Source organism: Acomys minous, assembly GCF_964271855.1.
Source record: "Acomys minous genome assembly, chromosome: 8".
NCBI lineage: Eukaryota > Metazoa > Chordata > Mammalia > Rodentia > Muridae > Acomys > Acomys minous.
The window spans coordinates 21827184-21899272 of NC_140489.1; positions in this window are offsets into that span (position 1 = coordinate 21827184).

Below are 72089 nucleotides of genomic sequence, written 5' to 3' on the forward strand. Positions count from 1 at the left end.
CTGACGAAAGTCAAATGTGTTCTCATGTGTGGGAAGCCAATCTACAAATGGGACTTACTAAATGACTTCTCATGTCTGGCTCTCTGGAAAGACAAAACTATAGAAGCAGATAAATAATAAATGTCTGTTGCCAGAAGTTAGGTAAGAGGAAAGACACATGGAATATTCCCAGGGGACTGAATTTCCAAGTAATAGAACGGTTATTAATGATATTCAATGTGGTACGCAAATGCTAGCACACATATTTGTCAATGTAATAAGACTGGAGATAACTTGTAAAGAGAGTGCTCATTTGGCATAGTCTTCGAAGTCCTAATTTATGATTGGTTGCCCCTGGTACTTTGAGGCCATGGTGAGGCACCACATTATTTTGGGATTTCGTAGCAGCACAAATCCACTTATATACTACCCAGGAAGCAAAAGAGAGAAGAAAAGAGACTGATGGTCTACAAACCTTTTTAAGTGATGACCCAGAAGTACCTAAAAAACCTCCCAGGAGCTATCACCTTTTGAAGGTTTCATCATTTCCCAATTGTAGAACCATGGGGACCATGGTGTTAGCATACAAATTATCATTGAATTCAAGATATAAGTTGCAGTGTACTTAATACTGAAAATGTGTCACCACCTAAACTATGGAATTTGAGTGACAGTGACTTGCCAATATATGTTCATGGATTGTAATATGTAATATGAAAACCACCTTTATAGGAAAGACTGTTAATGAGGAGGTATTCATAAGGCAAGCAAGCACAGGAAATAAAACGAGAAACTCCCCTTGATTACTAGCAATCTACTTGACATCTCAAGACTCTTACACGCTTGTATTATGTACACAGTCACTTCATTGCAAACAATGTACCAAGCTGCTGGTTAACAACTTACTATACACGTCCTTCTGAAAACAACGGCTAATTTTTTCTTCCCCTTAACAGCCATGAAACTTAGATTTTACTCAATATTTCTCCACTTGTCTCTGGATAGGAGAGTAGGGACATTGATCAAGTTTAAATGGGTTTTAGCACATGCATGATAAATATGTGTATCTTTTAAGAGAGTTTTTGTGGAGAATATCAAAGTTTCTATCATATGCATGTTTATTACTGGGCACCCATATGATAAAAATCAGATGCCTTGTAGGAAGAGTATTTTTGACATTGTGTTTGACTTGCTCTATTACTTTGAAGAAAGCTATGTAGCTACATTTGCAAATTTTTATGGTTGTTTTCATTTTATTTTTTCAGCTTTTAGGAACATTATTTTCCTTCTGCCTTTGCCCGCTTTGCTCAGGTGTCTGCGGAAGAGCTCGGGGCCACTCAGTGCTGGCTCCAGCCCACTCGGTGGCCTGCGCTACGGGCATTGCTGACCAGTCTTCTTTGGGTGGCTGGGTGCTCCAGTCCTCAGTAGGGAACTGCTGGACGGGTACGGAGGGCATCAGAACACCCTTAGACCAGGCTGCCACTTTTGGCTGAACAGAGGTTAAGTCTGGAGCTGGCGCAGTCATTTGCTCTGGAATCACTCCTTGGTCACGGCCTTCTTAGCAGCAGCCTGCTCCTCCTTCTCAATCTCCTTTGGGTCTCTGTAGAACTAAAGATCAGGAATACTCTTCCATGGGTGCTCACGGGAGATAGTGTCACACATGTGGAGTACTTCCTGGGCTAGCATCCACCACATCAGACCCATTGAGTGATCTCCCTTGTTTCATGCGATGTCAATGTTTATATAATGCAGAGGAGAATCCATGTGGCATAGAGTAATGGTGGGCCGGTTGACACAAGAGCCCTCTGTGAGGGGCTGGTGGTCAGCGCTGGGCTCAGTCACCACTAGAAGCCATGACTCCCTGAAGGCTGGTTGGATCTGGTTGGTGAAGGTCCCAGGTGTGAAGCTGCCAGCAATGGGAGTGGTTCCAGTAGCAGCAGCAAACTTCAGCCCAGGTCTCCGGCAAGTGTTCCTGTAGGAGACGACGCAGACATCAGCAGTGTTTTCAATTGCAACAATAGCCCTATCTGCAAGCGAGAGCTTCTCTTAGGTCTTCGTCACATTAATGATGTAGATATCATCAAAAGAAAGAACTTCTGTAGGTGTATTGCTCCATCTGAAAGCCAAGGTTGGTGCCACCTTAGTGGGTTCCTGCCGCAAAGAGTTTGAGAACATCCTCCTCCTTCATCTGCAGGACATCCAGGGCTCTGGACATTGTGTAAGCATCTCTTTAAGAGAATCAAGAACAACGCCTTATGGACCCATCCTTGGGCAGCGCAGAAAAGCATGACTCTTCGTTTAAGTTCCTTAAATAAAAAGTCAATAAGTACCCTCTCCTGGCTCCAACCATGGGTGACATCCACACGGGGAAAAGGAAATTTCAATAAACTGCCAACTAAAATTTTTGTCTGTGAACTTAAAATCTATACTCAGAATTTTGACAATGAAACAAAAAGCATACATTGGAGAAAACCCAGTACCTTCAACAAATGATTTTGGCCAAACTTGAGAGCTACATGTAGAATAATGAAATTCTATCCTTACCTCTCACTCTAAATAAACTCTAAATAAATCAGATATATCAACAAAAGACTTGACTGAACTTGTTAGAGATGGAAGTCAGGGATAGGCTTCAAATTATAGGCAGAGAAATAAGATGGTGGGACAAGCATTAATATCAACAACTGATAAATAGGAGCACATAGAAATAACAACCTTATATATAAAACAATGAAGAATTAGCTTACAGATAAATATTTTACTGCCTGTCTATCTGATAGAGAGTGTCTCAAATATACAAATAACAATAACAACAAAAACAAAAAAACAAGCAAACAAATAAACTAGACACCAGAAAAACAAATAAACCAAATTAAAATTTTGGGAAAGAAAGTAAACAGAGAGTTCTCAAAAGAAAAAACACAAATATCTAAAAAATTATTTTTAAATATCTAAAAAATTATTTTTAAAAGTGTTCAACATGTTTAACCACTAGGGAAATGCACATTAAAATACTTTGAGATTTCATTTCGTCTTAATAAGAATAGCCAAAATAAAGAATAACACAACAAGTGCTAGTGTAGATGTCAGAAAGAGGAAAACTAATTTTTATGTATCTATTTTTAGAGCACTCTATTGTTAAATGTTAAGGTTCAATGTACAATTATTCATATAATAAAAATGTTAGCATTCTGACATTACTATATATTTATATAGTTCATTGTTCTTATAAATCAACATAGAACATTATAAATGCCTATTTTTGTTATGTAAATATTCATTCATAGATTATTTAGTTACAAAATATCTTGATACAAAACAAGTGTAGATCATCTTGACCTCAGATATCTTACATGAAATGGATGCTTACATAATAAGAAAAGCATTAAAGTTTTGTTTCAAATGTCCATGCCCTTACAAATATATAATGTGAAAATACTATGCTCCATATTTATTAGAATTGAATGTTTAGTGAATTTTATCATAAGACTTTGGGAGAGTTGAGTTGTGACTGTTAACAAAAAGTACCTAGAGAATCATACTTTGAGGGACAATCCCTTATTTCATCAATAAGGGAAACTCTGTACGTGCAAATTTGTTGGATGAGATGAAGCTAGTCAAAGCCCTGGATAAAACATGGCATCCAGCATCTCTACAGTTTCACTTAGTATTCTGTGCTCTTATTTTATTATTTATTTAGTTATCTCGATTTTTAGTATAACCCTTCATGGAGTCATTGGTTCACTAAACATCGAGAAACAAAGCAAGCAGCTTCTACAAATCCAGTACGGTCCACTCAGGCACGACTTTGAGGGTAAATTTGGTGTCTGCTAGAAGTGGGGGGTAGGGTAATGAAATTTCCCTCTGCAAATGCGTTTTGATTTGTTTTATCTGTATAAGAATGCTGTCTAAATGTATGTTTGTACCCATATTCCTGCCTGGTGTCCACGGAGGTTGGAAGAGGGTGTTAGCGTTCTTGAAGCTGGAGTTACACACAGCTGTGAAACACCATGTGGATGCTTGGAATTGAACCAGGATCCTTAGCAAGGAAATAAGAATGCTCTTAACCGTTGAGAAATCTCTTCATCACCTGTTTTAGAAATTTTTTCAAAGGTAATAGAAGCAAGCCACCACACTTGCAAGGCTTAAAGGGCTGAGAAATAGCTGGTTTAAAATGATTTTTTTTAAAAAATCAGCTGCTTAACAGACCAACAACAGTTTTGAACTTTATCAAAGCTCTGGGAATGGCCCGCCAACTCTGATCAAAGCCCAGGTGGCTACATGTCATTTTTTTTTAACCATGAAATGAGTATATTAGACATACCATCATAATCCTTTTTCATACTAGTCCTGAATGATTTCCATTTCTAAAACATTATATCTCAACTGTGAGAAAAATAACATTGTGTATGACTTGTCTTGGTTTTATGTTTGACCAAACTGCTCAGTTCTACTTCTATGATGTCTAACCTAAGGATATCTTTCAAACATATTTACATGTAACTCACTGACAATTCTTAGCCTTTAAAAAAACTTCTCATTTCTTTGAGGCATGTTTTCACTTGCTGAGGCCAGGAGAGCTAAGCCAGGCTTTGCTTTGCTTTCTCACAGCTTACTTGATCCTTTTGGAGTAAAAAAAAAAAAAAAGGGGGGGGGACTGGGTGCTTTCTGGTTTATTTGACTTAGTTTTAGTTCTTCTGAAATACAGAAACATTCTTTCCTTCATTCCACCATATCCGTCTTTTATGTGTATAGCAATAAGTGTTTGGATTACAATATGAAATAGCAGACTAATGTGCTAGTTCTCAAAGATTTGCATAATTAGTTTAAGTATAATGCATTCACTTTTGAAAATGCCCATGCTTAGTCTAACTGCATATTGCTGCAAGGGATATTATCCCCCACCCTTCTGGGGTTGAGGCTCTGCTTTGTATCTCATCTCAGACACATAATTAGTTGTAGCAGGTACATTACAGTGGTCTCACAGCCTACATCACCAAATCTTCTTTAAACATCATTTCAGCAAAGTAAACCCAGGAAATTCTGTTCACCTTACTTAAACGCTTGTAACTTTAGTATTTTTACAATTCTTTCAGGCTCAGCACAGATGGGATTTTCCAAATGAAAACCAGATGAAAGTAAACAGCCCTCTTGCTATCAAAATCTATAGGTAGGGAGACACAGGTCCAGCTCACTGCAGTAATAAGATCTGCCTTTCAGTGAAAGTGTGTTTCCAATAACCGCACAGTTACCTTTCGTTAGAGACTAAAATCAGCATTTTATTTTTCCTCTTATAATTTGACATGGTAAAAGGAGAAGTGGGCTTTTTGGGCCTCTAATCCCTGTCAACCCCAGATGAAGGATTTTAGCACGCTGCCTCTGTGGAGGTATTTGGATTTGTAGTTCATTTTACAAATCCTGTTTAACATACAATTAAATAATAATGTAAATATGTGACATAACCTCTCCTGGCTACAAACTTTCACTGACCCTGGTGATTTCCTCCCCTTGGGGTTTTAAATTTGATTTCCATTGCGTTTCCCTTCCGAAACCTATGCCCCTGCCATTTTTAGTTGCAATTTGCTAAGTAGTCATTTCATCTGCAATAGCTTTTAAATTTATTTTCAATAATTCTTGTTGGAACAGAAAATAGCACTTTGATTAGAAAGGAGTCATGTTAGCTCTGTGGCCAATTTATTTTGAATTTATTTTATGTTTTAATTATATACCTAGATCATCTCCAAAGTAGCCTTTTAAACTATTGCACATTAAAGTTGAAGATTTACACCTTTAGAACTCCATCACCAGATGATCCAATTTGCTTGCTCATAATTGCAACCTAGACGTTTCAAGAGTTGAAGGATTTTGTCAACCCTCACAACATAAAGATTATCTTGAGAATCAGTAATTAGAATTAGATTTTATGTTCTGGAAGGAGTTTGTTCTCGCATCCCAAAGTGTTAGATCCTCATTATGCCTCTTGGGAAGAAAGACAAAACACCCCCAATATTTTAAAGCATCTAGGCTCTATTTATGTGCATTTATTTGATATATATGGGTTTGTGTGTGTGTGTGTGTGTGTGTGTGTGTGTGTGTGTGTGTGTGTGTGTGTAGAGAAAGAGAGACAGAGACAGAGACAGAGACACAGAGAGACAGAGAAGCACAAACTTGGATATAATTTTTCAGCTTTTATGATCTATGATCTATCTATCTATCATCTATCTACAATCTATCTATCTATCTATCTATCTATCTATCTATCTATCTATCTATCAAGACAGTGAGATCTAGGAATTCTCCTGTTTCTGTCTCCTAGATGTTGGGATTTTCAACTTACCACCATGTCTAGCTTTCAAGATTCAAGCTCACGGAACTGAACACAGATCCTTGTTCCCATCTCTGAAAGGCAAGGGAAAGCAGAGCAGGTCTTAGTGGAGTCTAAAGATTGGTGGCTATACAGGCAGGGATGGACAAACCAGACCTAGAGACTGGATATGGAACTTGGGCTAGATCTGCTTAGAGAGGGATGTGGATGGGGAGGTACAGGTTGACTCACTCTGCTAGACTCAGGAAAGGCAGGTCCAGTATGTGTCCTATGCAAAAGAGAAAAGGTTGAATGTTGCATGCAAGGAACCTATATGTTGGGGTCAGTACCATGGGGCTTAATTCCAAGGGAATAAAACTTTTAAATATATGTCTTGTCTCCTTTCTAACTACTAGTTCTTTATCTCAAAGCTCAATAATAAAGTTTACATCCAACTTAAGAGACAATTCTTGATGGAAATGTTTCTTTTAAAGAGAAAAAGAGATATTTTACTGTATAATCCAGAGAGTAGAGAATTTGAACTTCGACGTATTTTTTTCTAATTACTCTGATGTAAAAATGGGAAGCAGTAAATATGATTAAAAGGCAAATTAACAGACATATATTCTAGGAATTTAATGTGTTTAGTGTACTGCAACTAAAAAAGACTCTATGAAGGAGCTAGACACCAGTGGTGGAAAAAGTAAAGTAGAAATCCAGGTTTATTTGAAGGATCCATACTGGAGACTGTCAGTAAAGTTACAAGGGGAACATATTTCAAAGTAGAAAATATCTCAGAAAAAAAGCATCTGAAAGATAATGACAAATCTAAAAGAAAAAAAAAAGAGATTTGGAAACAGGCTAATTCAAGTGTCCTGTTAGGTTTTAGAAGAGCTGAAGAGAAAGGACACGATACAGAGTCAGAGATGTTAGTGTGACTTGTTGATTTATCATTTTGTGTACAGCACTAGGCATCCTGCTAACACTCTCATTTATCAAACAGCATTGATGATTTATCACTTTCATGGGTGCGATGCAAACCAAGGCATGCGCTCACCCTATGCAAAAGGCTTGGAGATTACAACCATGCTGTAACATACTGGAAAGCTCCTACAACTCACACTGAGAGTCTTGGTTTAGACAAGAGCTGGTTGCTCTTCCAGGCACACCTTTCCTGTGGAGAAGAGCTGGTAAATACAGGGGTGAGATCTGTGTAATGGAAAAAGTCCTTAATGCTGGACTTCACTAACTCGTGTTTAGATTGACGATGCATAATAAGCAAAGTGTCTCAAACTTCAGCATCTCTTGTCTCCATCCTCGCAAGTCTCAGTTGCAACCATTTCAGAGACTTGCCGAGACTATTTCACGACTCGTATGTGTAACAGTCAAGAAAATGGACATTACAGCTGAATTTGAGTTAATCCTTTCTAATGTTTCATCATCTGTTTCCTTAGAAAGTTTGTAATGTGACTGCCACTCTCTGATCACCTTGGAAGGAACAGAGGTAGAAAGTACAAGCCTCTTACCATTTATCTGCATCAACCTGCATAATGTGACTTGTATTCTGTGTAAAATGCCATCGTCACAACAGAAGTATACTAGGAGTACAAAAAATAATTAAGAAATGCTAGGAACATTTCCATAAACTCCAGAAAACTGTATCAACAAAACTAAAAAGTGAAAATAATATAGTAGTTATAAAAATAAATAACAGTCTAAATTCTACTTAAATAGTTGGTCTCTCCCTTTCCCTCTCCCTCCCTCCTTCCCTCCCTCTCTCTCTCTCTCTCTCTCTCTCTGTGTCGGTCTGTCTATCTCTCTTTCTTTCCTTATTTCCTTACTTCGTTTTTTTCCTTCCTTCCCTCTCTCTTTCCTTCCTTTGGTCTGTCCTCCTCCCTCCCTCTTATATCTTTCCCTCACTCTCTGCCTCCCTTCTTCCCTCCCCTCCCTCCTCCATCCTTCCTTTTCCCATTCCTTTGTAATTTTAAGGAACAGGTCCATGTCACTAGATGACATCAAATACACAAAGTAAAACAGGATGCTCTTGAACTGAATGCTTGCTTGGGCCAGACACAGATGCCATCCTGCATGACTAACTAGATGCTGGAGAATGACCTCAGTGCTTCATGCATGCATTCCATCAACTCAGCAACATGCTCTGCTCAATTTTAAAACAGCAGTAATCCTGGATCTCACTCTGAAAACTAAGCTGGCCTTGTAGTTGGCTTTTAGCCTGGGCTATAATCTTTCTACCTCAACTTCTTAAAGACTGGGAATACCTGAATTCATCACTGTGTCTACCTGAACCTATATATCATTTATAAGAATCCTCATTTTATCTTTAAATCCTTTGTATTTGTGAGTCATACATTATTTGAAAATAATTAGCTGCATTCTTCATTAACTACAAATGATAGATGTGAACATATAATGGCCTAAATCATAAAAGCACTTAGCCAATATCCACTGAACAGCTAGCCGTATACTTGGGCCATAGTAGAACTAAAAGGACAGCTAGGTTTGTTGCCTAGACAGCAGTATCAGAGATATGGTGTGGGTTGAGAACAAATACTGAGATTAATTTAGTCAATAAGAAAACTGTGAAATGTATCTTTAGGAACACTGGGAGAAGTCTTTAAATTTCCAGTGGACAGGCAGATGGAGTATGTTGAAAAATCTATGCTTTATCTGGAAAATGAACACTAGATAATCCTTACAGTTATTAAGAGTGACAAGCTGGATTGAATGTGGTGCACTCTTGCTTGGAATGTGTGCTTGTCTCCTTCCCAACTTAGTCCTATTTCTGACAATCCTTCCAATCTTCCCAGGTGCTACCTGTTTTAAGCAATCCATATAAACAAAGACCTTGGCTTCAGTAAATTTTACTAACTTGGTGATTTTCATATGTAGTCTATACACTTCTCACCCATGCAGACTAACCCTTTTTCAGGGCTTTCCAATTTCTCAAGAGATTGGCCTTCCAGCTTGGCTTTACACACTTATTGAAGCATAATATGTATACTCTAAAATTGACGTTTTTACATTTAAACTTTCATGATTGGCAGAATACTTAGAATTTTGTAACTATCCTTCTCTAATTGTAGAACATCTACACTCCCCAAAGCAGTATATTTCCCATTAGCAATCACTTCTCATACTAATACCCCATAGCTCCAGGCAATTGCTAATGTGAATTCTGTCTCTGTAGATTTGGCTGTAATTGTTGTTAAATGATTTAATCAGTCCTGAAGGACTCTTTATTTCCTCCAAATTGCTCACCACCTAATCTCCAATGTTTCAGTATGAAGTTCTTCACTTATATTAAGAATTCATTTCTTTGTGCACATTGGTATTTTCAGATCGGATTAATAATTCTGGAAATATTCAGTGGGTTTTCTTTCATACTCTGATGACATCTTTTATCAGTGACAGGGTGGCCAAGTTACCAAATCAAAAACACTGAAATTATGAAAGATGTAATTGTTTTTTCCTTAGTGAATTGTATATAGTATTAAAATCTCCCAAAACATTCACAGCATGGCGTTCCACCTTGTAGTTTGGTTGTCTTGAGGCCCATAGCTAGGACTGGTCACTAATGAAACATCCCTTTTTGCCTCTGCACATTTTCACACCTTTCACTTAATATATCTTTGTCAATTTTAGATATGACAGATGAGAATAGAAGTAATATCAAACTAAATGACTTCCTCAGAGTTTAAATGAACACAAATATGTATGGTATTGAGAGCAATCATTCTATAATAATTATATTTTGGTGAATTAATTATAAATTTGATGAATTTGATTATGAAAGAGCAATTTAGAATGATTTTCTATTATAATAACACATATGATTTATTATGTATCTATTGTACATGTATATTTGATTAAAATAAACTAAAACAATAAGAAAACAAAGGAATTAGGGATTGACTTATGGAAAGAGACGAGGCTCACTCAGCATTAATAGAAATGGTAAAGAGAACCAAAAACGGGAAGACATTAAGGGAAAATTGGAAATCTTGAAGTGAGGAATTGAGAAAAAGATGCAACAGTCATGGAGAATAAAAATCCTACAGTTTTTGTGTACCTGCTTAGTAGTGGATTTCCAAGCAGATGACTAATTTATCCACAAGGGCATCCTCACCCCTCTGAGAAGGTTGTTTGCTATGTATGGATTGCACACATCACTGAGACCTTCTTAAAATCAGGGGAGGCCTTTCAGAAAGCTAATATGTGATCGTGTTCCCAGTGTTAATGGGAATTAATGACAGGTTGTTATCAGCCTGCTTAGTATTTATTTTTCAAAAAGTGTACACAGTACTCACTCTGATCTGGGAACTATTACAAACACTTTCCAATAGCCCTATGTGGTTGGCACCAAGAGTGAGGGGTGATGTGAGCACAGTGCTCCAGCCTACATGCCATGGTGCCTTTAGATAGGCACAATGAGGAGATAAGTATTAACCACTGCCTTAATAATCATAAGAATCAATGTTAAATAATAATGCCCATAATAAAACTGCACTGAACTGCTTTCCATACATATCCTGCAAGCTGAATCCCTTCCAATTTGCTTAGAATTTGACTATGTGCAAGACTCTTAGCACCGAGTACTTAGTATTATTATACTAGGGTCTGTAGTGAAGTTTTGGTTTCTTTAACAACTCAGTTACATTATGTAAATATGTTTTTGTTATAATCCCAAGTGTAGAATATGGAATTACCTTAGTTTATCCATAGCTGATAATTGTTCAAAGAGGGGTGTGGTCTTTGCCAACTGGAGATAGTTTTATTCTGAGGATTCTGAGAGGATATGTGTGTGTGTGTGTGTGTGTGTGTGTGTGTGTGTGTGTGTGTGTGTGTGTGTGTGTGTGTGTCCCCAGAAAGAAAAGAGAGAGCTTCGAGGAGACGGGCAGAGGAGGAAGATGGCAGCCTATACTTCCTGCTTCTGTGTTTGCAGGTTGCTGTAGGTGGATTGCTAGATACCTTGATGACTCAAGCTGATATTTTACCAAAGAACCATCAGGAAGTAGCTAAAGACATGTGGCCGCTTTCCCTCTTAACCTTCTTTCTCTCCTACCTTGGGTTGGGGAGTTGGAAGGGAGGTAGGGGCTTAAGAAGCCCCAAATAAAGTATAGTTTAAAAAATAGTGCCTAGAAGGCTTCCTTGTCTTACTTTTCATACAGCGGTGGTTGTTCATAGCTGACTTGTGGCTAGAAATGCCACCTAGATGTTAGGAGCAGCTTTCAGAGCTCTGCTTTAGATGGTTGCCTATGTCCCATCCAAAGACAGTTCGTTCAATTTATAATTACATGCATTGATTTCAACAAGAGGCAAATACCCATGCTGTATGAATAATACAGACTCGGAGAAAGTTAAATAAAAAAGCCTTTGCAACTCATCTCTCATTCTTCCCTGCCCTTCCACCATTCTGTAAAAGAGGCATTCCATTTATTCTGAGGATGCCAGGGCTCCCAAGAACATTATTCCTATTGCCTTGTAGTTGACACCCTTCTAGAGGCCAGTATAGCTAATATTTAAATGAAAGGAAATTTTTGTTGTCTCATATGAATACAATAAATAATTGACTATTTCTTAATTTTGCTTATATTTAATATTCAAATGCAGACATTAAGTCTTTCTCTGAATATTTTATGCTTGGAGCAACTTCACAGACATTTGCTCCCCAAACAATTATGTATTAAAATAGCATAAATGTCCATAGATTTAAAAGATTTGTAAGGTGCTTCTTTTGGGTGTATTGAATCCATTGGGCAGAAATCTTTAGTGACGCATATTTTTCAACACAAGTGGAAAATAGATGCATTTATTGTGACAGACAACCTAAGACATGAACGGTGTTGTGTCATGTGAGCGAGATGGGGACAGAATCGTGGACTACTCCATGAAAACTGGCCACATGGCTCCACCATTCTCCTTGAGTCAAGGTCATTTTACTCTGTGAATATGTACAGCTCCTAGAGACTGCCTGCTTGAGTCCAAACTCCAGCTCCATCTCTTCCTAGCCTGGTGACCTTGGGTACATGTCAGAGTCCATAGAGATGTGATGGGGATTATGTAATACCATGCATGACTTAGAATGACTTCTTCTATTAGGCACTACAGGAGTCTCATTAGAAAAGGTGAAAGGAACAAAAGGACACAGTGCATTGCAATTATTAGAAATATAAAATGGTTTTATGTTTATATGCTGAGATGTGGCTCCAAGCAAACAGAGCACTCGTTTTTGAACTGCTCAAAAGCATCTCTAGACGCTTAATAGGTACTATTTTTATTCACAGTGCAGAGAAGAACTGATTAGCCAGCTAGGAGTCCGCTGAAAGCAGCAGGGGGTTAGGATACAAAACAAAGGCCAAATGACCAGAGAATACCAACAACTGCAATAAATACAACTTATTATATTTAAATAATATTTATCCTAGATACTTATCCTATAGTCTGAGATCAGTTCTAGATGTCATATACTAGGAGATGATTAAGTTATTAATGTGGGTGATATTAAGGTCATCTCCTATATATTGATTTCTATGTGTTTCTATCTCCATCCATCTGAGTGATGTTGAGATGATTAAGGTAATAACAGAAACAATGTAAAGAATTTCAAGCAAGAACAGAAATCTTGTACTCACATACAATGACATGATCATGACATTTATAGGTCCGGAAGTACCAAGTAAAACAACAAACCAAGCAGTTACAGCTAGGCTGTGGCAAAAAAAAAAAAATGAGTCTAGGGCTATTACAAACATAGGCTTTTTACGTAGGAGATAACCTAAGTGTAGTCCATCTATTATATTTTAAATCAGAATAATTGGAAGAAAATGCTGTTTTCTTAATATTCAAAATAGAGATTTTGGAGCTTAGAAGTTAATTTGCTATATGCTTTGGAATGAGCTGTCTTGAATGTGCATGCTGAAAATGTACTGTTAATATAACTGTATTTTGCAGTGTAGACCTGGAGAGGCAATTCAAGGTAGATAATGATTTCAGGGTGTGGACTTGAAGCAATGTTATTAGTGTCTTCATGTGAAAAGTAAGAAGATAGGGCTAAGACAGACCTTAGTGAGTGTCTCCCTCTCTGTCTTCTCTCTTTCCATCAGACCATTTGATAATAGAAGGCAATTGCTTGCAATCCAACCAAACAGCCCTCATCAAGAAAAATCACTGTTTATCTTGAGTTTGGAGTTTCTAGTATTGAGAATTCGGAAGACAAATGTAGTGTTTAAGTCACACAGCCTGTATTCTTTTGCTATGGTATTCAATTGTAATCCTAGCCAAATTTGTGATTAAAATGAATGGGAGGGGAAAAACCTAAGAAAATGAAAACATCGTCATCATCAACACTGACAGTCTTAAGACAAGAACGCTACAGAAAAATCCTTGTATTTTGTGTAGTGACTCATGCAAAAGTAAAGATAAATCATGTGAGCTACTGATTAAATAATAATGAGTTTGTCTTGTGTTTTATGAGAAAATTAATTCTGGCAGGAAGTACTTCCTAACTGGTTCATAAATGTCAAATCTGAGACTGTAGTCCAGGGGCCTCTAGAGAGAAAAACCTATGTTATAACATGGGTCCTTGTATTCTATTAAGTGTAATGTAACTTCTTCTGTTTATCATCTAGTAGTTCCATTACTGATCACTGATGTTCCCAAGTGCCATCTAACCAGGGACCTGTCCAGCGGGCAGATGGCCTGACATCCACAGTAGATGACAGGCAGACTTGTGGCTTTGTTTAGTCACTCTAGCTTTCCTGCCCTGAAAAGAATAAATCTCACTTAACACTTTTGTAGATCACAATGTTTTATTTGTGTGGTGGTGTGAATAGGAATGGTCCCCATAGACTTATGTGTTTGAATGCTTTACTCACAGGCAGTGTCACTATTAGAGAGTTTGGTCTTGTTGCAGGAAGTGTGTGTCTCTTGTGGTGGCCTTTGAGGGAATATGTGCTCCTGGGGCCAGCGTGACTCAATTGTCATCTACTGCCTGTGGCTCAAGAGGTAGAACTCTCAGCCCATCTCTAGTACTATGTCTACGTGCATGCTGCCATGCTCTGCAGGATGATAATAACTGACTAAACATATGAAACTGTAAGCCAGGCCCAGTTAAATGCTTTCCTTTATAAGAGTTGCAGTGGTCATAATGCCAATCCACAGCAATAAAATTGAAACTAAGACAGTTTGTTTAGCTCTTGATCTTTAAGCACTGGGTATTTAAAAATCATATCACATTTTAGAAGTGCGCTACTATTCCATAGCTTCTTAGTTCTCTGTTATCTATTCTTATTCCTCAAGTCATTGTGATGTGGGAGGTTCTAATGATAGAGTAAACTTGAGTTTATTATAAGTACATACAGGATCTCGCAAGAAGGGAGTAAGACACCTTCTCTGCCTCAATATTTTATATAATTTTCTTTACTAAATAGTCTTAATGGATGCAGTTGGGGACTCCTAATTTTTGATGTTATCATTTCTTTGATATGTCCTTAAGCTACAATTTAATTATCTGGAACTGGTTCCTTGCTGGCCATAGGAATATGTTCCTATCTCGAGAGAGTGTCTGGTTGCAGATACAAAGATCTGAGATCCTCTGCCATAGTATAATGAACAGAACTCTATTTAATGGTTTCAGCCAATATTGGAAGCAGAAGTACCAAAATGCCACAGAGACTTGTTTGCAAGATTTCCAGAACAGTCTTGGCAAACAAACTGCCTGGGGACTTCGAATGTAAGCTTGACTATAAGCTTGAGCATATTTCTATTAAACAAAAGAAAGCTTGGTATGCCATCCATCAACAACTATGACAAATAAATCTTGACTTCTAAATTCTGTATTACGTTTAAATGCCACAGAGACAGTGGTACAATGGCCACAAGCATGACCATATTGATATTCATGATAATAATGTCAAGGTAAAACTGCTGGATCACAGCAGCTTTCTTGGCTCTATTACAACTGTTTACAATTATATAACTTATAGGTAGCTTTTTTTTCTTCCACAGCTATCATTTTCCCCCTAACTCTTTAAAATGTTGTTTCTTGAACTATACCACTTGAGACCATGACATCAGCTTATTTTCTAGCTATATTTTCCCAAACTTTCCTTTGTTTTCAAAATTGCCCAGTCTAAGTTAAAAAACTCTTGTCTTTAAGAATCTTCCTGGAATTAAAATCATTTTGGTACCAACTGTAAATTCATTTCAGATACTCACAACACTTGAAAATCCGGTACAAATGAGTCGTAAGCCAAGAGATCCTGATATTTTTTTTTTAATTATGGAAGATTGTCACAGGATTGATGTATTAATTTATAGTTATTTTTCAGAGCAGGGGGAGAAGAAGGAGCAGAGACAAGGGGCAGGGTGGGAGGGAGAGAATTTGCTCTGGGGTCTTCATTGTCTTATAAGGACACTAAGCCAACTGGTATAACTATACCATCATGGTTTTCTCTAATTCTAGCTATGTCTGAAAGGCTTACTTGCACATACCATCACCATGGGTTTGCAGGCTATAAACTATGGGAGTGGAGGTATGGGCATTTAGTCCATATCAATATAAAATGACCCTTGCATAATTTTTGTGATATTGAATAGGTAATAACTAGATCATCTTAAAGGACCAGTCTTCTAAGTAGCAAATGCTAACACAGGTGACCATTTCCTTTTTAAGATATCTTAAACATTTAGCCATTTATGTGATATGTTCTAATGTTTAAAATCCATCGAATAACTTTTAGAAAAGAGATCAACTGAGGTGTATTGTCCCATGTCACTTTAGTTAAATTACAATTATATTTTTTCCAAAATGGAAAGGGAAGGGAATCCAAGAGGCATTGAATCAGAGTATAATGATGGAGAGAGACTTTGGATTGCCCTTGTGTGTTTCAGCATATCAACAAGGACACCCTCATTCCGTGCCCTAATCATATTGCTCTGCATCAAAGATGAGCACACAAAGGACAAATTGTGAGGTATGAAACTGGAAATAAATGTGCAGATAATTTTAATTTTCAAAAGTCAGTCCTCAAGCTGGTTTGATTCAGTATCTTGAACTGTAATCACATGCTATTTGTTTGGGTAGGTTCCTGACAGTGGGTTCCCTTACCTCAAAGTAGATGTTTGGAGCCATGGCAAACTGCCTATGATGGTTTGTGGTTAAAGAGAATGGCAAATCCACTGTGTCCCAGTGGGAGGAAGAGAATCCAAGAAGCATTGATTCAGAGCATAATGGAGAAGACTTTAATTTGCCTCTGTGTGATCTATCATATCAACAAGGATTCCCTCATTTTCCATGGCCTAATCTACTTCAAGACCAACTTTTCTTTCCAAATGCTCACCTAGTTTATCTTCATCCATGCCAGGGTCAACACCAAGTGCAGAGGTAGCATCCTTCTACAGTTCTCCCCATGAGCTGTTATGGTTGTTTGATATCTATATTCTATATGAAATTACATATTCAATATAAATCAATCTTGATTGATATGTGGCAGACTTTTCCATATATTTTTACTCTTCCTTAATATGTTTACATCCTCCTCATTTGTTCTGTCTTTCCATCTAAACATTCAAGAATATACCAGTTATATCTAGTGCCCAATAGCCATGTTTGAAAATGCTCAACTTCCTTATTCATCAGAGAAATGCAAATCAAAATGACTCTGAGATTCCATCTTACACCCATCAGAATGGTTAAAATAAAAAACTCAAGTGACGGCACATGCTAACGAGGATGTGGAGAAAGGGAATACTCCTTCACTGTTGGTGGGAGAGCAAACTTGTACAACCACTTTGAAAATCAATCTAGAGTTTTCTCAGAAAATTGGGAATAGGGCTACCTCAAGACCCAGCTATTCCACTCCTTGTAATATACCCAAAAGATGCTTCATCATGCAACAAGGACATTTGGTCAACTATGTTCATAATACCCTTATTCATGATGGCCAGAATTTGGAAACAATCTAAATGTTCCTCAGTCAAAGAATGGATAAAGAAACTGTGTTATATTGACACTATGGGGTACTACTCAGCTATTAAAAATAAGAAAATCTTGAAATTTTCAGGCAAATGGAGGGAACAAGAGAAGATCATCCTGAGTGAGTTAACTCAGACCTAGAAAGATACACATGGTATATACTTACTTATAATTTGATACTAGCCCAACATGAATGCCCTTTGAGAGTCTTCATTCAGTGGGAGATTGGGACAGATGCTGGGACTTGCTTTTGGAACTCCAGGTGAGAGAGGTATGGTAGAAAGGGGAAACAGAAGGACCTGGAGAGTCTTGGAACCCTACAAGGAGACTGTCATGGCTGGCAGATGTGGACCCAGAGGAACCTATACAGACTACTCTACCAACCAAGGACAATGCATGCACCAAACCTAGACCCCTAGGCAGATCTAGCCAATGTGCTGTGCATTCTCCACAGTTTTGTGGCAAGCAGAGCCTTTCTCTGTTGCCCCCCACATAACCATTTTCCCTTGGAAGGGAGGCTTCCTGGTGGCTTTCAGAGGAAGGGTAAGCAGGATACCCAGTTGCTACCTGAAAGGCTGTGATCCTATGGTGGGAGAGGAGGTCCCTCCTCTGTCAGAGGCCTAGGAAAGGGGAATGGAGTAAAAAAGGGAGGAAGCGGAGAACAGGAAGATACAAATGAGGGGATAACAATCGAGATGTAACCTGAATAAATTATTTAAATAAAAAAGAAATGGCATTCTAATATTTGCAGATTCTCCTGCCAATATTATAGATTATATAATGCAGAAATTATGATTGATTTTCTACAAGAAGCACAATATATGATAAAAGCTTATTTAAGGAATAAAGTCATTTACTCACTTATGTTGTCAATAGACCAGAGGTCATCCAAGGTCTGGCAGCAATCAAGTTTACATGGCTGTATATGTCCAGACATACTTCTTGATCAATCTTGGTTATAAACCACTATGATTTTTGCCTTCTTTCTCTGATGATGAAGATAGACTCACTTTGTGACTATCATGGGCAGAGTCTAATGTATACATTACCTAGTTCTTACACAGTGTATCTCTATCTGGTATAGAGGTATATGTCCTTTACTCCTCAAGTGCATGTCACAAAAGAAGCTTCAGCATTTGTTTCCTTTAGTTATATGCCAAATTCTATCTTCTGTACTAGGTAGTGTAGGTTACATTTTTGAATGGTTCTTTTTAAAAAAATTTTAGTTGACAAGGCAAGAGAATACCAATATCCATCACTTTGCAACAATGGGGAGATGGAAACCTGTGAATTTCTTTCCAAAGAAGTCTTTTTGAGCATCGTGTTTCTTTTCCAAGCACTAAAACCTACAATTGGCATAAAGATTTGACCTGTATGGCTATAAAGCGGTGGACACCAAAGGATCAAGTAAGTAATTACCCCCAATATCTTTGTAAGTCAAACATCTATGAGAGTCTCTCATGACTTTGAATCTTCAGATGAAAGCAACATCAAGTAAGTTACATTTGAACATATGCTTGAAAATGGACCATAAGCTTCATTGTAAAACTAAGCAACCTGGTCTTCCACTCCATCAGAAACTTGAGAAGGTATAAACTTGATTACCTGAGTGTGCCTGGAATGCAGGTTAGTAGCTTTCCAAATGAGAATATGACAGAAACAGTTTGCTGCCTAAACAGTCACCCAATACTCTCTATAATGTTGGAGCACCATCTTTAGCTTTATGGCCCAATATATCTGACAGACGTATTTGTGAGGCAGGAACTATTGAGGACTTGCTTACCCTGTGATGGTAGAGTTTGGCTCTTGACTCTGACTGCATGCAAACTTGTCCTGTTTTATGCAGAATTCTGTCTGAGGTAGACACACAAACATTTTGCCCCTGGCTTGTTTGCCACATTTGAAGCCATCTCCATAAGGAGGTTCTTTGATGAAGCTTAGTTGTTTAGTGGTTAAGATGTTTTTAGGTCTAGATAAATTTTTTAAGTTGATAATGACAATATGTTGTAGATATTGATTTACATTCAGAATTTTAGATGGACTAAGATAGGAAAGAGGTTTTCTTCAAGGCTGTCAAATACAAAAGCCAAAGACTAAGAATGTAACATTTATATAATTCCTGATTGTGTCATGGTCCTTCTTGCTATAGGTAGTTTATTGTATATATGTTTAATAATATAAAGTGTATATATAAAAATAGAATATAAATTAAAGATGAAATAGTAAAGATTTGGTACTAGAGCAGTTTTCTTTGCTATGCTTAAAAGTCAGTTATTACATGGATATTTGTAGAGAAAGAGATTACACTTACTCTTTTTTGTATATATCCATAGACAATGTTACAATAAAAAGCACTATGTAAATAGATAATGAATTCAAGATTTTCTGGAAGGATTTGATCCTCAGACACCTACCTGGCTCATAAACTAATAATAGAAACACTTGTAGTTCAAATATTTTCCCTGCCTTATTTCTGTTTTCAATAATTCTATAAAATGAGAATTACCATCCTTATGTTGTAGAGGAAAATAAATTATTCTCAGCCCTTCATATAGTTTCCATAACTATTAAATAATAGACTCAGAATTTGGTTATCGGTGCTTCATTTCAAAGAGAGTATTTTTCATTTTATACTCTGGTTAATTCCTAAAACTCCATGCATGAAAAATGATGAAAGTGAACAAATTTAATAGCATCAAAAACTTACTGTTTATACCCATGTAATGTGTCAAATTCCAAAGTACATTTATACAACTCTTCATGGTACCTCTGTGAATTTGGCAAGTAAGTGATGTAGTGTTTCCATTTACGGAATGGAATTTACTGAAACAAACTCCAACCGATCCGTTCATTTGTGTGCTTAGGTAAGCCAAGTAGTAACTAGGGGTGATTAACGCTTGTGCCTGAAGTAGACATCACAATACATGTGTTGGTTGTGGGAGGAAGGATAACAATTTCTCAACTGCACTATGCCTCTTAATTGTCTTTGTCTTATAGGTTTTTAATGTATAAATTAAATATCATCATAACTTTCTAACTAGGGATCGTAAAAGATCTGACGTCATTAAGTTTTTGTAATTCAGTGATCATACATCTTGTCACATTGAAGATGCTTGGAGGAATGATAGGTATATTTTTTAAAAATATATATTCATGGACGCACCTGCTTTAGGAGAACTAATATTTCCACTTTAAGCTAGTCACAAGAATAGTAAACACCATATATGGAGACAGTATAAGGTAGGCACGTATACACAATAGCTATATTAATCTCATATAATCAATTGTTGGCAAAGTTGGCTTTGATCAAAGATGAGACTTACCTGATGCTATTTTTTTTTTAACTGTGCTCAGATAGTTGCAAATTAAAATAATTTTTCAGAAGAAAGAGAAGTAAGCATGTTCTCTATGCTACAACAATTTTTGGAAGTGTTGGGCTAGGGCCGTGAAAGTTACCAACAACAATCTAGGGACTTCAATCTTTAAATAACTTTGAGACTAGTGTATTTTTTCTTGCATAACAAATCAGTTTGATACAATACACTGGAATATTCATTTTATTTACATCTGTAAACCAATTATTCTGCAAAATTTATTTACTTTTATGCATCTTTTGGGTTGTTTTTCACATGAAGAACATTTGTTTGGCAGTAATTATACAATTTGCATTTTTAAAGAGTAAATTGCAATCAAGAAAAAAATTATCATATAAATTGCTGTGTGTGTAAAATGCTCTCTGCAGATGTACTGTTTACTTCTGTAGTGGGCACATTAGATGTAGAGAAACAACTAAAGAAGGTAAAACTTAAATAGTTGACACAGGGATTATAAAGGCATCATTTCATTCTTAGATTTTTCTTTCTTTTTTTCTTTTTTGTTTGTTTTGTTTTCTATTTTTTATATTTTATTAATTTATTCATATTACACCTTAATGGTTAGCCCATCCCTTGTATCATCCCATTCCTCCCTCCCTCCCATTTTCCCCCTACTCCCCTCCTCTATGACTGTGACTGAGGGGGACTTCTTCCCCCTGTATATGCTCATAGGGTATCAAGTCTCTTCTTGGTAGCCTGCTATCCTTCCTCTGAGTGCCACCAGGGCTCCCCATCCAGGGGAAGTGGTCAAATATGGGGCACCAAAGTTCATGGGAAAGTCAGACCCCACTCTTCACTCAACTGTGGAGAACGTCTGGTCCATTGGGTAGATCTAGGTAGGGGTTTGAAGTTTACTGCATGTATTGTCCTTGGCTGGTGCCATAGTTTGAGTGGGATCCCTGGGCCCAGATCTGCCCATCATAATGTTCTTCTTGTAGGTTTCTAGGACCTTATTTCTTTTTGTTGTTTTTTATTCAGTCTAACAATTTAAAAAAGAGTGCCTCCTTTCACTTTGTGATTGAGAGAAATACTTGCTTGTTTTTGCTTTACATAGCCCTCTCTCTCTATTTTTTTCTATGGTTCCTCCTTCTTCTTCTCTTCTCTCTTCCTCCTCTTCCTCTCCTCCTCCTCTTCCTCTCCTCCTCCTCTTCCTCCTCCTCCTCTTCCTCCTCCTTTATAGTTGGGAATTCACTGTTTTTAAAGGATGTGCCTTGTACATTTAATCTTCACTATCTTAAAGTGACAAGTAGAGAAAAATGTAAATTTTGGAATTAGCTTTGGGGAAAGAGAGGCAGGTAATCAAAAAGGTTTATATTCTCCATCAACCATCAAATATAAGCTGAACCACAAGAACAAAAGCCAAAGCATGTAGGACACTTAACCTCTAGGTAGACGAGCACATATTACACAGAACAGAATGAACATGAGTGAGTATTGTCTTGTGGTTGTATGTATTTGCACCATGTTCCCCATTTTCATAAAATGTCATTTTTTTCATATTTCTCTAAACAAAGGCTGTTTATCGTTATCATAGTTTGTGATTGGTTTTCTTGTACAGCTGAAAGACTAACTTGCATGAGTAAATGAGGCACACGGTTTTTCTTATTTAGTCATGTGAAAAGCATCAAAGGCATTAGTTTTACCTTTTAATCCATTCATTTTGTTACAAGAAATTATTATAGCAAAGTTTTGAAATTATGGTATATCATTTTACTTCTCTCTTTCCCTTTTCTTTTTCTTACAACTGCCCACCATGAAAATCCTTCACTCTATCAAATCATTGCCTCTTTTTCTCTAGATTTTCTTACATATATATGTCTATATAAAATATTTCCAAATGTATAAATAAAACCTGCTCAGTCCATATAATTGTGCTTGTTCATATATGATCTTGGGGTTAACCATGTGATATTGGATAACTAATTTGGGGCCTTTGCATTAAAACACCACATTAAAAAGTTTATATTTTGCATTTTTTCATTATTTCTTTCATAATTCTTCATAATCTCCATGCAGCACATTCTCATTATGAGATACAAATTTAAAGAAATGAAGAAAAATTTTAGAAAATCTCAAGGAGTTTCTCATATAAAGTTTGAAGCATATTTAACCCCTTAAATAAATTTTTAAAAAAAGGAAGAAAAATTAAACAAAGGAAGAAAAAAAGGAAGGAAAGAAGGAACAAGATAGGAAGGGAACTTCTTGGAATGGTGTAAGTGTACTAACATTGCTGTTCACTGTGGTGATGACCTTTTCATGTACCTTTATGAATTCCCCTGAATGGGCTGGAATTTGATACGTACAAGGTTAATTAGATGTGCTCAGGATGTGAAGGATCAGCGTTCTCAGGATGCCTGGTTAATTCAGGTCTCATCCAAGTCTCTATTCTGATTCTTAAGGTAAGGAGCTCATTTAGGTTTAACCTTATCTGAACCACTTCAGTAAAATGAAAAGGGTATTTGAGATGCATGGTCAGTCAACATCTAACAGAATCTTATTTTTCAGGTTTAGAAAAGAATAATGTGGATTAATGAAGTGTGTGTGTGTGTGTGTGTGTGTGTGTGTGTGTGTGTGTGTGTGTGTGTGTTTAATAGAGCTAATGCAATTACTTTAAAAAAAAAAGACAAAGAAGAGACTTACTGTTAGAAGTCTGCTCAAAACTGGGTTGATTCATCATGAAAATTGAAACGACTCTAAAGAATGGCTACATTTTGACTTATTTGTGGTCTTAGTGTAGGGAGGGGTAAAATTGCAGAGATGATGCATGGATCATAAAGAAAAATCAATATAAATACTCAGCTAAGGGAAAGCATTTTACAGTGATGTCAGTTGAAATGGTGAGGAAGCTATAGCAAGAGGGGAAGACAGTTTTATTTGAAGTTTTCCTTGTCTTTCCACTTTGGCTCATTCAATTTTGACAATTATAAAAGATTACAATAAAATATATTTAACTCACATGGCATCATTATCTTTCTGCGCTTTAAGCTGGTCCTGGATCTTTGTATAAGTTTTATTCTAGAATTTGCACTTCATGAATATTCACAAAACAAACAACAGTGGAAGAAACCTTCCAAACAACAAAGATAACTAATATGGGATCAGCCCTGGCCATTTTTAACCTGAATTTGAATCAAAGTGGGTTTCTGATAATTATACTTATGTATCACATGGTTAACCCTTGAGTTTGTCAATAAAGTGACTCTATGTGACATCATTCACTAGGGACAATTATAGTTAGGTACTGATATGTACATGTACTTTCTCAACAAAACACTATAATTTATTTTAATCACAGACAAATATTTGGATTGATATACAAAGGCCTGACAGTTAACCAACATCTTTTCTTTGCCTAAGGTTCTCCACAGTCACCTTGCCCAAGAAAAGAGAAGGGATATGAAAACTTACAATTATACTTAGTAATTGTCATTTCTCAAATCATAAATATTCTAATGTGTTGTTTGAAAAGCTTCTTTCCAGAACTGTTATGATAAATTATGAGTTTATTTATAATCATCAGCTGCATGTGTTTCTGTCTTCATCAAAGTCACAGCGAAGAATACTACTTTCTTTTATTTCAGGCTTTATTTATGAGCAAACAAGCTTCATTATCATCTCACCAGCCTAGATTTTTTTTTACCTATAGAACAAATGTAATAGTATGAAAATGGTCCTACTTCCTAAAAGAAGCAACGAGATGGCCCATTTGTCAGTATTTCATGGAGATGTTAAATAATACATAAGTACAAGGATCTTCTACTTTGGTTAGAACTATATGAAATTATTCTGAATGGTTAGTCTCTAATTCTGCTGAAGCCAATAAATTATATTTACTTTGGTGATGAATTCATTTATTATTGGATAATATAGTGAATTCATTTGATTCTTTACCAAGTTTTATTCTTAAGCTCTTGGCCACAAAGGAATTAAAGTATGTAAGTGCCAAAGATTCATGGGCCAAATGCAAGTGTTTTATGAAAGAAACAGTTCAAACATCAACATTCAATTGAATGATGTTCAATAAAATAACATATCATTTTAAATACAGTGCTACGATAAAATCATAGCGACATGTATGATATAGAATCATTAAGTCATATAGATAAATGATGATTTTAAATTAAACTTAAATCACACACTCATGCACATGTGCATAAAACAAAGATACAGATAATTGCATTTATTTACAGATTTGCTCATCACCTTCTAATTTAAGTTCATGACTTATTACATCGCTAAGTAGTCCTTTGTATTACCTATTAATTTAGAAGCAGCATTACAATTGGTTGCTGTTATTTTAGACCAGGATTTTCCAAATTTTCAAATTCAGGATTAAATATTTTTTTTGGTTGCCTTTACTTGTTAAAGTGTTATGGAATATATTAACCTAGCGGCAGAGTTCATCGCGAACTTTATAGACTAATCCTTTGGTGGTGTTCATGGTTTCTCTCTGTGTTCTAAATATCAGATATTCTGTATCAGCTAGAGATTCAGAACTATTCACATCATTTATAACACAGTGATCTTTTTTTTTACTGTGTTCTATCCATCGGAGGGCATCAAAAACCTCCAATGGGGTAAGCAAGCTTCTAGTTTAACAATTGCATCCACCAAGGAATAGTTTTCTTACTGATGTAATGAAAAATTTGAATTACCCAAGACCAGAAAACAAGAACAGCAACATCCAGGGACCACCCACTGTGAGTTTAGTACGTGAAGATAGTTGAAGAACTTAAGGAGTATATTTCTTTTTCTCCTTTTTATCAATGGTCTCGAAGAACGACTATGGAGAAAAGAGCACAGAAAACAGTGTGGTTCATAGGATGTTTCCTTCCCCATGAGGCAACATACAGCAGCCATGACATAACACAAAATACAACCCGTTCTCTATTTTGAGACCTAGCTACTTTTGACTCGGATACGTGAATCGGGGGACAATACCAACATACATACCTCAGGAGACAAATTTACAGTTTTTAACTCTATGGCATAGAGAATTCCTTGGACAGCAGTCGTATTGTGTCAGATGTTGATAAGTGGAATCTGAAAAAATAAAACAGAGAACATGGCCCTATTATTAGAGTTGATTTTTTTCCACAATGGGAGAAATGCTTAATGTTACTGTGTCATCATCTTGTTTATTTGATGTACATTGCCGTACTGAGTCTTAGCTTTTGCATTTTCCTGGGAGAACAGCTGATTCATTACTGGGCATTATAGGTTCAGATCTACCAGGAAAACCATGCCCTAATTTTTTATTTTAAAAAATTATTGGCATATTCTCATCATATAAGATTTTCTTATATGTATAAGATTTTTTTAAATCACAGTTTCAGTCAAGCCCCAAATATAATATTATTTTCCAGTATTCAGTCCTCAATTCCCCCTTTTATCACCTCCTTAATCTTCCCTCTTTTGTTCTCAAATGATTCTTCTATTTTTGTATAATATGTGCATATATTTGTACAGAAAATCAGGGAACTACATTTAAAAGAGAACATACAATGTGTGTTTTCAGAGTCTGGCTTATTTTGCTTAAGATAGTGATCTCTAGTTATATTTATTATTATTTGAATGCCATAAATTTGCTATTTATTATGGCTGACTCAAACCCTCATGTAAAAAGACCCGACTCCCATTTATCTGGTGATTAACTTCTAGGCTGATTACACAATTTAATTCTTGTATTTTTCTGCAATAAGCGTGGGTATGTAGAAATCTCTGAAGTATTCTGGCTCATATTCATCTAGGTATATTACCAGGAATGGTATAATTGAATCATAGGGCACTTCCATTTGTAGTTTCTTTTTATTTTAAACTTCAGATTAGAGTTGCTTATATTTGCAGCCAGTACTAACAATTCAAATAACAAAAGACTAATTCTCTTAGTCTTTAAAAAATAATTTTGTTTGCAAGAACAATGCATGTCAATTTCCTGTTCTGGTGTTCTAGGATTAATGGAGTGGAGGCGGGACTTAATCAGAAGAATACTGGCAATGTGCAGACTGTTCAGGCAAGCTTCAGTAGTAGGCATGGGAATTTGCCATGGATTTAGGCACATGGGCAGGAGCCTGATCCACAGAACATCACGCCATAAACAAGTGTGCTGCCGATCACACTGATCATGGGCTCAGATTGCTCAAGCTTCTGTCAACACCAGTAAGCTTCACATATCACTACAGTCATTATCCTGATGCTGGTTCTAGAATTTCAATGTGACAGCTGCCTTTGGATTGGATACTTGTTCTTTGGTCCTTAGTCAACAAACAGTCAGAACTCTCCAGTTTGCAGAAAATTGGAAGCAACAGCAGATACTGTGGTAAGTATCATAAACCACACTCAGAGAAGTTTCATGTATTTCTCTTACAAATTCTATATGTAGAAAAAGAACATAAAAATAGATAGGAGACTATCTGAGGAAAGATGGGTACAAAGGAGAATATTGGGCATATGAATGGGATCAAGGGATGTAATACGCATGTGTGAACAAGTCACGAAATCCATTATATTGTAAAATTAACAAGCACAATAATGAAAGAAAAACAAAACAAAATGTTACTTCCAGGTTTTGCCAGCAAACAGATGGGCTTTCTAATGAGCATGCTGTTTTACATATTGTCAGAAATATTTTCGTTGGAGACTTCTATTAACTCTCCTAATAAAATAGTATCGTGATTATGATTTTATAGGTTTAAAACAAAAACAAAAACAAAGAAGAAGCCTTTAGTTGGTAATCTCTACTTACGAATAATGACCCAGTAAGGCATCATTTGGAGCTTTCTATTTTCCCACAAAACAGGTGTTCTATTGCCAGTCTGTTACTTTCTGTTTGTTTATGGGCACATGTATGAATGTTAGCTAATTCTCTTGTTCTGATCTTTTATCTGAGTTAAGTGTGGCTGTCTGAAATATTTCTACCAAGGAAATGAATATTGAAATACATTTACTGATTTCTGGTGGTACTTTGTTTCTCCCTGGCATTAAAGGTAGTTCAACATGGCTTCATCCCCCTCGCCCTGCCATGAGCATGTGCAGGATGTCTATAGTTGTAGCAATCCTCTTCTGATTGTGTCAAGAATTAGAAAATGACAGCAATGAAAACATTGATAATCGCTAGACATTGAATTAGTGCCAATAAAAGCAAGATCCAGACTTCTTGTGATGTAAGAAAATTAAACCTTTGTTTGTTTAGGCTTTTGAATGAAAGTTTTGTGTTACTTAAGCTAACCAGTATAATACAGAATTCTGGACTTCCCATAGCTGAGCAGTAAAATTGGATAAATAAGAGTTACTTCCATTCTAAACACAGAAGAAAAGTAAATAGACAATAATTTTTCCACATTCACATCTGAAATAGTCATTGAGAATATTTAGAAATTTAGGCACACAGTGTGTGAGTTGATGACAACATTTTCCAAATACTTTTGAAAGTCTGCTCGATAATGTACATACTGTTCCTATTAGGCAAGTATAGGATAACATATGTTTAATCATTTAGAGTGTTTAAATATATTGTCCATTTCAAGATGAAACATAGCCACTGCTTAATCTATTACTTTTGGAAAATAAATAGATAAGATGAAACATTGCTACCAGATGTTCTTTTTTTAAAACATGAATGGCGACACAGACTTAAGGTAACAGATACCCAAAATATTCACTGATATTCTAGAACTGAATGCAATGCTAAGAATTTCATGGAAATTTAAAAGCTTAAATGGGACAGAACATGTTTAATATAACGTTGTGACTAAACGATTACAATTAAAATTTAGGAGAAGCGTCCTGTGACGAATATGAAGGTGAGAAGTAGGGAAAACATAATCAGACTGTTTTGTATGGAAAATGTGTCCACTTTCAATAAAAGAAAAAAATAATTTCTCTTGGATGAGACACATAGTTATGTGAGATCTGGTACATGAGTACAATTAAATACTGACATTAGCACCTTCACAAGACATAGAGCCAAAATCCCTACCACCCTAGAAGTAAGGCAGCACCTGGTGATTGGGGTATGTTTCTGTAAAGCACACCTGTCTGGTCCTTCAGCTTTCAATTAAAGAAGAAAAATCTTCTAGGGTTTCTTGGAACTCTCTGAAAATAAGTAATGTTTAGAGTATTTACTCTCGGAAAACATGAAACTCCGCATAAGACTGCCTCCATGCTCAGCATCCCTCTTATTTTAAGTTGGAAATCTACATTACAATGAATAGAAACAAATGTGAAGACACATATACATATGTGTGTGCACAAAGGCTGGAATATGAAAATAAGCAAGAATAAATACATAAACATTTCTCATAACAGAATGATTCTCCTCGCTAAGACAGGCAGGAAAAATAATTCTCAAGGAGTATGACTAGGATTTTTAAAGTGTCCAAGGCTCATATTTTACATAAACAACTTTTTACTCATTTTCATTTATGACCTATTAATAATCTATATCTCAATATTTTTGTATTATCAGGGAAGGTATATTAAGAAACAAGTCCTTAAATCCTAACTCTGTGTTATAACAGAAATTAATTCTGTATTGCTATTGGGTGCATTGTGTTCAGTTGGCTTGAGACAGGGAAATTCTTCATAGTGTCATGAAGGAACTTTATCAGCTACAGACTCATGATTTTCCATATATGGACTCACTCAATTTTGCATGGAATAAGTAAGTGACAGTGCCATAATATGGGTAGGATGATGAAATTATTACAATGTTTTATCTGAAGGCCCAAAGTGTAGTTTACCATAAGGAGAGTGTGAATGACCAAGTCATCATCACACCACTGGGCTCTAGATTATGTTGACTGTCATTCCAGTGTTTTCTTTCAGTATTGTTCCATATAGGCTGACTGTATTAGAAATTAATTTAGTTCAAGAATAAATTATACCTTTATTTTAATTTTTATTTATTCTTTGCAAATTTCATATGTGAAGGTTCTGTACATTGATTACAACATCTTTTCAAAGGCCCTGGCTCGTAAAAACTTTGAAATTTGCACTACATAAGGGTCAATGATTTTATATGTATCCCCTATTGGTATGAAGTGAGATGGGTGATCAGAATAGAAAGACACTAGGATTTGAGGGCTGGCTGGGACATTATATACTGTGTAGCCCAATTAGATATGCAGATCTCTTTGACATCATCCATTTACATGTCTAATAAATAAAAAGAAAGAAGAAAAACAATCCATGTTTCATTATTTAGTCTCATTTTGACATATGAATGTTTTAAAGTGTAACAAAAATTTCATCTTCATATTATGTTTTTTATTTCACCCATTTCTATACATGTCAGACATAATGCAGCAGAAAAGAAGAAACTAGTAACCTGCTTCCAAAATATGTTAAAATTGAAATATAGTTAAAAAATCTCAAATGCCGCTTTGTAAAATGTAAACATCACATGCAAGATTAAATATATCAGCTTTTATATCTTGCCTTATTAATTTATGTAGGATTATTAAATACTATGTAACCTGCATATTAAACATTATATAACTTAAAAATTATTATAATGTAAAAGGAATGTCTTTATCAAATTTCCACTTGGGGCTCAGGAACTGAGTCAGAAAAGCAGGCTGAAAGAGTATAAGAGCCAAAAGGGGTGGAGGATATGAAGAAAATAAAGGCCTCTAAATCAACAGGATCAATGAACAAATGAACTCACAGAGACTGATTCAACATGGTGAAGGTCTGCATCGATCTGCATCAGGTCCTAGAGCTGGATGGAGAAGCAGACCCGTGGAAATCAGTCTGGAGGTTTCTCAGAAAATTGGGAATAGTTCTTCCTCAAGACACACACACACACACACACACACACACACACACACACACACACACAATATATATATATATATATATATATATATATATATATATTGTATTGTATATATATTGTATATATATATACATACAAAAGATTCCCCACCATACAACAAGGACTCTTGCTCAATGCTGCTCATAGCACCTTTATTTGTAATAACCAGATCTGGAAACCACCTAGATGTCCTTCAACCAAAGAATGGATAAAGAAACTGTGGTACATTTACACAATGGAATACTACTCAGCCATTAAAATTTGAAATTGAAATTTTCAGGGAAATGGACGGAATCAGAAAGGATCATCCTGAGTGAGGTAACACAGACAGAGAAAGATACATGGTATGTACTCACTTATCAGCAGATTTTAGCCTTATAGTAGAGGATAAACATACTACAATTCACAGACCCAAAGAAGGTAAGTAACAAGGAAGACCAAACAGAGGTTGCTTTAATCTCCCTTGGAAGAGAAAAAAGAACAGACAGAGGTAGTGGTTGAGGAGAAAGGACAAGGTAGGAGAGGGAACAGAGAGAGAAATAATGGAAGAGGTCAAACCTGGGGAGTGGGCAGGAGGGCAGCCAGCAGAGAAAAGAGAAACCGTGGATAGGGTAATCTTTGTGACAAGCTGGAAATCTATTTGTGTGTGTGTGTGGGGGGGGCGGGGTTCATGTGATTCCATGTGCATAGGTGTTTTAAAAATATTTTATTAATTTATTCATATTACATCTCAGTTGCTATCCCATCCCTTGTATCCTCCTATTCCTCCCTCCCTCCCGCTTTCCCACTACTCTCCTCCCCTAAGACTGTGACTGAGGGGGACCTCTTCCCCCTGTATATGCTCATAGGGTATCAAGTCTCTTCTTGGTAGCCTGCTATCCTTCCTCTGAGTGCCACCAGGAAATCTAAGTCAGAATAGGTTTCTGGGAGGATATGAGGGGGACTCTAGCTGAGACTCCTAAGGGCAGAGGCCATGGAGAACACCCTCTAACTATACAAGACTCCTAAAGCAGATAGAGCCGAGATTTAGAAAATGTCTAAACAAGTACCTGGCCAAATCCAAGACCCACCCCATGGAAGAGAGTATTAAAGACACTCTGCTATGTTTGTAGACAAGAACCCCTCACAGATGTCCTCTCAGAGGTTCTACCCAGCAGCGGTTCAAAGCTGATGCTAGGATTCAGGGCCAAACATTAGATGAAGCCTAGGGAGTCGAGTGGAAAAGGGAGGGAAGGGTAAAAGGATGTAGAGGTGACAAGAACTCCACAAGAAGACAACCGATCAAAGTGATCAGGGCCCAGAGGGGCCTGTGGGAGTGTGAAGCATCAACCAAGGAACATTTATGGACTGGACCTTGGTCCTCTACATAGATGTAGCTGATGGGAAGCTCAGGCTTCATATGTATCCACTAATAAGGAGAGTGGGCACCAACATGGACTCTGTTGCATACTTTTTGATCACTTCCTCCTGATGCCTTGTCAGGTCACAAGGGAAGAGGATTAACTCAGTTCTGATGTAACTTGATGATCTGGGGTGAATGAGTAGAGGGGCTCCCATTTTCTGCAGAATAGGACAGAAGGATGGAAAGAGTGGTGGGAATGCAAGGAGGGGAAAGAGGGGGGGCTAGGACCAGGATGTAAAACGAATAAATAAAGTAATTAATAAGAAAAAAAAACAAATTATGTCTTCTGCACTTGGGAATTCAGGCTCTACGTTAGGCTCACTGTTAATATTTGGTCATGGAAAATTCCCAGCATGGCCCAGGTGTTGATGGCTAGAACTTCATAGTTCCAGAAATGGTTCTCTGGAGAAGAGATTGGATAACAGTGTGCTAGTCTAACTGTGTGTTAATCCCTTGATGGACTTGTATTTGAGTTGACTGCTGAGATAATGGAAGGTAATGATAAGGTGAAAGGTGATTCCTGTTTGGAGAAAGGAGTTCTCGGAAGGTATGAGTTCCACTAACATGTCTATCTGGCACGATATTTCGGCCTAGCTTCAGGTTCATAGCAAAAGGGCCAGATTATGATGGACTTCAACCAATGAAAATATGAGCCTAAATAAAGTTTCCTCCTGGATGTCACTATTTCATGTATTATGCAACTGAAATAAAAGAGAAAAAATGATGTTCAGTCCACATGTTCTCTAGATCTTGGAATCACAGAAAATGCCTGAGAAGAAAAATAAAACGAAAATCTCAGTCTCAAAACATTTCATGGACAAGAAGTCTGTTTTTCAACCATGCGGTCCAAGGTATTTGACCTCAGAGGGCCAAGATTAGAATTTTAACCTGAGGCAGTAGGAAAGCATGTGCATGGTGGAGCAAGTGGGTTATGTGTGCACCATAAGCCAAGCAGGATGGAGCCAGTAGTACATGCAGATTTGAAAGGGACTTTTGGTCACTTTTTTCCCTAGCTGTGATCCTAGGTAGCATTACTTCCATTAAGCCAGAGTATCCAATTTATAAAATTTAGTTAATAACAGTATCTTAGTTTTCAAATTATGATCATTAAAGTTGCTATGTTTAAGTAAACTACTTTGCACATTCTTAGTGTTAAATGGATTAGAGCCAATACAGCTTCACAGTGTTCCAGGGATAATAGAAGCAATCCTTTTTCATAACAGATGAAGCAAATGGTGATGTCTTTTCAAATAATAAATACTGGTCTTCAATACTAGAGTCTTAAATGACAATGCTTGGGTGTATCTTTGCCCATTATAGTAATTGAAGGTTATTTAGTGAGAATTAAATGCATGAATACAGTATATTTTCATCATATCTGTCTTTTGCCCATCCAATATCTACCCCTTCAACTCCTTTTAAAATTCATTTTTTATCTCTACATGTGTTTGTGTGTATGTGTGTGTGTATTCTATATTTGTACATTGGTACAAGGTTGCGCATTTTAGAAACCTATGAGAAAATTTTCTACTGGTGAAAATTGACTTGTTCCCCCTACACCAGTAGATTTTCAACTAGAGGTGAGGCTTTTTGCTCTCTTTCACATTCATACTGGAATGATGATCAGTGTGATATTATTTAGGTTTTATGCAGACAACCACATTTGTTGATAGGGCATGGGTACAATGTTCTTGTCACATCTAGACCACAGCAATCCTCAGAGTCCTATAGCTCTTATAAACTTCTCTCCACTTTAATGACCATCTTGGAGCTCTGGGTCTGTTTTGAGTTGTACCTATTTTATTTGAGAATGGACACCCAGTGTCACTTATTTGCTGTTCTTTGATCAGTTGTGGTTTTGGGCAATTGCTGTAAATCCTGCAAAGCATCTACAATAATGACAAGCTGAGTAAGATATATCCAACTGGAAAATAACAGAACTAATAAGTTATGGCTAATAAAGACACATGTGATTGAATTTAAGACCTGCTCAAGAGAAGAGAAATCAGAACTGATATTGTAATCCTTGCCAAGATCCTTTGGCTGAAGTGATCATAAATTCATAGCTTGTGGTATTTAGTTTTATTTTAATGACAGTAGGCTGTTACCATTTTACTAAACTGATACCTCATTGCCTTCTAAATCCATATCCTTACACACATAGATAAGTACAACTCTCATGTCTCATCAAAAAAGCTTTTCCCTATAATGTTTCTTTTATGTTAATTGCTGCCACAATCTCTTACATGCACAAAAAAATTCCATAGCAAAGGCAAAATCTCACAGGTGCCTGAGAGCCTTGCCTCAGGAGTAAATTGAAATTATGCTTGATCACTTTCCAGGTCAACTTCTCCTGTCCAATGACAGACCAATTGAAGGAGAGAAGGTAACATTTCGTAGCCACCAGGATACTTTGTCAATCAAGGACAATGGATATCACAAAATAGACATTTCTGCATTTAGACATGCATTGTGACAGAAAATGGACAAAACACTTGTCCTCGCTGAGTTATTCATCAAACGCAGGATGTTTATGCCAGCGTAGGACAGAGAAGCTGGCCTTACTACACCGAATGAGTACTATCCTCTTGATCATGTTGGTGCCCCGTCTCAGTCCTCATCAGTGATGATCAGAGGTGGCAACAGCAGTGATGTACCCAAGAGAAATATGTACATTCAGTTCCCAGAGTTCTATGGGGACAGGGCAGAGAGATCTGCTTTTATAAGGAAAATAGTCCTTTGGCAAGAAGCTTGCCACTTTCATCACACAGCATGGTGTCCCCTAAGACTTCACTTGCCAAAAAGCATTGTTAATCATTTCAAGATGAGAACGATTTTGTTTTATGTAAGGAGAAGCTTCTTTGATGAGTCCAGACTGTTGCACTTCCAAGGCTATGCCAACACACTTCAACTTTATTTTTTTAGAGAAGATTTTAGTTCACAGCAAAATAGAGTAGAAAGTAGATTGTTGCCACAGACATCATTCCCTTGGGGATTATTAATTTAGAATGAGTACATATACTGCATTTTATTTAATCTGTTCAGCAATTGATTGACATGTGGGCTGCATCTGCCTTTGGTTTTATAAAGGATGCTGTTTTGTTGTTAATAAATAAATAAAAGTGTGTGTGTGTGTGTGTGTGTGTGTGTGTGTGTGTGTGTGTGTGTGTGTGTACTTTTGAGCATGTGCCACATATGCCACTCTGCACATGGGAGGACAGAGGTCAAGCATCAGGAAAATCTTTTATTCTGACATCATGTGGGAACTGGGGATTTAATTCCAGTACCAGTGCTTATTGAAAATCTTGCTAGCGACTGCTTAGGGTTTTCAGATAGGATCTCATTATGTAGCTCAGGTTAGCCTTGAATGTACTCTGTATTCCAGATTGGCTGCTTCTCTTGCCTTCTCTTCTGGAATAGTGGCAGTACAGCCAAGCATCATCACATATACAATTTCATGTGCACATGAGGTTTCCTTTCTCTTCAACGCACACCTGAGGCAGAATTTTTAGGTCATATGGCAAGTCCGTGCTTAATATTCTGACAAACAGCTAAGCTGGTTTCTGATGTGGCCACACCATTTTATATTCCTACCATCAGTATTAAACAAAACCTATAGGCTGTGTCCTTAGACTAGGAGCCCCTATCAACTGCAGGTGTCCAGTCCTCAAAATAGTACCGGTACCACTTCTATCACGTCTGCTTCTGACAGTGGATTTTCATAAGCAGTGACATGCCTTTTATCTGGGTTCCTCCTTGTTAAATTATTGGATCCTCATGCACAAAATAAAAGTTTAAAAAAATATCTTCTAAGATCTTGTTCCTAAGAAGCTTTCAGAGCAGTCTATCTTATAATCGTCCTTTCCACCTCACAATATCTTCCTTGCAACAATGTTAAGGAAATATATGCTAAACTACGGTTATCATTCATATATCCGCACCATATCTTCATAGCAAATACACATCTTAACTATGTCTCCTAGAGGGCAAATCAATTGTATAAAATGGAAATTTTGAAACTGACCATCTTAAGTTCAGACCATAGATATTTCAGGATCCAGTTCCAAGTAACATTTGGGGACATAAGTTTGGGACTCTAGGTCTCATGGACATAAAACAAGAATAAAATGTGTGATGTAGTAAGCTCTTTGGAGGTAGAATAAAATACTACATGCACTAACTTTTAATCACTATATTGACAAAATGCTTTAGATAAATTACAAGGAGGGAGCTTTTGCTCCGATTCTCATTTCCGAAATTATCAGTACTTGTCTGTGACTGTGTTCTACGTCCGTAGAAGAGCAAATGCTATGATCCTTTAAAACAGTTCTTTCTGTTGTGGTGACTCCCAATCATAAAACTTTTTTGTTGCTACTGAATAACTGTAAACTCCTGAGTATCGTAATGTAAACATCTGATATTCTGGGTGTTTGACATGTGACCCGTGTGAAATGCTTGCTTGTCCCACGAAGGGTTTCGATCCACAGGGTAAGAACCACTGTTCTAGAAGTATATACTTCAGAAAAGCTACTAATTACATGAAAAGCATAAGCAAAGCCTACAGGGTAGAGACATGGGAAAAAACAGCAGATCCTTCAAGAACCGTACACTCTCAATGACCTCTCCTTCTAATTAGGACTACTCCTATTTGCTATTGGTGCCGAGTAATGTCATAAAATTATACATCCATCAATGGACCAGTCAGTTGAGTAGGTCACGACCCTTATTAGCCAGTCATTTCCACAATGGTCCACTTCTGAACATTGCACTGGGGATTAAGTCTTCTACAAATGTATTTGGTAGAGGATGTCATATCCAAACCATATCATGACCATCAGATACTTTGTATGCCACCAAATGAATATTTTATAAAAACTTAACTATTTACAAAAACCTAACTCCTGAAATAAAGGCAAATTGTTTTTATATACGTAAAATCAACAACATACAATAATCATTCTTTTATCCACTACTAATTTGTGTAAGTAGCCTAGAAACAGCATCTCTGTGCATTTGTCTCAGATGTGCCAGAATTAAAAGCATTCTCTATGCAGTTCACTATTACATCTTGGAAACTTTTCATCGTTGAGTAGTGCCAAGTTTGAAAGCTCCTGTAGGTATCACTCATGGGTATTGGTTGACAGAATTGTGCAGACAGGCCTGAAGCTAGATTCACCAATGATTAGCAGTTATCTTTGTATGAGCATTCACCTGTCTGTGTCCCTTATTTTCATGATGTTTGCTCAGATATTATCTAAGAAATTCTTCCTATTTTGAAATCCAAACACATGAGAGGAAAAGGCATGAGGGTTACTATGAATTTTAGGCGAATTTAGACTACATGATAAATTCAATGTAAGCATAGGATACAGAATGAAAACTTTCTCAAAATGTATGCATGCATACATACAAACACATACATATACAGACATACATACATGCAAAATAATTTTGAAAATCCTTCTTCTAAAGGGTCGTCTTCCCAGAAATATTTTAAATTCTATAGATCACAGATTAAACAATGCAAAAAGTAATAAATTCACATCTCCACTTTTCATTTTTCTCAACAGATAATAACCTTAAGACTGCCATTTCTACAATGGCATACATGCAAGGAACAAACAGATCACCAGATCACGGCTCATGTTGATAGGAAGTTTGATTCTGATTCCCAGATCTGCAGTCAGTGTTTCCTGGTATGTTATTTTTTGATTGTTTTAAAAATATTTATGGCATAGAAGACATTTGAAGGAGATTAGAAGGTGTTCCACTTTGCCTTGTCTGGTCTGGACTTTATTGTTTGACTTGGCTCAAAATTGAATTAGATTCATAGCAATCTTTTTAAAACTACATTGTTATTTTTCAGTAAATATGTCTCATTTGCTGTGAGAAGCATAGAGACAGAGACCCATCAATATAACTCACTATTATGCATCCATTGATGAATTCAATGAATGCATTAATTAATTAATTCTTCATTAGGATGAAGAGATGAAAGGAAAGGGAAAGGAATGTGGTTTTTAGGAACGTGCTCATAGCCTTTTAAAGGACTGTCAGAGAGTTAGAAATTATGAAAATTGGAATAATTTGAAATATTGTCTATATTTTGGCACATGATATATTTTCTAGATATGGGAAAATATTGTACTCAATGTGATAATGTTATATATCTTTGAAAGACTAATTGTACCAATGTAGTAAACATAATACCATATACTATATCAGTGTGTGTAATACATTACTCTATAATTCAGATTAAAATGATGATACTATGCTTAACATACAAAAGATAAGAGGACTTGCCAGAAGAGGGAATAGGGTAAAGGAAAAAGCAATGGAGGGGAATAATTAAAATAAATATGACTAAACATAAGTATGAAAATGTGGTTAATTTGAATGCTAACTTAAAAAGTGATTTTAAAAGTGGATCATAAAAGCAACATTAAAAATTAAAATAATTAAAAAGTTAATTAAAAGGGGAAAGCACAGATGAATATTTCAAGGAACTTATTTTTTTTTTAATTAAAGAACACCTACTTAATGGATAATTAGCTACACAATGCCATGGTGCTGTTTCATTTTCTTTTCTGCAAATAAGTTGAAATCAGCATCAAAGATTGAGTTGAGAGAGAGAGGTACAGTGAACTGGACCAGGTAATTAGGGAAGATAAGATGTTATAAAATGAAAAATGAATCCAATTTTAAGGAGCTTCACAGCCTGTCAGTCAAAAACACTCAATAAAATTATTATTATTTCGTTAGAAAAAAAAAAGAGTAACATGTAGAATGTATCCTCGGTTCTCAGTTATCAATATAATCCTATCAGGTATGCATCCATGACTTACGGGTGCCATATGATACAAATCAGCAAAGACTGTGCTTTACAATGACTATTGGTACGTGAAATCACAAGTGAAGAGGGATCCCTGCAAGTTATGAGTGAATGTTCTTTAGGCTGAGAGATCTTGGATGTTAGCAAGAAAATGGTTCATGGCGTATGTAATCATTATTTTCCCTCAGAGCATTGCATCTGCTGCCAGCCCCCATTGCAGAATGCATTGCATGTGTTTTGTATTCTGCTGACTATGCAGGGGCCGTGACAGTGTGGTTACTCTGAGGTTCGTCAGTGGGCAATGAGATCCTGGCTTGTTGGAGATGCAAATACAGTGAACAATCAGATCAAAACAATGAGACCACAAATTAAGTGCCTGGTTTAAACACTGGTAACAAATGTGAGGGGTGAAATTCCTGCTCACTTAGTGCATTACTAAAGACGTTTTCCCTCTATCTTTTAGTGTTCTTCACTGCCTCATATTTCCCCCTGTGGCAGAGAGAAATACAGCTCCAAGAATTTTGCTTTTTTTCTGCCTCTAAGACTGAAACAATGGGGTAGCTGGTGTGATGCTACTGTTAAAGTATTCCCATCACAGCTAATAAAAAGACATTAGTAACTTCTAAGTGCTGAAGCAGGAAATTCTATGATACAACTTAAATGCATGAAGTGGGACTAATATGCCTTTGTAAAATTATATTAGTTCTCAGACACTTCCGTACATGCATAGAGAGAACTCCAATTATTTTGCACCCCACTATCTTCTTCATGTCCCTTCATAAAACCTCCTCTCCTACACCCATGTATTTTGATTTTTAAACCACTAGCAACCAGGGCATGCTTTTGACAACCAGGAATTTAGACAAGAATGTGAGAAATTATTAAGAAGTGTTAATACCTTGAGGTCAGGGATGGAGATACGCCCAGAAGTTCTATTATAGGATTATATTAGCAATTCTGGGTTTCTGTTTTTCCATATGAAGTTGAGAATCGTTCTTTCAAAGTCTGTACAAATCGTGTTGGTGTCTTTATGGGGATTGCACTGAATTTGTAGATCGCTTTTTCTAAGACGGCTATTTTTTTTTCTTTTGCTATGTTAATCCTAACTACTCATGAGCATGAGAGATCCTTCCATCTTCTGATATCTTCTTCAAGTCCTTTCTTCAGAAACTTGAAGTTCTTGTCATACAGGTCTTTGACTTGCTTGGTTAGAATTATACCAAAATACTTTATCTGTATCTATTGTGAGGAACATTGTTTCCCTAATGTCTTTCTCAGCTGGTTTATCATATATGTACAGGAAGACTACGTTTGTTTGTTTTTTATAAAATTATTGTTGTATCCAGCCACATTGCTTAAGGTGTTTATCAGCTGTAGGAGTTCTCGGGTGGAATTTTGTGAATCATTTATGCATACTATCAAATCACCTGTGAAAAGCAGTACTTTGACTTCTTCTTTTCCAATTTTTATCCCTTTGATCTCCTTTAGTGTCTTATTGCTCTAGCTAATACTTCTAGCACTATATTAAAGAAATATGGAGGAAGTGTCTTTGCTTTTAGTGGAATTGCTTGGAGTTTCTCTCAGTTTTATTTGATGTTGGTTATTGCTTGTTGTATGTAGCCTTTACTATGTCTAGTTATGGGTCTTGTATCCCTCTTCTCTCCAAGACTTTTGTCATGAAGGGGTGTTGGATTTTTTCAAATGCTTTTTCTGCATCTAATGAGATGATCATGTGTTTTTTTTCTTTCAGGTTTTTGTTTTTTGTTTGTCTGATTTTATGATAGATTATACTGATGAATTATTCTATGTTGAACCATCCATGCATCCTTGGTATTAAGCCTACTTGATCATGGTGGATGATGTATTTCATGTGTTCTTGGATTTTTGCATCAATGTTCATGAGAGAAATTGGTCTGAAATGTGTGGTTTAGGTATCAGGATGACTGTGGCCTCATAAAATGAGTTTGGCAATGTTCCTTCTTTTTCTGTTTGTGGAATAGATTTTTTAATTAGTTAATTTATTTATTCACTTTATATCCCGGTTGTAGCCCCATCACTCCTCCCAGTCACATCCTCCCTACCCCATATCCTCTCCCTTTTTCTGCAGGAAATGTGAGCCCCCTACCCACCCACCCCAGCTCCTTAGGTCACATCAGGACTGAGTTTGAGTTTGTCTGCTTCTCCTATGGCCTGGCAAGGCAGTTCCATCAAGGGGAAGTGATTGAAAAGCAGGCAACAGAGTCTATGTCAGAGACAGTCCCTGCTCCTCTTACTAGTAGACCCACAGAAGTCCGAACTGCCATTGGCTACATTTTTGCAGAGGACCTAGGTCCAGTTTATGCGTGGTCATCGGTTGGTGCTTCAGACTCCACAGGCTCCACACTCTCACTGGCTAGTTGGCCTATTCCTGAGGAATAGGAAAGGGGCTTGAGGAAAGGAAAGTGGGAATGGGAGAAGAGGAGGGAGGGACTACAACTGGGATGTAAAGTGAATAAATAAATTAATTTAAAAAGAAGTGTGTAAACATACATAACTAGTGTATTTGAAAGTGCTAATAGCACAAAAATTCTAAAATAAAATAGGGAAATAATTGCTTCTTCAGTTTTATTGTTTCCCTTCAGTTTCATGATTTCTTAAGGAACATACTCTTTAACCGGTTGTTTTATAGCTATTTATTCTCCCCTCCTCTATTGCATTTTACTTATGAAAGATATCGGTCAGACCGTCTCTTGTATCCTTATTATACACATATTCATAATCAGTTATTTTGTACCTAAAAGTCTTAAAATCTAAAGGGAAATAATTTTGCAAATCTACATAAATATTTAACAATGATGAACAAATTGGACTATGTGATAGCTATAAAAAAAGCACTGCCTTTATTTCTTTTTATTTAAGGTTTATGAATAAATTCAAATAATTATAGGATAGACTTTAATAACTGTTGGCATAATGTTTCTATGGACTATGTACAGTTTACTTTTGTTCGTGCAAATGATGAATTGTCTACTCCATTATTTGGTTTCAATTCTGACATTGCATCCTGATGTTTATTCTAATCCTCTCCTGTCTCAAGTTTGTGTATCATGTCACTATTTGTTCTCTATATTATCAATAAAACCACCTAGCCAATGCTGAATAATCACAGAGAATAGGGTGGGACATCCTGGTGAGTGAAGGAAAGAGAAAGAGAAGGAAGGGCAGGATGGAACCACGAGGAGAAGATTGGGAAGCACAAGGAGGAACATGTAGGACATAGGATATGAGTAAAAAGCAAGTATAGAGTGGGAAGTCAGAATGGGAGGAAACTGTACCACCATGGAAGTTTACGATGGAGTAATTCTTGTGAAGCGTTTTGTTATAGGTTAATAAGGTAAGTCCTACTCCCTCTGTGTGGTTATTTGGGTACTAAGCTGGTTAAGGGGCAAACACTGACTTCACTAGTATAATAATTCAATACTAAATATTAATAATCATTAAACAAATATATTGTTTGTTGTAAATATAATCATGACAGTATTCAGGAAAGGGCCTGGATAAGTTAAATTAAATTACCTTGAGGAACAAATGAGAATATTTCTGTCTCAGAATCTACTATGAGATACATATTCACCTAATTTAGAAACATGCAATGGACTGGAGTGATGGCTTAGTGGTTAAGAGAACTTGATGTCCTTGTAGAAGTCCCTAGTCTCATTTTTAGGATCCTTGACATCTCATTGCCTGTAACTCCACATGCAGGGAACTTAATGTCCTTGAGACTTCTAGGACACCTGAATTCACATGCACATACTTACACAAGGCAGAAACATATATGTCTAATTAAAAATAAAATATTTAAAAATTTTAAAATATATATGATGTAACATTTTCAGTCCTTAGTGATATTCTCTATCTATTAACTTACTCCAAAATCAGTAGAGTGTAACTGCCCAGTCCTCCCAGACGGCAACTCCATTTCCCCTTAGCAGAAGTGCTGAGGTATCAATTAGATGTCTTATATCATCATGTATCTACCACTCACAAGATAGTTATCTTATCATGTGAAGTATTTCTAGGATAATATTAATATGTATCATGCATATTAGCTTTGAGGGCTATTTGAGTAACTGTTGCTAAATATGGTGGTGGTAAGACAGCCTAGGGATATGTCAATGGTGGTGATGGTTGATGGTGACTCCCGTTTCAAAAAATTCTGGATTATCATGCAGACAAAGAGTTTGGGGCTATGGGAGTAAGGACAATATCACCAGTGTATAGCCAGTTTCTAACTTCTAAGTTACTCCATAATGACATAAATAATACAATGTATCATTTTTGAAGAAGTACATAGCAGTTAAAGTGATATGGTCCTGAGAATACTATAGAATATTGGACTATGTATTTTCATTGTGGTGTTGATCAATTATTGAAATTATATAGTAAATGCCAAATAAAATATCTTAGAAAAAAAACTTCTTTGATGAGTCTGTCACACTCAGGAATACTGCAGAAAAGTTTGTCAAACCATGCTTTAAAACAACAACAACAACAACAACAACAACAACAACAAACTTGTGCCCAGTGGCAGCCTCCCACTTTGTCTGACTGTGGGTTCTGATGACTATAAGAAGATGCACATTGAAAAAGCATGACATAAAGTGACATAAAGTGAATGTATGGAAGTGTTGTCACATGCAGAATCTAACACCTGCTTACTTGGCTTAAATATCAGATTGAATTAAGATCTTAAGAAGAGGGAGGATATTATTTGAGAAAGAAGGATAAGAAAAGAAACTTAGGACATGTAATATTTATTTTATTCAAACTATGTTTTGCCTCATTTACCTGGTAGGTTGCCTGTACTCATTGTTTTCCTGGATTTATCTTACAGATTTACCAAAGGTTATATAATTAACTAAATTTATAAATATGAAATAAACACAATTTTAAAGATTTGGGTAATAAATAATATATTACCAAGGTCATATTAACTTCTTATGAAATCTTAGTTCAGAGAAAAGGAAAATTAACAATATAATTGTAGGATAATAAATTTATATATAATTATGTAAAGAATTAACTCAGGTTGAAAGGTTGCAGACTTTCTGTGTATGAAATATTCTTTATATTAAAAATAAAAATGATGAACAAAGATAATGAAATAAAAAAACAAGATGCAAGAAATTATAACTATAAATTAAACCTTCATGAATCTTGCAGTTCCTCAGTTTCTGTTTTTAAGTTCTCTTTTCATCCCTTTCTTCTTTGTACATATTTAAGCTATAATTTATTTACATTGCATCTCAATTTAAATTCCTTAGCTCTTATCTTTCTGTTCCCATGCTGACTCCCTTTTCTGCCTTATTCCCTTCCCCTAGACCTCTGACCAGTGGGGTTCTCTCTCCCACCTTCTGAATATAGCCTATCAGGTCTCATCTAAATAGCTTTCATTCCCTTGCTCTGTGTTCCCACAGGGCCTATCCACCAAGGGTCAGCGATCAAATCCCAGGCATCAGCGTTCATATCAGAAGCTGTCCCCCACTCTCCCCTCCCCTTCTCCATGTGGAACATGAGCTGTCCATCAGCTATATCTGAACAGAGGATCTAGGTTATCTGCTCACGGTGTTCTTGTTTGGTGCATAAGTTTGAATAGGCCACCTTGGGTCCAGATCCACCAGCCTTGACTCCTTGTGGAGCTTTTATCACTGTCCTCTCCATCCCCTTCCTTTCCCCCATCTCTTCCATACAACTCACAGCTTTTAACCAAGAGTCTGGCTTTCAGTCTTAGTATCTGTCCTGATCCCCCGCTAGGTGGAGTCTCTCAGAAGACATCTGTGTTGGGCTAATAGCGACTTATAAGTGAGTATATACCATGCATGTCTCTCTGGATCTGCGTTTTCTCACTCAGGATGACTGTCTCTAGTTCCATCGATCTGCCTGCAGTTTTAAAGATTTCTTTGTTTTTGATGGCTGAACAGTATTACATTGTACAAATGCACCACAGTTTCTTTATCCATTCTTCGACTGAGGGACATCTAGGTTGTTTCCAGATTCTGGCTACTATTAATAAAGCTACTATGAACATAGTTGAGCAAATGTCTTTGTTGTATGGTAGAGCACCTTTTAGGTCTATACCCAGGAGTGGTATAGCTAGGTCTTTAGGTAGCACTATTCCCAATTTTCTGAGAAAGAGGCAGATTGATTTCTGAAGTGGTTGTACAAGTTTGCACTACACTAGCAATAGAGGAATGTTCCCCTCTCCACATCCTTGCTAGTATGTGCTGTCACTTAAATTTTTATCTTAGCCATTCAGATAGGGGTAAGATTTCTCAGAGTTGTTTTGATATCCATTTCCATGATGTCTAGAGATGTTGAGCATTTCTTTAAGTGTTTCTCAGCAATTCTATATTCCTTTATTGAGAATTCTCTGTTTAGCTCTACACATCATTTTTAATTGGGTTATTTGGTTTGGGGGTGTTTAGTTTCTTGAGTTCTTTATATATTTTGGATATTAGTCCTTTGTTGGTAAAGAACTTTACCCAGTCTGTAGGCTCTCATTTTGTTCTGTTGACGGTGACCTTTGCCTTAGAGAAGCTTTTCAGCTTCATAAGGTCCCATTTATTTATTGTTGATCTTTGAGCCTGAACTATTGGTGTTCTGTTCAGGAAGTTGTCTCTTGTGCCAATGAGTTCAAGGCTCTTCCTCTCTTTTTTTTTTCTAATAGACTTAGTGAGTCTGGTTTTATGTTGAGGTATTTAATTTATTTGGATTTGAGTTTTGTACAGGATGATAAATATGAATCTATTTGCAATACTTACATGTAGTCATCTAGTTAGTCCAACACCATTTTTTGAATATGCTGTCTTCTTTTTCCCCATTGTATGTATTTGGTTTTTTTTTTTTTTTTTTTTTTGTCAAAAATCAAGTGTCCATAGGTGTGTGGGTTTATCTCTGGGTCTTTGAATTGATTCTATTGATCAACTTGACTGTTACTATGCTGGGACCATGCCGGGGTTTTTTTTTTTTTTTTTTTTTTTTTTTACTGTTACTCTATAGTACAGCTTGAGATCCAGAATCGAGATCCCTCCAGAAGATCTTTTATTGTACAGGACTGTTATAGCTAATCTGGGTGTTTTGCATATGAAGTTGAAAATTGATCTTTCAAAATCTGTAAAGAATTGTATAGGAATATTTATGGGAGTGCCTTGAATCTGTAGATAGCTTTTGCTAAGATGGCCATTTTTAATATGTTGATTCTTCTGATCCAGTAGCCTGGGAGGACTTTCCATCTTCTGGTATATTCTTCAACTTCTTTCTTCATAGACTTGAAAGTTTTACTTTTTTCATACAAGTCTTTCACTTACTTGGTTGGAGTTATACCTAGATACTTTATATTATCTGTAGTTATTTTGAAGAGTGTACTTTCCCTTATTTCTTTCTCAACCTGTTTGTCATTTGTACACAGGAGGGTTACTGATTTTTTAAAAGTTGATTTTGTATCCAGCCACTTTGCTGAAGGTGATTATCAGCCATGAGAGTTCCTTTGTAGAATTTTTTGGGTCACTTATGTATACTATCACATCACCTATAAATAGTGATAATTTGACTTCTTCCTTTCCAACTTGTATCCCCATGATCTCATCTAGTTGGCTTATTGCTCTACTAGGTCTTCAGGCACTATATTAAAGAGATACAGAGAGAGTGGACAGCCTTATCTTGTTTTTGTTTTAAGTGGAATTGATAAGTTTCTCTTTGTTTAGCTTGATGTTGGCTATAGGCTTGCTCTATATTGCCTTTATTATATTTAGGTATGGGCCTTGTATTCCTGCTCTCTTCAAGACTTTAAACATGAATGGGTATTGGGTTTTATCAAATGCTTTTTCTACATCTAAGGAGATGATCATATGTTTTTTTTCTTTCAGTTTACTAATATGATGGATTACATTGATGAATTTCTTTGTATTGTACAACCCCTGCATGCCTGGGATGAAGCCTACTTGGTCATGATGTGTTCTTAGATTCGGTTTGCAAGTATTTTATTGAGTATTTTTCATCAATGTTCATAAGAGAAATTGGTCTCAAATTCTCTTTCTTTTCTGAATCTTTCTGTGGTTTGAGTATCAAGATGAATGTGGCCTCATAGAAGAAGTTTGGTAATGTTCCTTCTGCTTCTATTTTACGGAATACTTTCAAGAGAACTGGAAATAGCTCTTCTTTAAAGGTTTGGTAGAATTTTGCACTTAATCCAACTGGCCTTCTTCCTCTAATTGTCTTAATTCGTATATTCTTTTTCTACCTTTTTGTTAATTCAGATAAGAATTTGTCATTCTTACTACTTTTCTCAAAGAAGTAAATGTTTGTTACATTGATACTGTGTATTAATTTCATTTGTTTGTTTTTAAATTGATGTCAGTAGTCAGTTTGATCATTTCTAGTCTTCTTTTCCTTTTGGGTGTGTTTTCTTATTATTATTCTAAAGCCTTCTGATGTTCTGTCAAGTTAAGTGCTATGAACTTGCCTTTTACACCTGCCTTCATTTTGTCACATAAGTTTATGTATATTGTATATTCATGTCACTCAACTCAAGAATGTTTTAAATTTCTTTCTTAATTTGTGTTTCAACCTTTTTCATTTAGTGGAGAATTGCTCAGTTTCCATGAGTTTTCAAGCTCTCTGTTGTTTCAGTTGTTGCTGATATCAAGCTTTAATCAATCCCTGGCTGTAAGATAAGATGCAGGGTATTATTTCAATTTTCTTGTACGTATTGAGACTTGCTTTGTGTTCAAGTATGTGTTCTGTTATGGAGAAAGTTCTATGAGGTGCTGTGAAGAAGGTATATATTTAATTTTTGTTGTGTTTGGGAGAATTTTTCTGTAAGTATCTATTAAGTTTACATGGTTTATGATATCAATGAGCTAAGGGATTCTCTGTTTAGATTTGCCTGTTTATTGATGAGAATTGTTTATTGACGTCTCTCTTTATCTCTGTGTGAAGGTTAGTATGCTTTGGTAGTGCTTCTTTTATGGTCTTAGGTGCTGTTGTATTCAGGGCATCGATACTAAAAGTTTAATTGTCTTTTTGGTGGAGTTTTTCCTGTGATAAATATGTAGTATTTTCCCTATTTCTTATGATTAAATTTTGTTTGAAGTTTACTTTGTAAGAGATTAAAATAGCTACACAAGTTAGTTTCTTAGGTCCATGTATTTGTTCTATGTTTTTCCATCCTTTAACCCAGATATGATGTTTATTCTGGATGTTAAGGTATGATTGTTGGATGCAATAGAAAGGCAGGTCATGTTTTTATATTAATTGGCTTAGTCTGTGTCATTGGGAATTGAGATCATTGATATAGAGAGATTTCAATGTGCAGTTGTTGATTCTTTTCAATGTGCAGTTGTAGATTGTTATTTTCTTATTGTGATGTGTGTGTGTGTGTGTGTGTGTGTGTGTGTATGTGTGTGTGTGTGTGTTTGAGATTACTTATTCCTTTCATTTTTCTGGTTGTAGTTAACCTTCATACATTTGAGTTTTCCTTCTAGCACCCTTGGTAAGGCTAGATTTGTAAATATATACCCCTTATATTTGGTTTAGTAACAGAATGTCTTATTTTCTCCATCTATTGTGATTGGAATTTTTGCTGGGTGTAGTAGTCTAGACTGTCATCTCTGCTTTTGTAGAGATTGTAGCACATCTGCCTATATCCTTCTAACATTTAGATTTTCCATATAGATATCAGGTGTTGTTGTAATATAGATCTTCCTTTATATGATCTTTTTTTTCCCTTGGAGCAGTTAAAATTCTTTCCTTGTTCTCTATGCTTTGTGTCCTATTATTTGTCAAGAGTAATTTCTTCTCTGGTCCAGTCTACTTGGTGTTCTGTATGCTCCATGTTCCTTGAAAGACATCTCCTTCTTTAGTTGATGTGAATTTTCTTCCAGATATTAACTTTGCCTACTTCCTTCTCTGAAAAATAAGTTTTAGAGCAAAAGGAAGTTATCATATCACAAATTAGTAGATGTTAAGAAATAATAAAATGCAGTGTTGAAATCAATGAAAGAGAAAAAAATTAAAAACGAATGAAGATATTTTTCCAGTCTGTAAGCTGTTGCTTTGTTCTGTTGGAAGTGTCCTTCACCTTACAAAAGCTTTTGAGTTTCATAAGGTCCACTTATTAATGGTTGATATTAGGTCCTGAGCTGTTGGTGTTCTGTTCAGGAAATTGTCTTCTGTGCTGATGAGCTCAGGCTCTTCTCCCTTTTTCTTCTAACAGATTTAGTGTGCCTGGTTAGAGTCTTTAATAATAAAAAAAATATTATAAAAGAAACAATTAAAAACAGATTTGGTGCTTTCAGAATATAAATAAGACTGTCAAACTCTTATCTAAATTAATTAAAGCCCTATATGTTTTGTACCAGGTTTTTAAATTTTAATATTTTCTTTGAGTGTGTTATCTATTTCTTCTGCTGTGTTTTCAGTGCTGGAAATTCTTTCTTCCTTTCTTTTTATTTTATTGGTGAAGCTTGCCTGTTTGATTTCCTTTTTTTTTTTTTTTAATTTCCACATATTTCTTTACTGATACTATTTTTACTTTCAGGTCTTGAACTGTTTTGTTCATTCCCTTCCACTGTTTTTTCCTTTTAATATGCATCTTCTTTAAGGACATCTATCGTAGTCATAAAAGAGATATAAAGTCTTTGTCTTGTGCTTCAGGAACTTTGTAATTCTCAGGCGCTATTGCGGTAGGGTTGCTGATTTCTTATAAAGACATATTATTCTGGATGCTATTGTGTTTTTATGATTGGATCCATGCACCTATATTTGTAATGACTAGAGTTCTAGGTGCTGGTATCTGGCCTTGTCTTTGTTAGCTGGGTTCCCTTGTCCATCTAACAAATGGTTTCTATTGCTCATTTAGATTCTTAGGATGGTGTGATATACCTGTGTTGTCTGGTAGGAAATTCATCTGGGATCCTGATAGGTATCAACACTGGGGATTGTGGATAAAATGTGTTCCTAGGTAGTGGAGCTGACACTTTGGAATTGGGATGTGCTGGAGTCCTCAGGGGGCTCATAGGAGGGATGAACGCATAGTGTTTCATGAGGGATCTGCTTAGTCTCCTTGGTGTGGGGACAGAGAATGAGGAGAGGCCACAACAGGTCATCTGCTACAGAACTTGCTTCTCTGGCAGGTTTGTCTAGCAGGGTCCCCGAGAAAGCCTGCTGAAGTTGGGGGTTAGAAAAGGGAATGAGAAGGCAGGGAGGTAGAGTGCTAAGATTTTCATGATCTGTCCAGAGAGAGAGGAAGGGGAGGCTGGATCAGGTAGTTGGCTACAGAGTGTGAGACAGGGGGTTGGAGTTAGAGGAGAGGAGGACGGACAAGGTGAGGATTAGCAGTCAGGCTGCTAGTTTCTCCAGCTGAAGTAGCCTACAGGTTTCTAGGGGATATCTGTTGGAGTGAAAGGCCGGATAAAACAATGAATGAGATATATTTTAACCACAAAACCCCTTAAAGACATGAGTTGAAAGTGTGAGTGTTCTGCTTTACAGTTGTATATATTGTGTCATCTTCGTTAAGAATAGGCTATCCCATTGTAGGGCAGGCTATATGTTTATGTAAATTCCATGAGTAAAGGCATGTCCTGTAGAAGTGAAAGACTTTTCTAGAAAATAGATTATAATTGCATGTTTTCTGACCATTGCAATTTCCATATATCTATTTCTTTAGTCCAGAGAAAGTTAATTTGCCTCCAACCAGACCATTTCTACATCTTGCACAGGGCCAGAATGCTTGCAATCATCTGCCACCTCTCCCCAGTTTATGATCTCCATGGACTGGAGAAAATGGCTCTAGCATACTTGCTTTTCCCTCCCACCTCTATGTCTCCCCCAGAATGCTCATTTATGGAGGAGCAGGTTTCAGTTCTAAATTATTACTCTGAGCTTGGCAGGTGGAGCATGCAGCACCCGTAACATTAATGATTTCTGAGGTGACGCTGAGGCCTCAGAGGCTGTTTGGCAGAAGAGCTAGTGGGATACTAATGAAGATCCCAGCAAGAACCTGAACATTAAAAAAGAGGTGTTCTGGGGTGAGCTAGGCAAGGAATAAATTAGAAACCTCAGCCTCTGGGAAGAAGATCAGTGAGTGCAGTCAGTTCGTACAGTCTAGTGGGGAAAATTAATCATCCCTAATGATTGGGGTGTGTAGAAATATTTTGTTTAATTCCATTTATAAATATTTTCACAGAATCATGCATGCTATCAGAAAGAGATGAGAAACACAATTTGAAGTTGATTTCATCAGGAGATAGAGTTTGAATAGTAAATGTCACATTCGTGGGAATGTACACATGGAAAGGCAGTCACTTCCTAATGGATATGTAAATTTACTTAAATATTATAAAAATCTATTATATGCTATGTACGTAGGAATTCATAAACTTAAGGACCAGGGATGACCACTGGCTAATTAAAATATATGTATATGATTATAGACCTAATTACAAAAAAGAACAATAGAAATACATAAATTCATAGTCTCAGCATATACATTATATATGTATACACATAATTGTTAGTCAAGTAAAATAATGCTTGAAAAATAATTTGAATGTTGAATAATGGAACTCAAATAAATTTTTTGAATGAATAAGGTTTTTTCTCTAACAAAATAGAAATATATTTTTATTATTCATGTTTAGTATGTCACTGAGAAGTGGAAAGAAAAACAGAAACATGAAATGTGATTATGCTTTTAGAAGTCTTTGGTGAAGTGTCTTATTATACTTAAGTGTCTAACTGATATTTTATTAAACTGTGTCATGTTATTTTCCCTTAACAACCTCAGGCCTCATCTAAGTCTCCATTCCTGTTCCTCAAATGCTGAGTTAATCAAGATGGATGCCTTATAATTGGCTAGTTTTAATTTGTTATAGTTTTAATATAGTCTAACAGATGGCAAAGTGCAGCTTGCCATTACTGCCAAAATAGCTCAACAAGCAAGGGCTGTAGTCTCTGTCCAGTTGCCTGTGCTGCCTCAGCAGAAAGCAAAAAGCCATTTCAGGCAAGCTGAGTGTCAACACTCAACAACTGCAAAGACCATTGACTCCTAAGCATGTTCTTAGGAGGGAACTACGGAACTTTCCTGCTCTGTCTTGACACTTGATTTAAAAAGTGGTGATGAGATTTTTTTTAAGCCTGAAATATAATAATGTACAGGAGAATTTGTAAACTAAAATTATGTTTGGATATAAGTCTTTTATAAAGAAAAGACAGGAAAATTAGATGTGCAATGCCCGGGAACTTAATATATCGACAGTGTGATATGCTACACTCCAGTTGTGCCTTATCTTTTCCCAGATTATAGTGGGACATTCTCAGTCTTCATGTATATTCAAAATAAATCAGTGAAGGTTCCTTAATAAAGTGGAGGTAGATCTATTACATGATCCAAATATGCCACTTCTGGACATGTACCCAAAGAACTCCATCCTAGATGGCCACCAGCTGATGAGTAGAGAACGAAAAGATGCACACATCCACCCTGTAAGCTTAGTCATACAAAGAAAAAATGAAATTCCTGGGGAAATGGATTGGTCGGGAAAAATTATATCAAGAGATGCCACTCAGTACCACATCAATAGGCAATGCATTCCACCACCCCCCTTCTCTCTCTCATACTTGCATCCTATCTTGTATACTTTAGCTTTGTAGATTCAACTTCAAGTTTCTATCAGACTCAGGAAGCTAGAAAGGAAATAAGGGGGGAGTTTACCTTAAAGGAGGGTGATATTAGAACATAGGTAAAACAAAGTAGAAAGAGTGTAGTTGGAAGGTGGAAATGTTTAAATCAGTAAGGATGTAGAGGATCAGGAGAAGAGGGTACAGAGGACAGCACTGACCACAATAAAAGATGTGTGGAAAAGCAATGTGGAAACCTAGTATCTTGTAAACCAATTAGAAAAACAGGAGACAAAGCTTGCAGGTCAACCTCATTATCACTCAGTCATGAACTCACTCTTGCTAGTAACTGCTAGTGGTACCCAGCTGCATCACAGTGCAACATCATTCTTACTCAAAGCTACTCCAGACACATGAGACAGAGATGGAGCAGCCAATTACCAGACACTGGTGATCAAAAAAAAAAAAAAAAAAAAAAAAAAGGAACAAGATGCTGAAGTATATACCCAGCAAATGTTGCTCAAATCCTTTGATACTGTCTTACCTGAGAGGATGAAAAACACGCACAGTGCCTCATGCATGTGCAGCATCAAAGCAGTGTCCTTCCACCGAAAAGATTTCTCTGAGTTAATTTAAAAATAGCTCCCACCCATGTTTTCTTGACCATAACAGTCAGATGTGCCTTTGTTCTGCTAAGTGTTGGGGGAAAAGGACATTAGGGTTTTTCTGAGTTCTTGAGAGGACTCCAAATGTTTGAGAAGTAGACATGAATTTATGTTGAATAAACAATTCCTGGAGCTGAAAGAAAAGCCTAAGTCATAGAGAATGAAAAATGGGGTACTAGCCTGCTTCGTCAGAGAAGACAGCACAGAAAGCAGAACTTCCATAAGGGGACTGCTGATGTGATATCATAGTCATTTATAGTCATTTATAGCCTACTATTTGGCTGTTTTGACCTTCTTGTTAGTTCCAGGATTTAACTCTTTTTGCTCCTGCACATTTCAAGAATATATTTGATTCATTTTATGTTGTGTTTATTTAACTATCTCTCAAGTAATTATCAATCACATATATTTCATGTGTTCTTCTTTTCATTGTGACAAACGTTCATACATTACAATTATTTATGACTTTGTGTCTTAAAGGAAATTTACATGCATCAAAACCTACACTATTGTTAATTCACATAAGGTCTAAAGTGCGAAAGACAACAATATGAATAGTTTGTTACATCTTCCAGATTGCATATTTTAGAGCCTTACTTTTAATTAAAATATTATTTAATTTTAAGTATAGTTTTTAATTTAATTTTTTATTTTTTATTAATTTATTCAGATTACATCTCAATTGTTAGCCCTTCACTTATATCCTCCCATTCCTTCCTCCCTCCCTCTTTCACCCTATTTTCCTCCCCTAGGTCTGTGGCAGAAGGGCACATCCTCCCCACAATATAGTCATAGGCTATCAGGTCTCATCTTGGTAACCTGCTTATCCTTTCTCTGAGTGCCACCAGGCTTCCCCACCAAGGGGAAGTATTCAAATATCGGGCACCAGAGTTCATGTCAGAGTCAGTCCCCACTCTCCACACAACTTTGGAGAAAGTCCTGCCCATTGGGTAGATCTGAGTAGGAGTTCAATGTTTACTGAATGTATTGTCCTTGGTTGGTACAGTAGTTTAAGTAGACGGCCCTGGGTCCAGATCCATCCGTCTTGATGTTCTACTTGTAGGTTTCTAGGACCATCTGGGTCTTTCTATTTCCCTATTCTCCCATACTTCTCTCACCTAGAGTCCCTGTAGGAGGTCCTCACATCTATCCCAAACTCCTAGTAAATGAAGACTTTCATGGGCCATCCCTTTTGGGTTAGTGTCCAATTATAAGTAAGTATATACCATGTGAGACTTTCTGGGTCTGGGTTAACTCACTCAGTATGATCATTTCCAGTTCCATCCATTTGTCTGCCAATTTCAGGATTTCCTTGTTTTTAATAGCTGACTAGTATTCCATGGTGTAAATGTACCACAGTTTCTTTATCCAGTCTTCAACCGAGGGGCATTTAGGTTGTTTCCAGGTTCTGGCTATTACGAATAAGGCTGCTATGAACATGGTTGAACATATATCCTTGTTGCATGATGAAGCATCATTCTTTAAGCCCCAATAGAAATACATTTCATACATTTATTTGATGATCAGTATAATTATTTTTACATGTTTTTATCTATGCCTGTTAGAAGTTTTAAATGGGAAAAGAGGTTGCTTCATATTATGAGGAATCTGGTTAACCAAAGCTACAGAATATGATTGTATGCTCTCAAATGCACAAATTTGAATGCGTAGAATAAGAAACTGCATTCCTTTCATAGGTAAGGAAGATTATTATAAAACTGCTAGTAAAACACAAATTATTCTTTTCTTTGCTCCTATGTGCTTATGTCCTTGGGGCGGAAGAGTGTGTGACGTGGTGCAATTAACTGTACCGTGGTCTGTGAACCCACTCTGATTTTTTCAAACTGTTACCTTATAGTTTTTCTGCTGATAACCTGACCTTGAAATCCTTACACAGCCTTGTCACAGCTGAATGCAGACAGCCATAAGATTAGTTTCAGGAAATCGAGTCCTAGATGAGTAAAGGAGAGAAAGAAGCTAAAGTTTAGAAACGCCAGTTAAAGAAGAAAAGCTGTTATTTTTCAGAATTCAAAGAAGGGGAGTTGACACTTCCTTTTACAATAACAAATTATGTGCCAAGTTAACTACATTGGTTGTGGCACATTTAAGACAAGAAAAGTATTTATCTCTTTAGCCAGAATCATTTTTGTTGTGCCCTATGGTTTCTATTACGCAGAGTGTATACAGAAAATACTAAAACAAAGGCAGGGTGAAATCGTGTTACTTTGTACTGATTTTTGGCTTGTTGTTGTTCTTTTCATTTTTATTTTTGTTTAGTTTTTGAAAGTTTTGTATATGTGTGCAATGTATCATGATCTCATCCTCCCTCCAGTACAAATCCCCTCTTAATTTCCTCCCCAAATGTATGTGCTCATTTTATAATTTGTATTTAATTAATATATTTTAAAACCCACTAACTGTAGTTACCACTGCCCTTATGTTTATGGTCATGAGAATTTGCACTGGGGCACGGGGAACCTCTATGTGTCCACCTAGGCCTCAAACCTACATTAAGGCCAGGCCACAGAAGAAAAGGATTCAGGGAATCCTTATGAGATTTGATAGGCTGGGGTCAGTTGGTAGGAGTGGAGGACTCCCCTATGATCAGGATGTAAAAGTGAATAGATTTAAAAATGAATTTAAATAAAAAAAAAGAAAATATAACTATAGACAGTTGAGGAAGTATAGGAACAGGAGAGGTGGTCCTTCACAGGGAAGAGCACACCAATAGGTTGTTTAGTGACTTATAGTCGTCTGACAACGTACATACAGGTAATATTAGTTAGACTGAATGCATTGTATTCAAAACATATATGTACATGCATACCCAAAAGGTCATGCAATAGTAATTATTAAAAAGTAGAGGGCATAATTTGAAGGAGTCCAGGGAGGGAAGTATATAAGAGGGGTAAAAGGGAGGAAAAGGAAGGAAAATGTCAGTGTTACCCAATAAATAACTAAACCTTTAAAATACGATAAAAATTCTTGAGAAAGAGGAAATTTCATAGTGTATGCATCTTGTCTGGTGTTAATTGTAAGTATGTGTAAGAAATGCATTTTCACCCATGCGGCAATTTGCACAATCTTATATTGAATGGGAGATGGAAACTGGCATAAAAATTCTTGTGCTTGAACCATAGAAGTTCTACCTCTGTCGCAAACGTAATGTTTCTGTGACAAGTACTACTGAGAAAGGATTGTGGTAACATTTGAATAAAGCATCTGTAAGTAACTCACTTAGGCTATTAAAACTGCTTAATTTTTACAACTAAGCAGTATCAGGTAATGACACTATTGCTGTTCTTTAATACCTAACCCCATCATTAAATAATCATTGAACTGAACAAGTTGCAGTTTTCACTTCCAGATTTTGTGGTGCATAATGCAAGACCAAGCAAGCTTCTATAGATTACTTTTGCCTAGAATGCTAACACTAATACATGTTGGAAGTGATTATTATCAAAAGCGTCAATTTGTTTCCCTGTTATAAAAACTAAAAGCCATCTTCCAGACACCCTATAAGTAACACATTTTCTGGGTGGAGATTTTATCACCTTTCTGGTTTTTGCCATCTGGATGGATCTTTGGTGGCAGTCCTACCCATAAGGACTATTTGGCAAGCTAATTTGCATGTCTGTTTCTTGAAAGGACACTGCTTATTTCTTTCCAGTAAAGTGACAAAATTGAACAGAGAAAGTTCAGGCTCTGAGGCGCTCCGGTAAAGAATTGCATACCAGTAACTTGGGCTGCTTTAGGAAACTGACCTCACCTTCCATCACCATGAACTTCAAGTTGTGTATGCAATGAAGTGTGACAGCAGCTTTAATTGCATGTGAAAACATATTTTATACCAGGGTCATTAATTTGCATAGCTGGCTAGTTGATGTTCTCCATATGCTACCCTGGAAAGTGTCTTTCAGCTTGGAGATATTTCACGATGAACATTTTACTCTGTTCTTACAGTATAGGCTGTCTAATGATACCCTATTCTCTGGCCCTACCTCAGCAAAAATTATCTTCATCCTATGATTTGCTTGTACAGTAAAGAGTGGAATGTGGTAAAATTCCATGCTATATAGTTAAGCCTTTCCAATAATTATGCAAATATAACTGCCAAGATTTGGCCTTGAGAGAACTACTCAAATAATTTAAGAGGTTTATTACCAAAGAATAACTTTTGTATGTAAAATTTAAAAAAAATCTCAACTAATTTCACAAAGAGATCTACAAACATACATGAAAGAGCATGTGTAAATAAAATTTCATATTTTTGGTTCAATCACAAAAATCTGCATAACGAATGTAATATCCTGAAGGAACAAAACTACTGCAAAACTACCTTTCAATATAGGTAATGACAATAATTTTGAGACCCAATGTAGTTTTAACGGCGACTTTTAGAAGCTCCCATTCTTAGATCTCATTTATCTGACTAGATTTTTAACAGAGAGTGTATTATGGTCTAGATTTTATACTAAATGTCCAAGGGATAGAAGGAAGATTATTTCCTATGTATTCTTTTTTAGTGGCTCTCTGCTGGTTTTATTGAACTTCGGAAGTTTTTATTAAGTACCTAGTGATGAGATACATGCTACAGATAGGAAAAATCAATAGGAATAGTTTCAGTTACTTACATGTTGAGATGCTTCAGTGTTTTCAGTTAATATTTCCGGTATTTTGAGATAGAGATAGAACATCCCTGAAAGTGACTTTTATATTAGCGCCTGAAGGAGGAGAATTTTAGAAAGATTCAAATCAGGGTTCACCTGAAAGAGATAATGGCTTTGAAAGTAGGGTACAGTGAGGAGAGAAATAACGAGTCAAGTCAGGAAATTTCTGATCAAGACTTGCTTTATTGCCAAAAAGCAACGTCAATAGGATCTATTCTGATCCCTCTTTCCCTAGGTCCCAGGCAAGAAGAACACAATAGAATGAGTGGCTCTCTGTAGGAACTTCCTTAATCCTCTGAGTAGCTCTCTGTAAGGAGTTCCTTAATCCTCTGGGTGTCTCTCAGTAGGGATTTCCCTACTTCTTTCAAAGGTAACTAGTCCAAGGAGGGCCTGGAACACAAAGACCTCTTCTGGCAAAGGTCAGCAACTGGAAGCTCACAGCAAGCAGCCTAAGCATGGGATTTCTGACATGGCAGAATTTAGCATGGCTCCCCACAAAGATTACAAATATTCCTAAATTTTGTAAGCTGTACTTTTTATTAAATCACTTTACTCCTTCTTTAGTTAATCTTCCCCTGTAACAGACTGATTCCAAGAATATTAATGTTTTAAAAAATTACACATTAAGTTTATTATCTTTCCATAAATATAGGTAATATACTTTATCATAAGTACCCTTTCTATTCCTTTAGGTTTTCTTCCTCACTCCCTTTTCCCTATCTACTTTTCTCATAACTTTTATTCTGATGTCCTTCTTGTGCTTTTTAATCTTCATAATTCAGTTCCAGTTTGTGCTGTTTATATATTTCTAGGCATGGGAACAGCCACTGGAGCATGACCCAACCAACCAGGATCCACTTCCTGGAAGGAAACTCTCTTCCGTCCTGCTAGGTCATCAGTGGTACCTAGCTCCTTAGTTACAGACGGGGGCACATGAGCTTTTTCCTGATCCTTGTTATAGTGTTGACCAGGTTGATCTTCTGCATGTCTTATGCAGACATCTACGGCTACTCTGAGTTCATGTGTCTAACAGTCTTTATAGCCAGAAGGCCCTGTTTTACTCCAGTACTTTTCAACCTTGGGATGCTACAGTCTTTCCACCCACGTTTCCAGGATGATCCCTGAGTCTGGGGAGAGGATATGATATTGACGTTCTGTTTGTGGCTGAGCACTCCACAGTTGCTGACTCGAGACTCTGATCAGCTGTTGGGTCCTGAGTTAACCACTATCCACTGCACAAAGAAACTTGCATGATGATGACGAGCTTTGAAAGAGCAGACTTTCATTGGGCCTTCTTGTCATTTACTGTTAGAATTGCCAAGATTCTGACTTTGTCAGTTCGAAATTCAAGAATTATAACGTTAATAGCCAATTCACCATCTTGCTATTCCTTGGGTACTGGGTCTACCTTTAACTTTTTGGCTTTGAGTCTTCTATCCTTATTTCATTTTATGTGTGGCTATTTGGGTTCATAGATTTGGTGGTTGGTGGCTAGGGTGAGTGCCAGACGGCAACAGTAAGGAACGTTTAGAGGGGGTCAAGCATCTCATCTTCATGAGCCAGGGAACAGATGTGAAACATGTGTTCTTTGTCACCAGTCTTATCGCTTAACAACCATTTCTCCAATAATCTAAAAGCTTCCTACCCAATCCCACTTTGCAATGGTTCTGCCACCTTTTCTTCACATTACTCTAGGATGAAAAAGCTCTGGGGTCCAATTAAGATTCAGACTAACATAAAGATTCCAATGTAGAATTTGCCTAATAAAGTGTGGGTCATTATACCTACTGTATCTACTTTATTTTCTACATGATGACCCTGAAGAACCACCATACCAAAAAATGTGTATTTGTTTTTAAAGGCATATTTTATAGCATATACCATTTTAACTGGGTGACCTTTTAAATCTTTGTGTCTAATTGAAAGTCCTTGCTACCCTAGCAGAAAAAGTCAATTGCTCTCCTGAAAGAAACTGACAGTTTCTTTCACAACCCTACATACTAAACTGACTGACAATTTGTTGTTATTTTGCCCACTTTACCATCAGCCTTCTAAGTGGACATATCCATTTCACTGCTTTCGTTTATTTATCTGCCTCTTGCTTTTCTGCTATATAAAGTTTTTCATTGTTTTGTAAAGAGTGTGAATCAGTTTTTACCTGATAGAACAATTTTAGTTAGTGGTGTAGAAGATAGCTTCTCAAAGTGTAGCTTTTTTTTTTTTTACCTCCCCTCTCCCCGCCACACACAAATCAATGGCTACTGAGCTGCTGTCTTTATGTAAATCATAAGCATGAAGCATCTTAAATGATAATGAATTATAACACAAAAGGGTTTCGAAAAGCTTACACTGAGGCCTTATTCTGGATCAGATATCTGGAGGAAGTCATGTTTTTCTTGATGTCAGAGATACCTGTTTCTTCTTGTCTCCAGGGCATTGGAATTTGGATCCACTGCTGGTATAGAGGGCCCAGGCATGGGATCGTTTCAGCTTTTACTACACCCTGTCATCTGCTCCACTCCCTCCTGGTGATATGTTCTCTTCATAGCACATTCTCTCTAATTATCCACCGCAGCCAAGCATAGTTCTGTTTTGATTATTAAACCACAGTCGTAGAAATCTTAGATCCTGCTAATCCCTCTTTATACTAGTTGCTTCATGAGATATATGTTCATGTACTCAGAAAAATATAAAAACATCTTTATTGAAATGTAGGGAATTACTACCATTAAAGGTTTATTTCTCTGTAATTCAGTACCCACATGTGTTTATTGAGTTCAAAAGGCAAAAAAAAAAAAAAAAAAAGTCAATTTTACTTGTTCAAGGTGGTGCATATACAGCCCTTTCAGTCTGAGAAGGGGATGGCACTGTGTATCCTCACAGTGTTATCTTTTATCACCAATGCTTAATTTGTATATATACATGTGCATATGTGCCTATGCATACTTTCTTCAAACAACCTCAAATCATCTATTATTATTTTGTAATTGCTGAATTTGCATTTAGCAGATCTATATTTCTTAGCTGTTTAAAATACTCTGAACAATCAGCCAGAGAAAGCACGGGGGAGAAAAATCAAATATTTTGCACATTGCTAGTTATGTAAGCAAGGGTATGTAAAGTGATATTCTGTTCCAAATATAATCTGTAAATTACTCATGTTTGATGAGAATGCTGTTTTTGACACAAATGCTAAAAGGATGCCACATAAGCAGAAAGTTATTCAAATGACTCCTCTTTATTCTTGATTACATCCGTGGGGAGGGAGCAAAGCAGATGGAAAGCTGTGGTAGACAACCATTGTTTTGTCTTGCTCACAATCCTTTCATTTTTATTTTACAAACAATCCCTCTATTTCTTTGGGAAATCTTGCCAGAATCTGGGATAAGACCTAATCCATCTCTAGGGCCTCTGCTTATATGGACCAAACAGGAAGCTTCACTTGCTACTGTTCACTCTACCTGCTGTAGCTGCTTTAAGGATGATCATCTTGACCTAATAAACTAAATAAGAGTTATTTCTTATCAGAATGAATAAAAAACAATAGATGTAAAAGTGAGAAAGATGTAACATAGATCAAATAAGCGAAGCACAGGCTCTGAGCCCAGACTTTCTATACTGAGAGCACTGTTCCATGGATGTGTTTCTGAGCATCTTTTTTTTCCCCTAATTTGGAATTATGGATGACTATGTCATCTATTTTGAAGATACTCTCAGTGATAAACAACATTCTAAAACTAAAGAATTCAGTTTTGCTTATTCCTTTTATTTGTTGCACTGGGAACGAGACAGGACATTCTGCATTTTAGGCAAATAGCTCTACCGCTGAACTGCATCGCCATATTAAAATAAATGAAATTTAGTCCCAAAACTACAACATGAAGTTGAACTTAGAATCACTTCATTTGTAGTCAGATGTACTATTTGTGTCACTGGTCTCAAGACTTGTTATGCATGAATGTATTTGTGTTCAGTATTCTCACACGGGCATTTGTCTGAGCTTGGAGGTCATGAATATGGGACGGCCAATGAGTATTTGACACAAGATTCAACAAAGAGAATGTCATATCAGAAGGACAATATATCAAGCCACAGAGAGGGAGAGAGTCAGCAGCCAGCATTATTTGGTCATTTGAATGTGGCTGTCTCAATTTGAAAATTTGTAGCTTCTCTTTTACCTTAGTCAATATACATATGACATCTCTGTCAGTTTCTCTCTCTCTCTCTCTCTCTCTCTCTCTCTCTCTCTCTCTCTCTCTCTCTCAAGATTTATTTATTTATTTATTTATTTATTTATGCAGTGTTCTGCCTTCATGTGCACCGGCATACCAGAAGAAGGCACCAGATCTCATTACAGATGGTTGTGAGCCACAATGTGGTTGCTGGGAACTGAACTCAGGACCTTTGGAAGAACAGACAGTGTGCTTCACCTTTAAGCCATCTCTCTAGCCCTATCAGTTTCTCATAAGTTCAAAGAACACAGGACAAGCATATTGCTATTTCTGGAACAATGGCCAATTACAAGCCAACATAACGATTGGAGGAAAACTTGAACACCCTTTTTAGTCACATATCCAAACTCTGTTTTATCATGTATCAGGTACTGGACAGGCCTTTAGGTAGCAGAGCAAAGGGGTAATCCTTGCCCCGCAGGAGATTACTGTCTAGTAAGGACATTCGGTCAGGCATCTATAACAGAATGCCTCATCCTAGTGGTGTAACAACAGTTATTTTCTCAGACTTTGGGCAGCCAGAATCCAAGATCAAGGTGCCAGAAATCAGTGAGTGATTAGGTCTCTCTCTCTCTCTCTCTCTCTCTCTCTCTCTCTCTCTCTCTCTCTCTCTCACCTTCATGGCTTGCATATAACTGAAGTCTCTATGTGTCCTCATGCGGGATCTTCTTTGTAAACTCAGAGTGGAGAGATCCCTACCGCCTTAGTCTTGTCTTAAGAAGATGCCATTCCTGTGAGATTATGGATTAGAGTGTCACCCTTATGAACTCAATTAACCTCTGGGAAATCTCATGTCCAAATATAGTCACTTGTAGTGTTAAGTCTTCAGCGTTTGAGTATGAGGCTGCACTGTTCACTGGACAGAAGAAAGTAGTAAAATTATCTGAGTTCAATGGGTTACACAGTGGGATAATTAATTCTTGCATTTAATGTGAAATATTCTGTTCATTCAATGAAGTTTAACTCTTGAGGAAGAAGGTCAAGTGCACTGTTTTATGAAAAAAATTGGATACGTAAACATGTATTGACAACTTAATTCTTAACAAAACATATTCACTGTCCTAAAATACATTTATAAAAATTTATTTTTTAATATAAAGTCAAAAGCTTGTTTGTCAAATGCTTTATGGAATAAAAAGTATATGGAGTCAGCTATAGGCACTGGACAAAGCCACTACATGGTAATATAAGAGGAGAATGTGCCTGGGCAGAACTTGTGGGCAGTATCTCTAGCAGAGAAGTCTGCTGAGCTTATAAGCAAATTTGGCCAGAACTGTAACATATTTTACAAAGGTAAATAATCAAAAACTGTATTTATATACCTGAGAACAAATTGAGTACAAAGGGCTACATCAATGAATTGATTAAAGCCTTTGCAAATTCCTGAGTTGAGAAAGCATCTAGGCATGACTGTAAATGTTGTGCTTGTGTTGTGAGGGCTGTGTGAGGTTGTGGTTGTGCTTCTTGGGAAGTTGAGCTTAAAAACAGAATGTCCACAGAGACCCTGGCTACTGTGGGCTTTCTGTGCATCAAATGGCTCTTAGAGCTCTATTGACTTGCTTTTACCTTCTGGTTGAGAAAATGAAGAATTTTCTGTCTTCTCCTAGTTTATCTGTCCGCTCCTTCTAACAGGAGATAAGGATCCTAGCCTTCTTTAACATTTCCTCCATTCTACTCCTATTACATGTAATTAACATATCTCCACTTCATTAGATGACTACACTGTTATTTTTTTACTTCTGAGTCAGACAGCACAGTAGCAACCTTTTCTTCTTCCCAAAGTTCCAGTTTTCCTGAGAGTTTTTCAATTTGGCTGTTACACTGTTTATCTCTGTAAAGCTGACCAGGTCTGAACTTTTATGCCTTTGCCATTTTGGTCATTTTTTAAAACCATTACTTATTTTTATTGAAAATAGATTCTTCTCTCATAAAATACACCCTGACCACAGTTTTCCCTTCCGTGCAACCCACCAGCTCCTCCCTATCTCCCCTCTCATCCAGATCCACTGCCCCTCTTTTTCCCTTCAGAAAAGAACAGGCCTCCAAGAGATAACAACTAAACACAACACAACAAAATACAATAAGACAAGGCAAAAGTCCTTATGTTGAGGCTGGGGAATTCCTATTAGTCGGATGGTAAGCCTTTTTTATTAGTTTTCTGAGTTGTCATTGCAATTTATTTCACCTAGATGATTCTTTTAGTCTAAGAGAATGTGCAGACTTAAAAAAAAAACTTTGTTAAATATAATGCTTTTAAAAATGCAATTTTAGCAATAAGTCATGATGCTATCATCTGAAAAGATCAGTTTATTGCCTCCTGATATAAATATTGCTCCATTCGTATATCATTAAACTATTTAAGGGGGCAGGAATTACACAGGAAGATCAACAGAGCCAACAAATCTGGCCCCAGAGGGGCTGACAAAGACTGATGCACTGAACAATGACCATACATCAAGGGACCCTAGGCCCCCTTCTCAGATGTAGCTTATAGGCAGCTCAGATGCCATAGGGGTCCCATAGTAAGGGGAGCAGGGTCTGTGGCTGCCATGGACTTTGTTTCCTGATCTTTGATTACTTCCCCCTGGCAAGGTGCCCTACCAGCCCACAGAGGAAGAGGATGCAGGCACTTCTGAGACTTGGTAGGCTATGGTCAGTTGATAGGGGAGAGGGGCTCCCCATCTCTGAGGAATATCAGGGGGCACAGAGGGAAAAGGGGAGGGAGGGTGGGACTGAGAGGAAATGGGGGAGGGAGCTACAAACGGGATGTAAAGTGAATAAAATTTTTATAACTAACTTAAATTTTAAAAGGACAATTATAATGTGTTAAACTCTAATTTCTTTCTTACAGTCTCTGACATATAATGCTTTCTTTATATTGACCTCTTATATCCCAATGAAGCTTTTCTTCAATTTGCACTGGTGTGGAGCTCAACTTTCTCACACTTGATTTCAGAGAAACTGTATTCATAAGTTTAATGAACACATCAATAGAACAGTGGTTAATTACTAAATTATGTTGAGCTTAGGTAAAAAACAAAAGCTCTAAGCATATTATTTGCAAATGTGAACAATCTACAAAAGCATTAATTCAATATTCTAAACTGAATACATACATTTTCATCATACAATGAGACACAAAACAAAAAAATGCAATGTCTCAGCAACAGTGAAAGAAAGAATACATGCCTATTCCAAAAACGCAATGAAGATGAATTCCTGTGTGAAAATTTAAAAATAAATAAAGTAAAATATCAAAGAAAAAATGAAAGCAGACAGTTTAAAAGCAGATTTCGTGCAGAAGAACATGCAGTTCAGAGGAAGCAGAGCTTTTAAGTGCCCAAGTAACAAAAATTATTCAACCCACACTCAGAAGAAGACATCTGCAAGGGAAAAAATAATCTAAGACATTACAGAAAAAGAAAAGAAAGAAAAAAAAGTATTGCTTACTGACAAACTCTAAAAGAAGCCACATTTTTAAGAATGTGTTTTAAATGGGAATATAAAAATAAAATAATACTTTCTTTAAAAGTAAACAATGTTGCAAAAAATACAGATGAATATAATAGTCTTTGCTTTATCTATTAGGCCATCTGAAGCAGGTCCAAACACACACACACACACACACACACACACACACACACACACACACACACACACACACACGATCTCCTCATATGTACATATATAAAATACATATATATGTTACATATGTGTTAATATGAAATCATTGTTTTTAAATGCTGAAAGTTTACTAAAAAAGGATTTTTATCCTTTATCCTAAGAAGTATAAAGACAAATACAGAAGACTGTGAAATTTTTCCTGTATATCACTAAAGAAAAGATCATTTAGGTCATTTAGAGCTGGGCATGGTGGCTCACGCCTTTAATCCCAGCACTTGGGAGGCAGAGGCAGGCACGTCTCTGTGAGTTCGAGGCCAGCCTGGTCTACAAAGTGAGTCTAGGACAGCCAAGGCTACACAGAGAAACTATATCTTGAAAAACTAAAAACAAGTTGTATAAATATAAGAAACTTGACTGTAGAAAAGTCAAAATTGATTCCTAAAATTGTATATGTATTTGCATGAATGTAAAAGGAAACAGAACTGGAAAACTGAAGAAACAAGTGGAAAACCAATCATAAATGGGACAAATCAACTAAATGCAAATCATATTGCTGCTTCAACCAAATTCAAACTTTAATAAAACGAATTTGAAACGCCGATGCAGTTATAGTCTAACTAGAGAAAACACTTCAACTGTAACTATGTAGATATTGAGCACTAAGCTGGGTCAGATGGAGATATTTCCTAGCTGCTGAGTGCTGAGTAGTATCCTAAATTAGATCTCCGTCATGGAAAAAGAAAGAAAGCAAAAAATGTGCAGGTATTTGTTATCCATAATCTATCAATCAAATTAAAGCAGAATAGCCAATTGTAGGATAAACTTTAATTAAAATAAAGTTACTAGAAGCATACAGCGGCATTTTATAATGAGAAACATTTCAACCCACCAATACTACAAGTATCTTACATATCTACATGAAGAAAAAATGTAAATCATCCTGAGATAACATATAACAGTTAATATAATGTAAATGTTGTGTAAGTAGTTGTCATTTGTTCAGAAATAATGACAAATCCTGCACATATTCATTAGATATGCAATCCATCTTTTCCTTATATTGTTCATCATAAGAGATGAGGAATATTAATATAGTCTAGAATTTTCATAAATATCCTGGTTAGTACAGTATTTATTTAAAGATAATTTCACATAAATTAAACACATTTTGATAGGCAAAGAAGGAGAATAGAGAAAAATGATATGTAATTTTCTGAAAACATATGCTTTTAAGCAAAACAAGTAAGATATAAGTCTTCTTGTTGAACAAATTAGAAAGAAATGTGAGTGTGTGTATATGTGTATGTGTGATGGTGTATGTGCACATGTATATTATAATATTGATTTATGGTCACAGTCTATAATGCTTCCTAATAATTGTAAAGGATCTTAAATTTATTCTAAATTACTACATGAATAATTAAAACAAATTATTGTTGTTTTGAAGTTTTGATTTCTCTGTAGTGAAAATCACAAGGTAATGAGAAAACCAGACCAACTAGAAAACTATGCAAAAATTGCAGGAGAAATGCTTATTGTTTGTACGACTATGATAAAAGAGAAATTGAATGTAAATAGATAAAGACTTAAAATATTTTAAATGCCAGGAGTGCAGGTTAATAGCTTTCCAAATGAAAAGATGACAGAGACAGTTTTCTACCTGAATAGTAACCCAAAATTCTCTATAACGTTGGAGCATCTTCTTCACCCTTCTGGCTCAATATATCTGACAGACCTATTTGTGAGGCAGGAACTATTGAGGACTTGCTTATGCTGTCTGGCAAAGTTTGGCCAGGTACTCTGCCTGCAGATAAGTTTGCCATTTTGTTAGGTAGAATTCTGTCTGTGGTAGAAATGAGGACCTTTTGTCCAGTGGCTAGTTTGCCAAGTTTGAAGCCATCTCCATAAGGAGGTTCTTTGATGCTCATCATCTTCTTTGAGGTTTAAGACCAGGTAGCTTAGTTTTACCATGAAGCTTAATATTTAGGGGTTAAGATGTTTTTAGGTCTAGATAGGTGTTCTAAGTTGATAATGACAATATGTGATGGAGATTGATTTACATTCAGAAATTTAGATGCACCAAGATAGGAAAGATGTCTTCTTCAAGGTTGTCAAATACAAATAGCCAAAACACTAAGAATGTAACATTTATATAATTCTTGATTGTGTCATGGTTCTTCTTGCCATTGTAATCTATTGTATATAAATATAATTATATAAATGTATATGCACAAAAATAAAATCATAAAAATGGACAATATAAAAATGGCAAATTCTTGGCTTTGAAGTAATCAGAACTACTCACTGTTGTGCTCATATTTAAGTATCCTCAAGTTTTTCCTTTATGGCATTACTTAGGAAATAAAATGTACCAAACTTAGAATAAGCTGAGATGTCTAAGATAAAAAATATTTTAAATGTGTTTATAAATATATAAATTAAAAAACCCAGAAAAACATTCAAATTGAAAAAACTCAAATACATGTTAACATGTATTTGAAAATATGCATGCATTCTCCCAGGGTGGCCATAATGGGCATAAATCTAAGTGTGATAAAAATTATAATGCTGGTGATAAAGATGATTGTAGTGATGAGTATTATAGTGCTGGTGATGGTGCTGATGATGCTGATAGGTAGTACATTTACATTTTCCCTAAGTAAAGAACAATGTAGATCATTGATTTTGTCTTTCTAAGAACATCAACACACACACACACACACACACACACACACACACACACACACACACACCTGCCATTACCTACATTTAATAGGTTGCCATGCACTGAATGTTTGCATCATTCTCTATTTCATATGATAAAATCCTAAGAGTCATTGTAATGGGGAGTGTTGGAGGATGATTTTGTGCACTGTATATTCAGATGCTGATGTCTGTGCCCAGAGAATGGTTACAGTCTGGAGGTGGGCATTATCATTTCTATGAAGAATTTCTTGTATTGATGTTGTGTAAAACATTTCTCCCTAATTATTTTCAATTGTTTAATAAAGAAGTTTATGAGCCAATGACTGGGCAGAGGAGAGAGCAGGCAGGATTTTTGTTCCTAGTGTGTAGGTTTCAGGCAGAGAGAAGGAAGAGAGAAGGAAGAGGAGGAGAGAGGAAGAAGTCACCATGAGGAGGACTTCTCCATGGGGACAGAGACTTAAAGCAGAAAGTCAAGGGGAGGGTGAGATGTCAAGTAAGCAGTCATGTGCCTGAGAGGTAGCCAGACTAGCATAATTGGGTTAGAATAGATGAATGTCTGTCCAGTTATAAAGCTTGAAGCTTGTTAAATAAACCTAATAGGTCTCTGTGTCATTTATTTGGGAGCTAGAGCAGGTAATAGAAAAAGCTCCTACTAATAACATAATTCAACAAGGAATTGGAGATAGTTGGATTTTAAGAATAGAATCTTCATAAATGGGTTTGTGGTTTACAAGACCACCAGTAGAAGATTATCCTTCGAGAAATAGTCCTTTGCATCCTATTGGGACTCTAGATGAGAAAAGCATGGAAGAATAGCAGAGTAGAAGGATCCAGAGGGTCCTAGAAACCTACAAGGAGAACATTATGATAGGTAGATTTGGGCACAGGGGTCCCGCTCAAACTATAGCACCAGTCAAGGACAATACAGGCCGTGAACTTCAAATCTCTATGCAGATCTAACTAATGGACAGGACATCCTCCACCGTTGAGTGGAGAGTGGGGTCTGACTTTCACATGAACTTTGGTGCCCCATATTTGACCACATCTCCTGCATGGGGAGACCTGGTGGCACTCAGAGGAAGGATAGCAGGCTACCAAGAAGAGACTTGATACCCTATGAGCACATACACGAGGAGGAGGTCCCCCTCAGTGACAGTCATAGGAGAGGGGATTAGGGGGAAAATGGGAAGGAGGAAGGAATGGAAGGATACAAGAGATGGGAGAACAATTGAGATATAATATGAATAAATTAATAAAATATATAAAATATTACTTTTATAAAGAGAGCTGAGATTGAAAGATAAGAAAGGCGGATAGACTACTGAGAAAAATGGTTCAAAAGGACATGGGGGTTTAAGAATTGCACAATATCTGTTTTATTTCTTATACTGTCAAGTAATACAAAGATAAAAAATTATGACAGAGGAGAGCAACCTGTCAGTGTAAAGAGTGCCATCAATAGGATCATATGAAGACAGGGTACTTCCTTTAGGGATAATGCTTACAGCAGCAGGAAAACTGTTTTGTGTGTGGTCCAGAAGAAGAACAGAATTTAAATGTGCATCTGCTTTTCACATATGAAGCACTAGAACATATACACACCTTCACATGTTAAGGAAGAAAACATGTTCCTTAATGAAGGCCAAAAAAAAAGGCAAAAAAAAAAAAAAAAGCTCTAGTGTCTTTTCAAGGCTGTAAAGCAAATATATTATGGGGGTGTATGGATGGATATGTTTGTATGTGTGTATGTGTGCATTATTTACTAATTATTTGATCATGTTGGGAAGGTATGTATGATGATAATACAAATTAATCAAACCAATGTCTTGCAAAGGGAAAATTCTTTTTCATTCTCTTTTTACCCCTAGTTCTCTATACACTAGGTGAGTTGTAAAGGCTTTGTGAAACTCAGACTATTTTCAAGGTCTGCCATCTCAAAACTACATTTTCTGCCAAACAAAAGAATCTCGTTTGAGAGTAATAAAAGTTCTGGTATATGACAGACTACAGGTTTTGAGTAACTGCTTTATGAATGTTACGTGTATGTTTGACCATAACTAAATTTCCAGATAGGCCTTTCATTACACATGAGATATTATTATTCTCCAGGCCTTTGAGCTCTACTTTAATGACATTCTCCTTCTATTTTCTTCTCTGCCCATAAACCTAGTGTTTAAGATAAACAGCTTTCTAAGCTCAAGGAACATCAGCTTCACTTTAGGAACATCTATGCAGTACCAAGGAAATAAAGTAAATTCAACCATTTCCATTATTAGCCATTAACACAGAGCGTATTGCTTCTTTAAAAGGTTACTTCGTAGAACTTGCAAAAAAAAAAGTATGATAGTACAAAAAATGCATATTATTTCACACAAAATATATCTTTCAAGGAACTTTTATTTCAAGGAACTTCAGAATTAAAAGGTCATCTTTCTTATCATCTTAGAACTAGGTTTTTTTCCAAAGTGTCACTTCATGTGACAAGAAGATTATACTAGTGTTATTTTAAACAATAGTGGGGTTGCTTCAGGTTTCTTTTTCCTGCTTTTAATAGGCCAGTTTTGCATTGTGAGACACAGACTCTAAGAAGCCCTATAAATAGCTGAGCTGGGGGAGGCAAAGGGTTTTTGTTTTTTCAGTTCCTCTGTTATAGGGATCTGTAGAGAAGTTTTGCCTCCTCACATGGGAAGGCCATCGATAGGCTGCCAGGACAGAGTTCTGCCTCCACGGGCAGCTTTTGTAGGGTTCTAGCTGCAGAAGTGTGAATTCCAGGGACCAGGTACCTCCCAAATCATGCTTGCCTGAGGCAAAGACAAAGTCATCATTCTATTTTAGAAGATAAAAAAAAAAATCAATTCCTTAGCTGTGATCTGAGTAGAGCTTTTAAAATCCCAGGCAGGACAGTAACTAGGTTTAAGGGAGCCTTGTAGAAACTCAAACCATGACCTTTGAAAGCACACTGACCACTTAATCCTAATAGACTCACACCTGTTAAATGGGAGGCTGAAATGAGCCCAGATTTACCCCATCAGTTATAGGTAACAACAGTTTCATGTTCTTTGGGGACTCAGGTGTAATTTATACACTGAATTGAAGATTAATTTTTAAAGGATGAGTTTAAACTGACATTTTAAAGAAGGGCATTCAGCAGTTCTGTTTATGACTGAGATGGATGAAGGATGTTCCTTATCTCTGAAGCTGGGTTCTAACCTTCACCATCTCAGTCATGCTTGTGTGGTGTTCCAATTGCATCTGTGATTCCCTTGCTTCTGCAGGTAAGATAAAATTACAGGTCCTCAAAGCAGTTGGTTTCATGTATTATATTATTATATATTTTCTGTATTAATATTAATATTATATTACTATTTATTTATTACATTATTTTGTATCTTAATTTGGCCATAAATTGACTGAAATGAAACCTTTACTCTCTAATATATTCATGAATCCTCTCTAGAATAATTGAGACTTAAGGAAGAAAAACTCAGTGTCTTTACTTCTACAAGTAGCACATCACTGAATATGAGATTAAGGGATTATTTTTGTATGTGTTTAACACTTTCTTTACATATCATAATCATCTCTTATACTCATTTCTTTTTATTATTTTTAGAAGTAGAATTTTCACCAACTTTATTATAAACATGCTGGCGAGTCTGATGCTCATTAGTTTCTTTACCTCCGGTCTCTAAAATGGTTGACTCATTGTGACATTTAAAAAACACAGGAAATCCTTGTTTTCCATTGACAATTGCATACAATAGTTAATTTCATTTATTAATTTGCATTCTAACGGAATCCATAATTGTTTTGTTGGGAAAATTGTTGG